The 72,089-nt window shown below is 38.5% G+C and overlaps 2 protein-coding genes across 6 annotated transcripts; both read left to right on the plus strand.

The window, feature by feature from the left end:
- Nucleotides 1-10,361: 10,361 nt before the first annotated feature.
- On the plus strand, nt 10,362-48,791 carry bnip2 (BCL2/adenovirus E1B 19kDa interacting protein 2). 4 transcript variants are annotated; one of them, XM_031897922.1, is made up of 12 exons: nt 10,362-10,610; nt 21,557-21,673; nt 23,497-23,564; nt 28,535-28,600; nt 32,566-32,751; nt 37,876-38,052; nt 39,326-39,428; nt 40,322-40,453; nt 40,777-40,863; nt 40,956-41,054; nt 42,483-42,518; nt 47,225-48,791. In XM_031897922.1, exons 1-12 carry the CDS (start codon nt 10,549-10,551, stop codon nt 47,271-47,273), a joined length of 1,182 nt encoding a protein of 393 aa, XP_031753782.1. In that variant the 5' UTR covers nt 10,362-10,548; the 3' UTR covers nt 47,274-48,791.
- A 6,590-nt stretch (nt 48,792-55,381) lies between these two features.
- Nucleotides 55,382-62,600, plus strand: gtf2a2 (general transcription factor IIA 2). 2 transcript variants are annotated; one of them, NM_001005107.2, is given in 5 exon segments: nt 55,382-55,436; nt 56,549-56,688; nt 58,719-58,823; nt 61,219-61,345; nt 62,170-62,461. In NM_001005107.2, coding segments are annotated over 4 exon segments (330 nt in total). In that variant the 5' UTR covers nt 55,382-55,436; nt 56,549-56,616; the 3' UTR covers nt 62,196-62,461.
- The last annotated feature ends 9,489 nt before the right edge of the window (nt 62,601-72,089 follow it).

A 72,089-nucleotide genomic window follows, 5' to 3' on the forward strand; every position in this document is an offset into this window, starting at 1 on the left:
GTAGACCAAAAGCACCTCAAAAGCTAGACATCATGCCAAGATCCAAAGAAATTGAGGAATAAATGAGAACAAAAGTAATTGAGATCTATCAGTCTGGTAAAGGTTATAAAGCCATTTCTAAAGCTTTGGGACTCCAGCGAACCACAGTGAGAGCCATTATCCACAAATGGCAAAAACATGGAACAGTGGTGAACAGTGGCCGGCCGACCAAAATTACCCCAAGAGCGCAGAGACAACTCATCTGAGAGGCCACAAAAGACCCCAGGACAACATCTAAAGAACTGCAGGCCTCACTTGCCTCAATTAAGGTCAGTGTTCATGACGCACCATAAGAAAGAGACTGGGCAAAAACGGCCTGCATGGCAGATTTCCAAGGCGCAAACCACTTTTAAGCAAAAAGAACATTATAGCTCGTCTCAATTTTGCTAAAAAACATCTCAATGATTGCCAAGACTTTTGGGAAAATACCTTGTGGACCGACGAGACAAAAGTTGAACTTTTTGGAAGGTGCGTGTCCCGTTACATCTGGCGTAAAAGTAACACAGCATTTCAGAAAAAGAACATCATACCAACAGTAAAATATGGTGGTGGTAGTGTGATGGTCTGGGGTTGGTTTGCTGCTTCAGGACCTGGAAGGCTTGCTGTGATAGATGGAACCATGAATTCTACTGTCTACCAAAAAATCCTGAAGGAGAATGTCCGGCCATCTGTTCGTCAACTCAAGCTGAAGCGATCTTGGGTGCTGCAGCAGGACAATGACCCAAAACACTCCAGCAAATCCACCTCTGAATGGCTGAAGAAAAACAAAATGAAGACTTTGGAGTGGCCTAGTCAAAGTCCTGACCTGAATCCTATTGAGATGTTGTGGCATGACCTTAAAAAGGCGGTTCATGCTAGAAAACCCTCAAATAAAGCTGAATTACAACAATTCTGCAAAGATGAGTGGGCCAAAATTCCTCCAGAGCGCTGTAAAAGACTCGTTGCAAGTTATCGCAAACGCTTGATTGCAGTTATTGCTGCTAAGGGTGGCCCAACCAGTTATTAGGTTCAGGGGGCAATTACTTTTTCACACAGGACCATGTAGGTTTGGATTTTTTTTCTCCCTAAATAATAAAAACCCTCATTTAAAAACTGCATTTTGTGTTTACTTGTGTTATCTTTGACTAATAGTTAAATGTGTTTGATGATCAGAAACATTTTGTGTGACAAACATGCAAAAGAATAAGAAATCAGGAAGGGGGCAAATAGTTTTTCACACCACTGTATATATATATATATATATATATATATATATATATATATATATATATATATATATATAGTGCTTGAGAGAGGGTCAGCACTCACAGGACTTATATAAACAAATTATTTTTATTAGAGAGGAGACTAACATTTTGGCTAGTCTCCTCTTTAATAAAAATAATTTGTTTATATAAGTCCTGTGAGTGCTGACCCTCTTTCAAGCACCTTCAACATTATTTGGACCTGCACCCAGGCAACAGCAACTTATCCGTATAACTTATATGTGAGTGCCGGCATTTACTTGGAAGTTTATCTATATATATGATCAGATTTTGTGGTCACCTTTTATATGATCTTGTCATGAAACAGCACACAACAGGATCCTACAATACCTGTTTTCCATAGGCTGTAATGTAGAGTCGGATCAAATAAGTCAGATGGTGTGTTTAGTTCCTGCATCTGCATTCGACAGTCTGTCAGACACCATCAGATTTGATCTTGTTGGATGAAGATGCAGCATGCAGTGTTCCCTTCCAACAAGCGTGATGCGTCGAATAGCAATCCTTTCATGTAGCTTACATATTAGATTTTTGTATCAGTTCCATTACATTTCAGCCCATGTGGCAATATCTGGCTTATAGGATGCGTTTGTTTTTGATGAGATTCATCTACATCCTACAAAATCTCCCGTGGAGTTTTCAGAGAACATTTCGAGAGGCACACTTTTTAGAGCACCCGTTTGTTTCCATCCTTTTGAAGGTATCATTCACAGGGGATTTTCTTTTGTGGCCTGTTTCTTCTGCTTTCCTTTTTATGTACTTCTGCCACTGGTCCTGAATGTAATAAGAGCCTCCGCCTCCAGGTCTAAGGTACCTTTACAGGCCCCAAAATCTAAAATTTCTTCAGTCTGCTATTTCATCCAATTATGACAAAGGAGAAGAGAAAGAAGACTGAATATGGGGGGGCGCTAGTGCGCAGCTTCAAAGATGACCACTCCTCAGTAGAGCTCTGCTACAGCCAGGCACCATAAGGCTTACCAGGCAGGCTTCAGCACTGCCGCAAGTCCCATTACTAGGCATGCTTCAGCGCTGCCTAACAAATCATCAGGAGCCATGCTTCAGCAGGTGCCTCCCGACCCTTTATCAGGCACGCTCCAGCGCTGCCTCCCGGCTCTCTATAGACATGTTTCAGCGCTGCCTCCCCCAACTCTAGCCAAAAAAACGGCCAAAAGACCCAGGGCCAAGCAGCCCATGCACAATTCAAAGAAATGCAAATTAGACACGGTGCAAAGCAGTACTTCAACAACAGCTCAACAACAAGTAACAGACTGGTTTCAGTCCTTTCAAGCCTCTTTATTAAACATGTCCACTTCTGTAGAAAAGCTGGCTAACATACAATTAGTTTCAATCATTTTTATTGGGATTTTTTAAACATTATAGCCAAATAAAGGCATTAAAATATTTTCAAACATTAATATTTACATTATGCAGAAAAATAATCTGCAGTACAAATAATAACAGCCGTTGAAAACTTATACATTCAGTATTGGTCAACATATGATAAAATATATGATATAATATAATTTAATATTGTTGGTTAAGAAATTTGTTATGTACACGTATATTTATACCCGTATACTAATCACGCGTTGAAAACGTGCAAAACGCGTATAAACTGACACTACTGAGATCCTAGGGGTCGCATCCATCTAAGGATTGATTGAACATAGTCAAGCTGTATCATTAAGAAATTTTGCTTCACCAAAAATATAGAGCAATATTTTACTATAATAAATTGATATATCCCAATAAGGAAGTATACATATAGTAAAAACTATAACTACAACTACACCTAATACTACAACTAATGAAGTTGTATTCAATTGCTAAGGGCTCTGGTACACGGGGAGATTAGTCGCCCGCGGCAAACCTCCCTGCTCGCGGGCGACTAATCTCCCCGTGTACCAGAGCCCTAAGAGTTAAGAACAGTATGCTCTCGCTAACATACAATTAAAACAATCCTCCACCACTTCAAAGTCACCATCCCCACCTCCGCCCCATCCACCAGAGGAAGTTAAGGATGCTTCCTCAGAAAAGGAGGAGGGAGCTTTACAGGACAAGGCAAGTGACTGGGAAGACTCAGACTCACCACAATCCTTATACCACATAAATCCCAAACAGAGGCTATACAGTAATTGCTGTCAGACATGTTCCACACTTTAGACATTCAGGAGGAACATAGGGAAACAAAGACCCTTGACAAACTGTTTGACTCAATTCATAAGAAGCAAAAGACCTTCCCTGTCTATGAGACGGTAGAGGAAATCATCAAGAGAGAGTGGAAAACACCTGAAAGACGGCTCGTTAAAGACAAACGCATGGATGTCCTATATCCATTTGATCAAACCCACAAAGAAAAATGGGAAACTACTCCCAAAGTCGATGCCCCGGTAGCCAGACTACAGCCACAACAGCCTTCAAGCCCACCATCGCATCCATCTGTGTATTATGGACCGTGGCTAGAAGAGGCCCTAACTACCCCTCTCCAAGAATCCAACATCCATGAGCTTCTCTATAAGATTATAAATACTGTTCATTTTCTTTGTGATGCTACCATGGACATCCTTCATCTACTGGCAAAATTTTCAGCCTTGTCGGTGGGGGCTAGACGCTCCCTGTGGCTCAAAACATGGAACGCTGACCAAGCTTCCAAAATGAACATTCTAGCATTGCCTATTGTAGGTAACTCATTGTTTGGACCGGAGTTAGATTCTCTGATTAGTAAGATCTCAGGCAGGAAGAGCAACTTTTCCCCTCAGGACAAAAAATCCAGAACCTCGAACACTCAAACCAGATGGCCCTTCTGAACACCTTTGGTTGCAGGTCACCCCAGTGCAACAGGCCCCACCCCTCCAAAAGCTCCCTGCAGCCCTTCCATTCCATTGTTTTTTTGGGGGGTACAGTTTGATGCCTCACAACACAGAGTGTCCTTTACAGAAGAAAAATGTCTCAGCCTCATAAAGGCAGCCCGCTTTGCAGCAGGTCAAACACACATGCCAGTCAGGAGCTGCATGAGGCTACTCGGGCTCATGACCTTATCTATAGAGGTTGTGCCCTTTGCCCAGTACCACATGATACTGCAGTTAGACTTCCTAAGAAAATGGGCTCAAGGCTATCGCAACCTCAAAAGAGTCAAGAACTGGGAAACACTACTTCGGAGACTACCCCTAAAAATAAAATCAGACAACTGGTGGCCTTCAGAAACTACCCAGTCCTGCGACACCTCCTACTGTTTCAGACAACAGCAATCGTCATAACTCCCTTTTGGCCCCGAAGGGCATGGTTCTCAGACCACTGCAGGCTCTCCATAGCTCCTTTGTGGACCCTGCCCCACCGGCCAGATCTCCTTCTCCAAGGACCATATCACCACCCCATCCTAGCCAGACTTTCCATCTGGAGGTATAAAGGCTTTTCAGACAGAGACAGAGTAACGAAAACTCTACTCCAGGAAAGGAAGAAAAACACCTCAGCACCTTACCACAGAGTATGGCTCACATATATCTCTTGGTGTAACCAGAGGTCACTAGACTACTCAAAGTTACACTTCTCGCACATACTAGACTTCCTCCAAAAGGGCCTTGACCAAGGACTAGGTCTCAGCTCGCTCAAAGTCCAGGTCTCAACCTATTCAAAGGCAGCTAGCAATACAGACAGATGTCAGAACCTTCCTGCAGGCGGCAGGAAATATAGGGCCCCCATATCGTCATCCCGTTCCACCTTGGAACTTGAACATTATCTTAGCAGCCTTACAGGCACCTCCCTTTGAGCCTCTTGCCTGCATAAGTATTAAGTTGCTCACGTGGAAGACGGCATTCCTAGTGGCCATATCCTCAGCAAGGAGGGTCTCTAAGATAGGAGCACTATGCTGCAATCCCCCATTTCGCATTTTACACGAAGACAAGGTGGTACTGCGGATGGTCCCTTCTTTCATACCCAAGGTAAAGTCGGGATATCATCTCAATAAAGAGATTATTTTCCCATCACTTTGCCCCAAACTATCCAACAAAAAGGAACAGTTTCTCCACAACCTTGACGTGGTGAGAGCCCTTAAATTCTACATTCACAGAACCAGGGGCAACAGACGGTCAGACGCTCTCTTTGTCCTACACAGCAACCCAGGGCAGGGCAAACAGGCAACTAAAGCCTCCATTGCCAGATGGATAAAAGACTTAATTATCTTTACATACCATTCCAAGAACCTCAAGGCCCCATTTAGAGTATTGGCACACTCCACCAGGGCCCTCAGCACCTCCTGGGCATATCAGAAATGTAAGCTTGTAAGATTGTAAGCTCTTTTGGGCAGGGCCCTCTTCACCTCTTGTATCAGTTACTGATTGCTTTATATGTTACTCTGTATGTCCATGTATGTAACCCACTTATTGTACAGCGCTGCGGAATATGTTGGCGCTTTATAAATAAATGTTAATGTAATGTAATTGCATACTTCCCAAAGTTCTACCAGTACAAAGTTTTTGCATCCACCAATGCAACATTCGGGCGGAAAGTTTTACAATCCATTGTGTCAGGTTACGGTCTGGATGCCATGTTAGCACCTAGAGCTGGGCGGTATGACCAAAAATTTATATCACGGTATTTTTCAAAATTATATCGGTGTCATGGTATTTGACGGTATTTTTTTTTCCATGCATGATTAGGTGTTAACCCCATTTCCTAATAAATTAGAGAATAATTACTGCAGTATTGAAAATCAGAGTCAGGCAATCGAAGGATCGGCAACAGAAAGTCGTAAGGTAAATCAGGCAGGCATAGTTTCCCAGGCAAGGCCGCAGACAACATAGCACAGGAGGAGGCGTTTGATAGCTTTAAATACCCCCCACGCATGTGCAGAACCGGCGCTTTGACGCACGCACACCTGGACTCGTGTGCGCAACGTCCCGCGGACAACGGGACGCGCGCGCGAGACCGGGCCGCACAGGTGAGTACCCTGACACCCCGGTATTGCGGTATCTGAAAAATGAATATAGTTTTAAAAAAAAAAACACCGGTATTCTGTATTAAACGGTATATCGCCCAGCCCTATTAGCACCTCCAGCCCTCTCCTAATTCTGTATTTACATTCCTCAGCTTAATCTCTCTTCTCTTGTTTAACTCTGTCTCCTGCTTCTTGTTTTACTACTAGCTCTGGAACTAACCCTAGGGTACCCTGTGCTGCCTAGGGATGTAGCGAGAAAGGGGGATTTTTTTCTATTCACCGTTAAATCCTTTTCTTGTAGTCCTGTCAAGGCAGCACAGGGAGTTTCCACCCCTTCATCTGTGTCTCTTTAATCGTCCTTAGGGATTGCTGTGCTAGTGAAAACTGTTAGGGGAGGGGTTAATACCGGAAAGGGGAGTCCCACCAGCAAGAACTCCTCCTTGTAATTTAACTTCCATCCTGCCTCCTAGATGGAAGATGGTATTAACCTTAGGGTACCCTGTGCTGCCATGATGGGACGACGAGAAAAGGATTCAATGGTGAGTAGAACAAATCCCCTTATATCTTTTTAAAAAGTTACCTATTCATATTCCAGACTCAGAATTAATAGCCATACAGAGAAAAGTACTCCAATTTATTTGGGCAGAGAAACATCCTCGAATTGCTAGACATATTATGCATAGGGCCAAACAAAAGGGGGGCTTGGGGGTTCCAAATTTACAAAATGATTATATTGCAGTTAGCCCCACTAATACATATGCATGCTACCACTCCGCCTAAATGGGTTAATATATTAAACTCACAATTATACCAGATTGCTCTCTTCCCCCGGAGAAGCTAGATCCTTTTTTAATTTGCTCATTGTCGGTCTGGGACAGGTATAAATCTTTGGCTAAACTTTGCCAGCAGCCACAATCCTTGGTAACCCGCTTTTTGCCTCAGGTCTTTCTCACCAGACTAAAACCGGGCCACAAATTCTAGAAATAAGTAACCCTCCCATAACTGAAGCCTTTTCCTATCAACATCCCATTGTTTAGAAATATAATAGAGACAAGTCAGCAGCATTACCAACCTATTTTGAACAGGCTTATATAAAATACCCTTATTCCAAAGGACTAATTTCTAATCTCTCTCACCTCCTCCTGGAAATGTATCCATGCAAAACTTTATCATACATCTCAGCATGGAATAAAGACCTAAATACCACCATCACAGATGAAACCTGGCCCAATTTTGGACTTCAGCATGTTCAAGTTCCTGAAATGTTTCTTTACTAAAAACCAACTAAGTTTTAATCTAAACCTTTAACTGTTTACTATCTTTTTCCGGTCTCTGTTACTCTTCAACAGTACTGTTAGTTTTTGTCCAAAGGGAGCATGCTTTGTTCCTTCAAAAAGGATTTTGATTTGATTTGCCTGGTGGAAACCATGTTAGAAAGACAGAACTCTGCGATCGGGTCAGTGAAAAGACAGATGTCAGATTTATTGCCTCATATTAGCATGTGAATTCAGAGACATTGGTAATTATTATAAGACTGAAACAAAAAGAGAATCATTTTTGTGTAATTAAGTGGAGTAGGGTATTCACATAGAAATGACTGACAAGAAAGAAAAGTTAAGAGATTTGGAGGAGAGAAATATATTTGAACAAGAGTATAGGTGGTATTGGAAAGTAAATGAAGTGATTAGCTTGCCTTGGGAGTAAGTAATTGATAAGAGGGGAATAGTACAGAGCTTTGATGATCCCCTACAAAGAGAAGGGTACAGGAGAATATGAAACTCGTGCAATTTGAAAAGAAAAAAAAACAGAACAGGGCAGTGTCATGAAAGTAAAGATAATGGAACTACTGGAGAAAGAGAGGGTGATCGACAGCGCTTTAAAATGCTGTGGAATCTAGGAGTATTAGTAGCGAAAAGTTAATTTTTTTGGTTTTTGCTGATAACAGGTCACCAGTTAGCATTGTTGGAGTGGTTTCTGTGGCCAAAAGTCAGACTGTAAGGGGTACAAAATGCCATAATTAGTGGAAAAATGTTAGTTGTATATTAATCACTTTACTAGTTTAGTCTGGAGGGATCATGAAAGGGCTTTTTTTTTTAGAATAAACGAGTGCACGTTTTTATTCGAAGGAGGGGGAAATAAATAGATGAGGTAAAGCTTTGATTAAAAAGGAGCTGGGATTGTGGACATGTTTATAAGAAATAGGATCAAGAGGGCAGGTAGCAAGATGTGAGGAAACAAGAAGCTTGAAACTTCCACTTCAGTCACAGGTGGGTAGAAGCAAAAAAGAGACTGAGGAGTGTTTGGAAAGAGGTAGATGGCTAGGAAGATGCTTTTGAGCAATGTCACTTCTAATAGTGTCAGCTATGCTTTCCAAGTTGTTAGCAATATCTTGAGCCCTAACTGAAGCGCATGAAATGGAAAGGGATGGACAGTGTCATAAATTAATAGAAAAGTGGTGCAGGTTTTGTAGAGTAAGTAACATAAAAGGCTGCTAGTAGGTACCTCAGGAAGAAGTTGCACAGTGCAAATGGCAGAGCGAGGGCTAAGGCACTAGGTAGGACTTAGGGATAAATAAAACCCCAACAACCATCTTAGGTCTCATTTATGTCCACAAGTGAAGGAAGTGCACAATACAGCATTTTTCCACTAGAATTCTGGCATCATTAACTTGAAGCAATTACGCAACGTATACTGTAAATCAGGTGCAACTGTGCCAAATATTTTTTAAGTCTGTCTGGAGTCATTTCCAGTGTTCGGCGTGCAACTGACCTGTTGTTTCAGTGCAACTAAACTGCGCCAATTGATGCAGGGCACTAGGGAAACTCTGATGCTACTAACAGGACCAGAGTGTGAAGCAACAAGTGCCTTTTAGGGCTGTTACAGACAGGGAGATTAGTCGCCGTGCGTCAAATCTCCCCAAAATGCCATCCCACCGGCTAGAATGTAAATCGCCAGTTGGTTGGCAAATCGTGGTGCCACGTATGCCATCCCACCAGAGATTTACATCCTAGCTGGTGGGATGGCTTTTCGGGGAGATTTGTCATTTGTCACAGCCCTAATAAAATTGGTTTTATACACAATTGACTGCAGGGGAAAGTGCAAGTTGCCCACTGGCTTGCAGGTGGAAATGAGCCCTATAATCTGGGCTGTAAATAGAGAGGGATTTGGACAGTTAGGGCCATAATCCATGCAGAGATTAGTTGCCCACAGTTAATATTGGCTACCCCGAGCGACCAATGTCCCCGGAATGCCTTCCCACCAGCAATAAAGTGAATTGGCTGTAGAAGGGCATACACTTTGCTTTGTTTTCTGAAATTGTGCAGTTTCCTGCCACCAGTGGGAAGGCATAAGCGTCCACAAATGACTCCAGAAAACAAAGCGGCCTGTATGCCACCAACTATTCACTTTAATGCCAGCAGGAAGGTATTTGGGGGGGTTTAGTGGCCAGCAGTAGCAGAGTTTTAACCATAGACTATTAGACTAATATTCCCATGGGTCATGGCCCTTAAGTACATTTGTCTGTCACGCAGCTTACATTAACTAATGGAGAACTATGAAACAGAACACACAGTTGCCCGCATATTGTGATATATCTTCATATAAATATTTCCAACAAACTCCAGTTAATTGCACTCTAGCGCCTAAATTGTTTAGAAACACAGTGCCTACTCGGCTACTATTAAGTTTTAATGTTCAAATAGTGAACCTCACAAAAATTGATTGTAAGTATATTTTCCCCCGACGCCACAAAAAGCGGGAACATATTCAGCCTGTCATCGGACCTATAACATCCACACAAATACTCGCTTTTATCTAAGCTCACACGCCTCTCCGATTCCGAAAATACTAGGCAAGTGCATTATAACTCCACAACTTCCACAATGCTTAGTTATTATTAACAGAAAATATAAAACAACACAAAAGTGAGAAAAATCAGATGCCGTTTTCATGCCTAAGAACTACCAGTGGCCTTCCAAGTGTTAAACGAGCGGTTCTCTACCCTCTGGCTGCAGCACGCAGTCGCATTCCAAGACGTCAACACAAGGTGGCGCTGCTATTGCAGGAAGTCCTGGCAACCCGCAACTCCTCCTGGGAAGTGTAGTTTTAGAATGGGGCGAGCAACTAAGGAAAGTAGTTTACTTGACCACAACTCCCACACTCCATTGTGCTGTCTCAGCCACCTTCAGCAAAAGGCAGGAGTTTTTGGGAAGCTGCAAGAGGCCGTTCGAATATAGGGATCCCTAGAGGGGATCCGTCGGTGCCACTCCTAGTACAGTGTCTGTGTGTTTATCACAGGATCACTTACCTGATGACATGATTCATGGGGATGGGCCAGCAGACATGACCACCGAAGACCCGGAGATGAAGAATGCGGAGTGAGTAGATCTGAACCTGTTTGTGTTCATTGTTATCGCTATCTGATTGCAAAGGGAGTTGCTAAATATCGCATTGCAATATATGGAGCTGAGAAATATAACCTAATTTATTACCAATAAATCCCATTCAGCTTTGGCTAAAGAAAGAAGCCTCATGTTTATTTAAGGCTCCGGGTGTCAAACTGAGCTGATTGTTGTACAAAGCAAAACTATTAAGACAAGTCAATGACGTTACAGATCTGGCTCTTAAGAAAGTGCCTGTTCCTCCTACTCCTGTGCGGGGAGAGCTACAACTGCTCCCTACCAAACTCTCTCTATTTTTAGCTTTTCTCTTGCCTTTTGATAAGCTCTGGGCTGTGACTTGCCCCACACAGCAGGGAACATATATGCGCAAAGTACAGTAAATACGAATAAGTACCATGGTTATAACTTATAATGCATCCAGTATATTCCTCTGCAATGAGTGATACAAATCATCAGGTAAAAAGCCAACTTTCCCTTTTAAATTTCTGTGCAAATAGCTCATATGTTCAATTTTGGAAACTATGTCATAGTCTAGCACAGATTTTTAATTGTTAAACTCATTTGTAATTTGAATTATTTTATAAAACCATTACATGTTTGGATATATATATATATATCTGTTTATGGGCATATAATTTAAGCCTGTTGGCCTTGTAATACATTACGTTGTGTTTAATACCTAGTGCAATTAACTGCAGTTTTTCTAGTCTCCAATACTAGTAACCTAAACCTAGTATAATATTTTAACAAGGAAGAAAAAGTTAATTGTGTTAAGATTTGTAGAGGAAAGGCATTTCCATCTTAGATGCACTTGGGGCCTTTCTTAATTGTAAGTGCAGGAATTCTCCACCAAGGGTTAATAGCGATGAGTAGTTGGTTTTCTAATTAAATAGATTTGTAGTTATGAAGGAGCCCTGTAATTAATACTTGCTTTTAAAGGGGCAGTATACCCCTTTTCTCAACAGTAGTTCAATAAATAGGAATTGTACTGAACATACTTTTTGCTTATTATTTTAATAAAGCAATATCTATGCTGTTTGTTATTTCCTGAAGCAAGCAAGGCAAAATCTAAAATTGAAAGTAAAGTTACATTCTACTTCCTGTTGTTCGAGCACTGTTAAAGCAAAACAGCAGTCCACTGAGAAGTCTCTGTATAAAGAAACCTTTATTAGGCTATGAGATAAGAAGCATCTCATTAAACAGAAGCTTTTCAGTGAAAAGACAGTAAAAGACTATAAACCAGGGTGCATTTTTGTTGATACAGTATGAGTCAGTACTCATATTGTATTGCTCATTCTGTATGAGCAAATGTTAATATAAACAATGTTTTCTATGCAAATCAAGCTATATCCTCATACATTAAATCCAGTAAAAAAATAGATAATCCCTTACAGAACAGAACATCCTCTTTTTAATCCCATAAAGTTCAGCTTTTGCTGTACCATCCCTGTTTTTTTTTTTTTTTTTTTGATCCAGAGTATAAGTCATCCCTTCACCATTACAATAGCTGACAGTTCAGCCACACTTGGGTAGTTTGATATAATACTAGATGCAAACCTGGAAGGCACACCTGTAAAACAAGATTTAACAGGCCAAAATTCTTTTGAAAGTAATCTTTTCTTTTTTTTCTAATCTTGTCTTTGCTTGTTTAGTTAGGCCCCATGGCTACAATATTTTGGGTCATAAACATAAATGTATGTCAGTGCAAATAGATATTAAATCTTTACTACCAAGTCATAGTCTGACATGCATACCTGTGTACCATGTATACTTCATTCATTCTATTCATTTTTTTTTGTTTATCTTATATGTTTCCTTAATAGAATGAGTCAGAATTTTGGTGGGATTCTAGATGATAAGTGATCATATTCTGGAAATATTCATAGGTGGAAGTGACATGATTTTGTTATTGATTAGGACTTAGAAAAAATCCCTGTTGTCTTATACAGCTATTCAGCAGCTGAATCTGCGTATGTTGAAGATGTATGTTACTACTTTTGATTTAAACCAGTGGTTCCACAACTGTTTCCCTGCCTAAACACCTATGGGTGACATGTAAAGACAATAATTTTGGGCCGGGCAATTAGCTGCAGTCTGATAAGGATCTTCATCATCTGTCAAAATACTGCATGCTCATATCTTTGCCTGCAGTGAGAACTAAGGCTGAAGGCACATGGGATGTATGGTGGGCTGGCGTATTTTAGTCAGCATAGAAGCATCTGAAACCACCTCTGCTGCCCCCCATTTACTTGAATGAGAAATGAATGACAGCACCAGTTATTGTCAGGTTTAGGCACTCAGTTGCTTCCTAGTGAAGTGAATATGAAGGCAGGTATAGGTGCAGTTTAGGCAATCTTGTTTGGCAAATAAAATACCTCAAGTGCCAACTCCATTACTAAATCTTTTTGAAGCTGTGCCTTTTAGATATCTGTTGTATCCGTTGTGTTTAACAGACAAAACAAAGGAAGGTGGCAGGCACTTGAAACCTAATGTCTGCCAACACATTAATAAATGATTTATGGGTGGCTACCCTATATCTGGAAGTTGATGTGCAGACTCCATTATTGCTTCATAGCTTTTATTGTTTCACAGTGCAGTTTTTATTAGAATTTTGAAGGCACAACACCAAAATAAGTTAAAAAGATCTATTATGTTAAAAGTTGTAATTTTGATTCTCTCTTGCTTACCATCGTGTTTCTTTGCCTTTTTTTGGTGTGAATTTCCCATATCCTATTCTCTCACTCCCATACATGCTACTGTGCTGATTTGCGTATGCATAAATTTGCCTGTGCTTGCACTTGTCCTTTGCAATTTGAATAGGATAGACTCCTAAGCAAATGTATTGTTGGTAAATATGAGCAAATTCCTATGTAGCCAAATCACACTCACATGTAGACCAAAATAGTAATATTTAGGGGCCTGATATACTCCTTCCTTTGAAATCCCAGGGCAGGACTCTACCTTAAGGTGGCCACACACGTGGCGATCTGACGATCTTTCGTGCGACCGATGGTCGCACGAAACATCGTCAGATCCGCCACACACCTCTCAGGGCTGAAACAGCAGATAAGGAGGTAGAAACATTAGGATTTCTACCTCCTTCTGCTGATTCAGCCCTGACGGCAGATTTTGGTCAGGCACCTTCTATGGCACCTGATCAAAATTTTTTAACTGGTCCGATCGGCATGTTGACCGATATCAGCAGCTTCCTGCGATATCGGTCGACTCGCCAACATTCCATACACACACCGAATATCATACGAAACGAGGTTTTGTACTATATTATCGGTGCGTGTATGGCCAGCTTTACTCTGCCTCTGCTACTCAAGAATTAAAAAGTGGCCAATCAGAATTAGCCTGGACAACTGGTCAGACAATGCTACAACATCTCTTCCATCCTCAATGAATTTGTGCATTTTGGGGTTAAAAGCCGCTGAGGTTTCTGACTTAACTAGCTGAAATGTGCTGGAAGCATTTGCAGCCTACGAGCTCTCTCATACTATAGTTGAGGTTATATTAATATGAATTAATACCACATGAAATTTTTAATAATCAGTATTCAAGTTGTGCTGGTAACACAAAAGTAGATACATAACTGAATAGTAATCTTGCATGAAAACCCAGAAAACCCAGAAAATACTAATTAATGAACATCCAGTTAATGGACAAAGTTCTGTCTTTTGCTCCCACACTTCTTCCTGTTATAAGTTAGGGTGGCATTATTTCCTGTCAGGTGATCTCTGAGGAAGCACACAGACCATCACAAAATGGTGGCTTCAGATAATAATCTAAAAGGGCAATATTTACTGATATATATATATTCCAGTTTGATAAGATTCTTTAATAGGCCACTAAAAGAGGAACGCCACCCAAACACAACTTAAGCTTTTTAAAAATTACCAAAATGCTAGCCCCCTGTTCTCCTGCTGACCTGACCGACTACTTTGAGAGTAAAAAAAATGTTACAGTAGTCAACTGTCCTAAGCCATCCTTCAGTCTGCATCCTCCAAACCCCACAATTCCCTGCACATGTGATATCAATAAGGAACATAACAGTGCAATGCTTTGAGTTATGTAGTCCCTGCACCCTGTCTGTAAGCTGTGGAGAGAAGTACAATTTTTAACATCAATGTTTTTGTCCCTTCTCCCCTGCCATGAATTTAAATGATGCAGAAAGAAAATAACTGTTTTGCAGCTGGATTTTATCATATAAAATGGTATTTATTCATACTCAGTATATTAGGGGTTTCTGTTTTGTGTGGAGCTCGTTAACACATTTTGATTTGGAAGCCAGAGTTCTCCTTTAATATGATAGAAACTATCTGTTGTTTAAGTATTTATTCTGGGGGTATAGTTTGTTGCTTAGTTAGGCCTGTGGCACACCACTGATATAGAAATTCCCAGTACCCTTTTGTGCTGCCTGTCATTAAGAAATGAAAACCACTATTATCTCTTTTGACAGGTAGTTTTCATCCAGAAAACAGACAAGCTGCATTTTTGGCCCAAAAATATGCGCATGTGCAGCAAATATGACATGCAGTTTCCATTTATGTTAATGACGGCAGCATAAAAACTTTATAGGCATAAGCTGTGAAGTCATTTATCAAGTTGAAATAAAGCAGTAGAGGAGCAAGTAGATGAACAAATGGAACAACACTGTTCTGACATACACATTGGCACTGATTTTCTGGAAGTAACCCATGGCATATCTGTTTAAATGCCAAGCAAGGCGGCAGCTACAGGCAGATAGAGATGAATTTGTCTTCCCACTAACAGATGTGTCATACTGTGGCTGCAGAGTCAGGTACATCATTTGTAATGTGCATGTGTATTAGGGTTTGTTGTTTTATAGGTTGCTTTTTACCAACACCTGGGAACTTATTTCTGGTCAAATACAAGTAGCAATTGCCTCTGTGATATAGGCCTGTGGAAAATATAAGAGCGAATTCTAGGCATTTTTTCAGATATTATCTAAGTGTGTGTAAAAAGGGAATTCCCTAGTAGAGTGTTGGCCCTTTAAAATGGTGCATAGCTCCTTCCTTAGAAGAATTTTGCGTGCTAAGTGGTGATCAGGAAATGTTTCAGCAGGCAAAGCATCCAGAAATTGTACGTGTACCGATTTCTAGCACTGTATTCCAGTAAATGGTTATATTACGGTAGAATAGGCAAGCCTAATGCACGAGTACAAAGTAGCATGGCGAAATGTGTTTGTAGTGACAGAACTTTGGTCTGACGCCTGTTGCCCCTCTATTTACAAAAGCCGTTGTGGTAAAGAAATGTAGAGTTGTAGGCTGTGTTGCTTTATAGGTCAGTAGTCAGGCAGTCTTCCTGCTTCCTTTAGACAAGTGAAGCATGTATTGCTTTTTTCCTATGGTGGTTTCCTGTTATACAGCTGCAGGGCCGATAAAGTGCTTTTGAAGCTCCAGCTCATTGTTTAGCCCTTTTCCCACTTGCTGTCCTCTTTCCTTTTGTAGACTGTTTTTTTTTAATGTTTTATTCCCCTTGGCATAACTGACTATTGGGGAATAGTGATGGGCAAGAATGAAGTAGAGATTTTAAACTGCCAATGTAATGCACTATTTTTAATGTAGGGATAATGAATATGAGGATATTATAGACTGATAATTAGCTGTACTTCAGCAACCCTGCATCTAACAGCTCGTCTGCTTAGGAACTGCTAATGTATAAATCTAGGTTTAGCTCGGGATACCTTTTGGCTACTTCTCCAAACCATTTCCTACAACCACTAAACAGATGAGTATTTAGCTTTGCTCACAGTCCTGTCTGACAGGGCATACCTCTCTTGCCTGCAAAAAAATCTGTATTGTTGGTGAATATGTACTAATGAAGGATGAAGTAATATTATTTACCAATTAGTGTCAAATTGGCAGTTTTTTCATAGAGTACAGGTGTGGGATTTATAAACTTAATGAGCAAGGATGCACAGAAAATTAAATTTGCTTACCCTAAAGTTAATAGTGGTTGAAAGAAGTATAATTGAAATATAAGAAAACCAGGAACATGGAACCTGGGCCACTCTTGCAATCTTAAAATAAAATTAAATTTTGTCTTCTGCATTTATATAAAGGTTTATGACAAGTAAATAAGAACTTGTTTCTTGAGTAAATTGAAGGGATAATTAAGTTTTTTTTCTTTTCCTCTGATGCACGATTCAACTAAACTGATTTAAATACTTTGTATAAAATAAAGGAACATTGATATTACACATGCAGATTCAGTTTCTGTTACTAATTATAAAACTTTCAAACAGCACATATAGTCTTACTGTTAGCAGAAAGTTATTTTCAGCCCTAGAAGTTGATGCAAATAGGGTGTCTCATTGCCACCTGTATCCGAACCAAACTGTATTAATTGGCTGCTAAGTAGTTAATTTGTACATTTTAGGCTAATGCCAGACGAGGCATAGGGTGGATATTTTCGGCAAGCAGAAAAGTGCTTGCTGAAAATTCTGCCCTACGCCGCCTCCTACATGTGCCTGCACCCGAATGAATGAGATATGCTCGGGTGCAGGTATATTTGAAGTCACAGTGATGTGCATTTAACCAGAGCAGAGCTCTGTATTAGGCCTTAAAACAAAGCTGACTTTTTATGCACCATTATCATATTTACATTATTTGAAGCACCAACAACATATTTTAGCAGAAATTTGTTAGGCACCCTCACAGTGCAAATTTGTTAGGCACCCTCACAGTGATTATAATAGCTAACCTATGACCCTCAGGCCTTTTCTCCTGCTTGCACCAGCCAGGGTACTATGATTACAGTGCACATGCCCAGTACAGGTATGGGACCCATTATCCAGAAAGGTCGGGACCTGGGGTTTTCCGGATAAGGGATCTTTCTGTAATTTGGATCTCCTACCTTAAGTCTACTGAAAAATTATTTAAACAATTATTTAAGGATTAATTATACCTTAGCTGGAATCAAGTAGAAGGTACTGTTTTATTATTACAGAGAAAAAAAGGAAACCATTTTTAAAAATGTGAATTATTTTAATAAAATGGAGTCTATGGGAGATGGCCTTTCCATAATTCGGAACTTTCTGGATAATGGGTTTCCGGATAAGGGGTCAGATACCTGTACAGTAAAAGACAGCAAAGAAAAACAGCCTTTTCCTCTACTGTGCATGCATGTCCAACATGGAGAGGACCTGCAGAGAGGATAGAGATTTTAATGTAGAACGTCTACAGTAGTATCCTGGGTCAGGAAGCAGGAGCACTGGTCTGGGGGCTCAGATAAATGATCGTAATCACTGGGGGACTGGAGTGCCTAATTCTTCTTGCGGTGTCTCTTCTAATGGATCTCTGAAGCTGTCACCAATTGCTGCCAATAATGCATTCCTTTCCTCAGTTAAAGGGCATCTATCACAATTAAACTGCTTTCCCCAACAGAGGTGCAGGCTAGTAGAGGTCGCACTCTGGTTGAAGGAAACAATATTTAAAAAAAATAAATAAATCAGCCCCTCCCTGAACCGGCAGGGAGCGGGCGGCCCTGTTATTTGGCATGCATGCGTGTAATAAGTGAGGCTCTCCGCTCACTTATTATGCACACATGTGTGGTCGATGTGAATCACCCTCCTAGGTCTTACGCATGGGCATAATGAGCAAGTTGTGGAACTCGCCGCTCATTATGGGCATGTCTTTGCAACAATATGGGTTGCCCACCCCGGGACCTCTCTCACGGTTTGGGCAGCCTAGCCCAAACTAGTGTTTCTTCTCCAAGTTCTTCTCCAGTGATGTAGAAAACTAAGTCTGATAGCAGCTGATACAGCTAAATAATTAGGGCTGTGGCACACGGGGAGATTTGTCGCAGGTGACTAATCTCCCCGTGTGCCACAGCCCTTAGGCTGCGTATTTTCTTATTCACTCGGCAGCTGAAAAACGCACAATATCATCATCCATAGAAATAACTTGAAAAGACTCGAAGCAAACCACACAATGCGTTAATACGCTAGAAAACGCCTTACCACTGATTTTTCAAGCGTTTGCTGAAATACGCCGTTATTTGCACAGCAAGCTATTCCTATGTATACACAAAGGCCAGACCTAGCGGAAATACGTGGCTTTTTTACTATTTCGCACTATTAGCACCATGGAAACGGGATTTGCTATGTCACCAGTACTAGGCTGAAAAACACCATAGTCAGGGGCTGTGTGGCTTGTGCCGCGTTTTTAGGCTGAGAAAGTACGCAGTGTAAAAACGCCACGTGTGGCATCAGCCTTAAACTCAAAGTTTAGGTGCAACAAAAGAGCCTGTGTGCTAGAGCTGAGGCCTAAACCCATGTCATAAGGCTTGGTGACTTTATTTGCTCATTATAGAATTCTTTCTAAGTGCTCTGGCACACGAGGAGATTTGTCGCCGGCGATTTTTAAAAGAGCGATTTGGCGACAAGACGAGCGACAAGACGCCAATGCTAAATCAATGGAAATCGCCAGCGTCAAAACATACGAGGCTACTTCAAAACGCCTGCTGTTTCAAATCGCACACAGACCCTTTTCTGAGCGATTTGAATAAACATGAGGGGGGGTTAACTGTTGAGTGTTCCATGGGTAGCAGATCGCCTGGAGCTCAACTCGCATGAAATCTCTTCGTGGGTATTGTCGTGGCGACTTGTCGCCAAAGCGCCAGGGGGAAAAAACGTAGGCGACAAATCTCCTCGTGTGCCAGAGCCCTAAAACAGCACAATGAGGTATGATAAACAAAGCTTATGTAAAGTCACAGCATTTACTGTAGATAAATACATTCTATATATAATAAATGTAATCTAATCTATTTAGAGTATTTACCCAGTGTCTATGCAACTGCACAATATAACACTATGTACATATAAGAGCTCTTAACTGTATCCAGTTACTTTTAGAACAGAACCAGAACTGTACTGCATGAAGCTTTAGGGCGAAGACACACGGGGCGATTAGTCCCCGCGACTTTTAGCTAAGCAAATCACTGCGACTAATCACAGCAACTTTTCGCCATAGAGGAACATAAGCATTGCTGCGTGAATTTGTGGGACCATATTCCAAATACCAAAACTTTTCTGAAAAGTCGCGGTGACTAATTATCCCGTGTGTCTTCGCCCTTAGGCTGCTGCCATACAGGGCTGATTCTTAGCATGCATTATACTGCAGATAAACACAGGCTGAGAATCAGTCTCTTTGCTCCAATCAGCTTTTGGGTGTGCTTGCACCCATAGACACTGCCTTAGCCCAGGTGCAGGCATGCAGAGCAGATTTTGTGGCCGAGAATCAACCATGTGTGGCTAAAACTAAACTCTAAAAATTAATGTGCAAGAAAAAGGCTATATTTTATATACTGAACTTACTGCACCAGCCTAAAGTTTCAAAATCTCAGTAACTGCAATGATCCAGAACTTTAAATTAGTCACAGGAGCTCCCAATTTTGCATTCTGTTAGAAGTGTATGCGACACTCACGTGCTCTGGGCAGCTGTTGAGAAGCTATGCTAAATTGTCGTTAATTATTAAGCAGAAAATGAGGTTTGTCTGTCATAGAAGCTTTAGTTCACCTTTAAGGGCTCTGGCACACGGGGAGATTAGTCGCCGGCGGGATGGCACACGCGGCGGCGCGATTTCCCGAAATCGCCGAAAAAGACTCGCGAGGCTTTTTCGGCGATTTCGGGAAATCGCGCCACTGCGTGTGCCATCCCGCCGGCGACTTACATGTTCGCCGGTGGGATGGCGGGTCATGGCAACTCGGGGAGATTAGTCGCCCGTGACAAGGGAGATTTGTCGCGGGCGACTAATCTCCCCGTGTGCCAGAGCCCTAAGCCTTACACAAACGAAAATTAAACTCTGCTTTGCAGGACTAAATCTGTGCAGGAAATAGAACAGATTTCTAGCCTTAAAGAATAATGTTAATACCTTTCTCCCTGCACCCACATTTATTTAGATTCTCTGTTACAGCCAGTTCAACTACAGCTGTTTTACTGACTTACTGGTGAAGTTCAACCCCCTTTTGCTTTCTGAGCACTCCTCTCTTTCTCTCTCCAATTATGATGACCTCAAAGAGGTGCCTACTGCACTTGCCTGATTTTAAATGAAGCTGAGGCAGTGAGCGTGCCCAGAAAATTTTTGGGGCTTTATCTGTTGCCTAATTGGAGCCAAATTTACCTTCCTGTGTAGTTTTGGAACAAGATCCATACAGAATACGGTACTACAATATTTACAATACAGGCTGTTAGAAACTTATGATCAATCCCTTTTAACTGTTTGTGAGATCCTAGACTGGAAGCTGGCCCTCCTGCTCTTTGGGGTATGACAAGTTGTATTTCTCTAATAAAGATAATAAGAGGGATATTCAGTTCTAGATCTTGTTCCAAGGTTTCCCTAGCTTTTATAAAATTATTCTAAAGCTGGCCATGTGCTTAGATCTGCTTGTTTAGTGACATGTCAGAACAGGAGGATCTTTGCTTGATTTAGCCACCCAGGTGGTGGTGCAGAGTAGGCTGATCACATGTTGTCTTGGGCAGGCCTGTCACACTAGGGGGGTTTCTCACCCAGCCAAAAAGCTAATGAATTGTCAGGCAGCATTGGCCTATGCATGGCAAGCTTTACTGTTTGACTTTTCTTCCCTGTCTTATCCAAGACTTTGCTCTATGCTTTTTTATTATAATACATATATTTTGTTAAACGCTTCTGTCTGTCATTTGTGAAAATCCTTTCAGAATAGAATAAACTAGGGATTTGGTCTAGCAGTTAGGGTTAGTTAGGGTACATTTGGAGTTGTGTGATATCATAGAAGAAGATCTTAAACAACACTTCAATTTCTATTTACCCTGTCATGGTCTGGTAACCAATAATTTATAATAATTTACATGTAAATTAAATCTTCTTTTCTATATTGCATTAAGCGCTAACAGTAATGTTTTCTAATCTGCTCTTAGCCAAGATAAGCTTGCAGGATCCTATGAGCGACATGAATCTGTTGCTACAACGGAGGCCAGGCTGAGGATGGAAGGTGTGGAACTTAAAGAGGAATGGCAAGATGAGGACTTTCCAAGGCAAGTGAAGGCACATTAGATGAGTTATTTACATACCAATCATTTTATAAAAATTGTCCAACAGAGCCAAATGATCATCTGTGTGTTCTGTTCCACCAAAGAAATGACATGCCAGATATGAATTGCTGGGCTTGGGAGCCTTTCACAAATACACAGATGACTACTTGTAGCTTGTTCTTCTACCAGTCAAAGGCAGATTAATTTAGGAAAAAGTTTCCAACTTGTATATCAACAGAGTAAATGCACCATTTGTTTATAGTAAGTAAAAGAAGGCACCAAACCATTTTAAACTTTGCTCATGGTTAGTGTGGGCATTGTAACTCTGGTTTACTAATTGGAGGACTAACACTGCCATTTTAAAAATCTAACATTTTCATTCTTCCATTTAATGTTTTTTTGCCTTTCACAGTAGTACTTGCAGAATTCACTCTTTTAAAACCTGCAAATGTAGAGGGCTGTAATCTTGCAAGAACTAGGGACAAAAATTTTGGGAGTCCCTGGTTGATTAGTGGAATTTCAGATCAGACCATTATTGGTCACATTGGTCACTGTCACATTGCTGGGGCAACGTTTAACAACAAAAGCATAGGGCACAAATGTGTGCCAGCTGAGACAGGTTCTTTCACATTTGGTTTACTCTAACTTTGCAAAGAGTCATTGACATGCTGTAGTCCCCTCCTTCAAAGTATAGTGACATCTGTGATACGGCACACTAACTAAAACGAATAAGTGGGTTTATTTCACATTGTAGTACTACACAGTGTAGTAAACAAACATGTTATTAACCAGAAGGACTTAGAGGTACCCTCAAAGACACATGCACATAACACAGACCCTGCTTATATTAAAAAAATGTCATGACAATCGCACCTTAACAGCATCTTTACTATTGTTTCTGGATTAAAGGGAGACTCCACCCAAACACAGACTGCCTTCAGCCTGCCTTCATACTAATCAACAGGGTGACCATATTCTTTGGATTATTTTAAATAATGTAATCCTTATAGTTTTCTAAAAATACTGCTGTGCCTGGAGATTTCTACCATTCAAAAACAATGGTGCAGGTATATACAATTAATTTGCTAAAACTGGAGACAAATTGTTCTTCCAACCAATGTAAATTCATCACAACTGCTCTTTCAGAGCCAATATGAAGTTTGTACATAAATCATTTTCCATAGTATGCAAAGAAATGTATAAATGTAAGGATCTATATACTCTGTGCATAAATGGAATCTGATATCTGGAGTGACATTTAACTAAAAAAGCATGCAAATGAGTGCTGTGCACAAGTTACCACTGCAATAAACTTATATTCACATAATATCTTAGGTTCCGCAAGTATTTCGGATTCTCAGCTTTATATGTGTGGCTTATTGAGCTTTGTCCAGCTAAGTAAATACTTAGGGGCACATTTACTAATCCACGAATCCAAATCACGAATGGGAAAAGATCGTATTTGAAACGAAAATTTCGTAAGATCGCAAATATCACGAAAATGCTTACGAAAAAATCGTATTAGTCACGATAATATCGTATTGGTGATGCGAAAGTCAGGAAATTTTCGTACTGAACAATTGTAAACAGCGGTAAAACCTTTCCGATTTTTTCGTGCAAACGTCCGAAAAAGTCGTGCGTCGTACGAAAAAGTTGTGCGGACGCCCGAAAAAATCGGGCGTGTGTGTGTACATATTACAATTTTTTATTTTTTTTTAATTCTTATGTCAACCAATTTCTGTCCACAGCTACTGTTTTGTGCCAACTTTTTTTGAGAACTATAATTTATTTTCCCCTTTTTAATAAATCATGCTTTTAATTAATAGACCTCTCCCAGAAGATGACCATATCGAGGGGGATTTCTTGTGCGGAAGTGATGGAGATGGTAGACCAGGTAATGATATTGTGTGCAAAATATTTATATTTGGATGATTTGAAAAGTTGTGGATAATTGTCTAACTTCTCCCTGTGGTGCAGCACACAGGTCCATTATTTGAAAACACATCATCCAGAAAGTTCTGAATTATGGGAAGGCAATCTCCCATAGACTCCGTTATAAGCAAATAATTCTAGCTTTTAGAAATGATTTTGTTTAATTAATGTTGAAATGATTTATTAGTAAACTTGCGTCAACTGATCCAAATTACTAAAACATCCCTTATCCGAAAAACCTTAAGGTCCCGAGCATTCTGGATAACCATACCTGTATTAAAAAGTGAATACTGTGTGCAAATAGTGTTGATGGAACCAAATTGAGTGTTGAGTTGATTTATAATTTAAATGGGTTAAAATAACCACATCACACCCTGCAAAACAAATCCAGCTTAGCTAACTTATGTGGCATCCTCAGTGATTTTGGCTTGTATTGTTCTTTAATTAAATGCCCCTTTTTATTTGGTTATCAAAGAAATATTGTTATGGAATTTTTCAGTTAATAGCACTACTCCAGCCCTCAGCCATGTGTAAATTTTAGTCTCTCTTTACTGCTGCACTACAGGTTGGAACAATATCACCCCCCTCCCTTTTCCCCCCAGCAGACGATCAGCAGAATGGTAGGAAGGTAGCAAAATAGCAGCCTCCTGACACCTCTGCTGAAGGATTCAGCTGCCTGAACTAATAGTACCTCCATGTTTCTATGCTGCTACCCTTGCTCTACTTTGGGATAATAGCACAGCTGGTGGAGAAATCCTCCTGTATTTTAGTAAATTGAGAAACAAACAGATCTGCCTATGTTGCCTCCCATTACTTTAGGGTGATGGCACACGGGGAGATTTGTTGCTCAAGGAAAATTTAAACTAGTCACAGGCAAGCAGTCTCCCGAAAATACCTTTTGTGTCAGTGAGAACCTCTGAAAATTGCCTTCATTTGCTTTAAATTGTGGTTATGCAGGTTTTGGAGTAAAAAAAAAATAAAAAATCCCAGTATAGCGCTAAGGGCCGTGACAGACAGGGAGATCAGTCGCCCATGACAAATCTCCCTTGTCGCAGGCGACTAATCTCCACGAAATGCCATTCCACCAGCTAGAATGTAAATTGCCGGTGGGATGGCATACGCGGCGCTGCAATTTGCTGAAATCACCGAAGTTGCCTTGAGAGCAATGGTTCCTGGCACCCTAGATCACCATTATCCTTCCGAACATCATGTTACCTGAAGAAGGTTTCTGCATTGTATAGGTTTTAGCGATTTATGATTTTGTTTGCATTGCTTAAAAATGCTCTCATGTCCCAACTAGTTTTAGCTATGAGAATAGCACCCAGTCAGGAGAAAGAGACCCACAACCCCAATTCCTCCAGATAACATTGAATAGGAAAAACCAATAGCTCTCCCGAAGGAGTTCAGTTGTGTGGTGCTGGCTCTTTCTAAGAGAACAGGATCAGGCACAATGCACTGAGAAAGCTACCTACACACTGAATTATTTGCAATATACGCAGTGTAATTTAGTGATGAAAACACCACTATAAAAGTCATGACAGAATCCCTTTAACCTCTTCCTTATTTTCCCTTAGATTGTAATTTTTTTATCATTCTGTTTCCTTCTTTATTGTTCATAACCTTTGTGCGTAGACTTACTCTTATATTACTAAGCCATTGCTTCCTCTTAATGCAGATAATATAGATTGCAGAGCATGCATGGGCATAGCCATGAGTCACTCGGATGCTCTATATAATTCTGCCTGAGTGGTGATTTATATGTATATTAAAGTGGTTATTTAACTGCTGTAGGACCTCAATGCTGCAAAGGTATGCTTTTTAAAATAGATAGTGTAGTTATCCTAAACTACAGTTAGCGTCTGTAAATTCATGTTCTTGTGAGACTGTGAATAAAAATATTTTTCACAGTCTCCAACCTCAGCCCTTCAGTAGTGTTCAAAATATGAATTCTACTGTGTAAAGTTTAGTACTAGATTCTGGTTTAGAAAGAAGAGGATTGTAGTTTAACAACACGAGATGGTTAGCAAAAATGAATATTGCTGATCAAATTAGACTGATTGAGTGTTTGACATGAGCATGCAATTTTCTTAGAGAAATTATGAAGGAGGGTATATGCAAATAGTTTATATAGGGCAACACTATCAAAATATTTAAAATGCTGCTGTTAACAACATACTGGGTAAGCAAACTACCCTTTTTGTCAGTCTCTAAATAGCCAAAACATGCTCTCCAGAAACATCTTGTTTGGTATGTTTTCACATGATATGCAGGAACTAGCTCACCGTTTACTGACATGAACTTCTAAACATGCCAGCAATCCAGCAGACCCAGTCTGGGAGTAGTTTTATCTGATCAGGGTAAAAGTTGTGCAGTTTTATCCACTTTATTGCCTGTAGAGCTGCAGGACTCCACTTTTCCTCAAAAAACAACAAACATTAAAGATTAGTAAATATCGAGCATTCTGAAGAGTGTACACCCCCATTAAGCCAATTCAGTCTGGTGCGCCACACGGTAACGACCACTGTTATACTTACATGATATACTGTAAATACCAATAAAGTCCCGGGCATACCCAGCTTAAAATGCTCAGATATTTCTTGTGATGTTTTGGAGTTTGTGACTGGTCCCTGCGGCATATTAATGACTGCAGCGATTGTCTTCCAAGAAAAGGGTGGCTTTAATTTTCAGACGGCAGTGCAAACAAAAAATAAAGACTGATTTTTTTTTTCAGCCAAACAGCCAGAATGTCAGCAACTTAAAGCAGTTAAACAGTCATTAGTATAGCAAGCTAACAAACCTGTGTTCTCTTTTAGGTTTTCAGCAGGGCAATGTGACTCACTGCTGTGTGTGTTTGTGTGTACAATACATACATATATATATATATATATATATATATATATATATATATATATATAACATTGAATGGAGAGCACACCGGCAAACTTAGGCAATACCTGGGAGCCAGAGCTAAAGTAGTAAAATAGACTTAGGCAGTATCGGCACTCACAGGATTTTAGCGATAGTAGTATCAAGAGAAAGCAAAAAGAAAAAGATGCAATAGGTGAGATTTATTCGACCTACGTTTCAGTTCCCTACTGGAACCTTCGTCAGGGTAACAGGTAAGTGTACAGAGCGCATATATATATATATACAGGTATCGGACCAGTTATCCGGAAACCCCGTTATACAGAAAGCTCCGAATTACGGAATGCCCATCTCCCATAGACTCCGTTTTAATCAAATAATTCAGAATTTTAAAACTGATTTCCTTTTTCTATGTAGAAATAAAACAGAACCTTGTAATTGATTCCAACTAAGATATAATTAATCCTTATTGGATGCAAAACAATCCTATTGGGTTTAATTAATGTTTTATTGATTTTTTAGTAGACTTAAGGTATTGAGATCCAAATTACGGAAAGACCCCTTATCCGGAATACCCTTGGTCCCGAGCATTCTGGATAATGGGTCCTATACCTGTGTGTATGTTTGTATATGTATATATATATATATATATATATATAATTATGAACATTTTTGACTTATAGAAAAAAAGTCCCAGCAGTACACTACCAAATTTCCAAATCACCACTCTAAAAATTGGCATACTTTAGATTCCAAAGCCGAAAATCCTCTGACAGTAGGTTTACCCCCAGGAAACCATATATTTTCGGAAAGTACATGATGAATTCAAAAAAAGTAAACCTATTTTTCCAACCCATCATAGCAGTTTTTAAATATCTGAAAATCACTTTAATGCTAGCATTTTACAACATTTTAACTCCCACTTCAAAAGGTACCATACAAATCATACCATTATATGCCCCGCATATCCTACCATATCAACATAAAATATTATGAATATGAATGCCAGGGCTCTTCTAAACAATTTGATGCCCAGAGTGCATAGATTTACCAAACCAATGTAGTGTGTAGAGGCACCAAAACTGAACATATTGCACATTTAAATGTAATTTTTCTGGGCAAGCAACAAGTAGTTAACAATTCAGAATGCAGTAAAATCACTAATACCCCGAGATCATGTGCAAGATCACAGATGGTGGGGCACGCTGGAGAGCACAGGAAGTACAGACAGCAGCAGACATGTATCTGCTGCCGCTTGCTCAGCCCTGCTCAGAAGTGTTACAGAATGTAGAATCTACCATCTATGGCACTTAGAGCTACCACAGAACAAAAATTTTACATTCTGATGCATTTAAAGGGTTAACCCCTCCTGAAAGTCTAATTATGGCCAACTGGTCAGTCTGTGGTTTTTCACACTTCATGAAGTGACACTGCAACAGTCACAAACTGCATTGACGCACACATTCTATCAAAAGTGCAGTTTGTGGTTATCTTAAAAAAAAAAAAAAAAAAAAAAGGTGCCACCGATCACAGTAAACGTTTGAGCATTTTAAGCCAGAAATGCAGAGATTTTATCTGTATTGTATTTGCTAAAATACTAAAATATTTATTATTAAAAAGTTCAGTTTTGTAGGTGCTTGCCATTTTTTAGGGGTGGGGGTGTTAAATTAGTTGTTGGGAGAGAAGTTATATATTTTTGTGTGTGTTGTCCTACCTATAGGCCATGTATTTTTTTAAATTCCTGAACATAAATTACCTCCCCATCTGGTAGAAGACTATTCCATGAAATTGTTACCCCTTCTGTACTTTCTTAGTTTTCCCTGTCTCCTTCCACAGTTCTATAAGCTTTTACATTCCTTTTGTCTTTAATGTTACAAAACGTATAACAGTCCAGCATCTATCTGGGGAAAGCACATCCGGTATCGGCTGTTTTAGAGGAAGAAACTAATGGAAGGACATGTACTAAACTATCCAGTCTAACACCTTTTAATCCTCCTGTTACAGTGCTTCAGATGCCTCCTGTTATGTATTCCTCTGTTAATTGTGACCTCTGTCTGTCTGCTTTAGCTTGGGCTTTCCCAGTACTGGATCAGTCAGTTTACTGTATGCCTTACTCAGCATTTCATAATTCACGCAAGTATCTTCCTCCTAGCTGTTTCTGCATGCTGTTTTGTCTGCCTGTCCTTGCCTGCTTTACCTATTATATGTGGTCTAGTTGTGCCTGCTGTATCCTTAGTTGCTAATGTAACATATAGATAAAATGTGAACACTGATAATGGTACTGTACTCATTTAAACACTCAGACTTTCTCATGAATAAATATATGGCATATAGTAAGTATATGGCTGTTCATTGGGGCAACAATTACTGAGGAATAATGGTACGGTAACAGTACATTAGCAGTAACACCATGGGGCTGATTTACTTACCCACGAACGGGTCGAATGGAGTCCGATTGCGTTTTTTTCGTAATGATCGGTATTTTGCGATTTTTTCGTATGTTTTGCGATTTTTTCGGATTCTTTACGAATTTTTCGTTACCAATACGATTTTTGCGTAAAAACGCGAGTTTTCGTATCCATTACGAAAGTTGCGTAAAAAGTTGCGCATTTTTCGTAGCGTTAAAACTTACGCGAAAAGTTGCGCATTTTTCGCGTAAGTTTTAACGCTACGAAAAATGCGCAACTTTTTACGCAACTTTCGTAATGGATACGAAAAACTCGCGTTTTTACGCAAAAATCGTATTGGTAACGAAAAATTCGTAAAGAATCCGAAAAAATCGCAAAACATACGAAAAAGTCGCAAAATGTTCGTTTTCAAGTCGGAACTTTTCCAATTCGGGTCGGATTCGTGGGTTAGTAAATCAGCCCCCATGTGTCATGGCTATGGCACAATCCTAGAAACCAATCAGACTTTTCAAATCTAGTTGTTGATTGGTTGCTATTAGCAACTGCACATCACCACTCATCTTTGTAGATCAACCCAACAATCATTGCTTCAGGTTTAGTAAACTAAATCTAATCTAAAAGTATGCATCTTTATTATTACATTACCCCTAAAACTTTTAAAGTAATGAGGTATTTACCACAACTGTAATGATTTATGTACTTTCCATATGACGGCACAGCATCTCTGTGTTTGTTGACTTCACAAATCTATGTAAAGCAATATTTGTGTCATGTTTTCAGGGAGAATTGACCAGATTTTTAGTTTGCCAAAGAAGATGCATCTAGCACTGCCAATCTCTGGCAGCTAATTCCAACAAAATAGCAATAATATAATAGTGGAGTGGACTTTTTTGGTGCAGGTATAATTATAAAACTGGCACTGCTTTTTTTTTTTTTTTTATATTAATAGTGCAGATATGGTGTTGGCACACTGCAATACTCTCTCTGCTGTTCAACTTCAAGTCCAGCAGAGGGTTGCCAAGTGTAAGTCCACTAATATGAGATTATGGCTATTCTAAATATTGTCCTGCATTACAAGTTTCATTCGGCCCCTTTGCGAGATTTTGTAAGAGTTATCTTGACTATGTAGTGTTTACAAAAAATATTATAAAACTAGAGTTATGGAAAGGGTTTTTAAAGTAATAAAGGGAAAGTATTATTATATTATTTAAAACTCTCCCTTTGTTGGAGAGGTCCTTAATTGGGACAAAACCTCCTTGTATAAATGTATTTACAGAGAAACTGAAGCTACTACATGATTGGTCCAGTATGCAACACCCTTCCTGAAACCATTATGCAGGGGGGTTATCTATGCTCTAGCAGTCTAATTATCTACCTTGCAAACATGGAGTAACTTTAGTTTTCCAGTTTGTCCTGTTTAGCTTAAGAAATAACACAAACCATAGATTAAAACAGTAGGCAGAAAGTATGTTCAGGACAAGATCTATTTATTGCCCTCAAAGGTGGTATACTGCCCTTTTAATTTCTGTCATATGTCATTTCTGTCACATAGTCCGTAGCCTCTTGGGTGACTTGTTCTTCATGGTCTTGTTGGCCATTGTTGATATTGCAGAGAGACCCTTCAGGATTTTCTGCTCTGCAAAATATCAAGGTTTTGACAATGCTTATCTTACTGTGTGTATGTATAGGTTTGCTACCTAAAACTCCACTGTTTTACACAGTCTTTATAGGTATAGGTAAAAAAAAATAAACATAAAATCCTGAAGATCTTTTTTTTTTTTTTTTTTTTTTTACTTTATTTTACAATAGACTATATTTCACTAACAACAAAGTTTTATGAAAATGAAATGCATTGCAAAATATGATTTAATCCACAGTATCAGGTAAATCTCTGCACTGTGATGTCACTTAATATAACTGGTCTATATGTTGTGTTTTATTTAAAGGCTCAGTTTATCTTGAATTTATCAAATAAAATAACAAGTTGAAGGGGAAGATAAAATTATTTTAGACTTACTTTTTAGTTACTAAATTAGGTGTTACGGGATCTCAGTCTTGCTGAAGGCTTCATTACTCTTAGGCTTCCTCAGCCTTCCACACCCTTTGGGTTTCTAGACCATGCCTCATTGTGGCTTCTATTAAAGGCGTAGTTCACCCTTGCATCAGCTACAATTGTTCAATTGTTGAATAAAAAGCTAAAACATAAAAAAAAAAACATATGCTGAAAGGTGAATGTGAACTATTTATTTAAAGGAAAAGTAACACTAAAACTTTTTAAGTAAAAAATCTATTCTACCCTGCCCCAATAATTGCCCTATCCTGCAAACCAGGACGACGATCAATTGATCGATCCTAGCCCGACTCCTTCCTATACAGAAGGAAGGCTAGGATCAATCGATCGTTGCATAGTGGATTCAGCCCTGCATCGCCTTATGTCCCTATTTCAAATGACCGTAAGCCAAGTTTTAGCAGGTATTTTCTAATAAAGCTTTCAAAATAATAAATGGTGTGCAGGATAGGGCAATTATTGGGGCAGGGTAGAATAGATTTTTTACTTAAAAAATGTTAGTGTTACTTTTCTTTTAAGCTGGGGCCAATAAAAAGTGTAATCTACTGTACACATGTTTGCTAATGACAGCTGAGTCCATAACATTTTAGTTAAAGCTATTGGAAGCATAACAAGAGAAAAATAAATGCACATTTTCATGGTAATATTTTCAGGTATGGTGGCTTTTAAGGGCTCTGGCACACAGGGAGATTAGTCGCTCGCGACAAAACTCCCTGTTCGCGGGCGACTAATCTCCCCGAGTTGTCATGACCTGCCATCCCACCGGCGAACATGTAAGTCGCCGGCGGGATGGCACACGCGGCGGCGCGATTTCCCGAAATCGCAGCAAAAAGCCTCGCAAGTCTTTTTCAGCGATTTCGGGAAATCGCGCCGCCGCGTGTGCCATCCCGCCGGCGACTTACATGTTCGCCGGTGGGATGGCGGGTCATGGCAACTCGGGGAGATTAGTTGCCCGTGACAAGGGAGATTTGTCACGGGCGACTAATCTCCCCGTGTGCCAGAGCCCTTAGGTGCCCAGATTAAGAAACCCCCCACCGACTCTTATCAAAGATGCTTTTCTGTTACAGATTGAATGCATGGAACCTAATTAGGAGATTTTGTAAAAGGTTAGGAGTCTTTTGTTATTGCCACCTAAAAATATAATTTTGATAAATCATTTAGTGCTTTGCATACTGAGGAGTTACTACTCCCAAAGGAGGAAAAACTATCCAACAATTATTTCACTCCAACACACTGTAAACACAGCATGCTATATACCATAAAGCAATGTGATTTTATTTCACAGTGACTGTAATCACATGTGGCTTTGTTTTATTTTCTGCAGTTGGGGAAATTTCACATTTAAGTTTTTAATCTCACCATATGCACTTCTGTGATTCACATTTAGCATCAATCAAAGGGAATTGTTTTACAGTATTGCAGCAGTGCACAAGTTTGGTGGATAGAAATAGTGACAGACCTTGCCAGCACTACTTTATTAATGTTTTATGTGGGAGTCTGGCCTGCTGCAAAATAGCCAAACATTTGCATCACTGATTTCAGAATTTGTCGCCTTTTCTGTGAAATGACATTTAGCATAAAGCTTGATTATAATTACCTTGTTGTCTTATGTTATGCTGTAGTTCCAAGTCCAGTGGAAATTAACAGCAATAAGAAATCAAAGAAGAAACTGACTGCCCCCAACCTTAGCTTGAACCTGGATCGCAGCGAGGGCTCCATTTTGTCAGAAGACTTGGATGAAAGTGGAGAGTTGGATTTAGATGATTTGGATACTGCATCTGAAAACAGCAACGAGTTTGAATGGGAAGGTAACATTTTTTTTATACACTTATTTCATTGATATTTATATATAAGTAGAAAATTATTAAAAAACATGATTAGATATTCTGCTTACCCATCTAAATGGTCTGCCAGTGGTTTGGCAGGATACTTTAAGTAGCATTTGTTGCTGGGTTGGTTAATATCCTGATTGGGTGGATGTACTGGCTGACCGTATTCATTGGGGCTCCCGTAAACCAATGAACACTTTATTCACAGATCCAGAAATGTGCCAGTCTGGCAAGCATCTCAATATAAACATCTGCATGTAGCATCAAAGTCATACTGACATGAAAAAAACTACTTTTCACTTGATCATTATTCACCGACAGGTTTGCTTTTGTAAATTATTGTTACATAAAGTTTCTAAACCTGACTGTTGTGCCAACCTGCCTGTCCCTTCTCAACCCTTCTCTAATGCTAACAGACTCCTGCTGCACAAATATGGCAGCCCCTTCATAGAGGAACATGGGGGATCAGATAGGTAACGTAAAAGCACTGGACAAATGCATTTAAGGCAAAACTATAAAGGTCATGCAAAGACAATGTTATGATATATTTCAAAACAGTTTAATTTCTGTTGCCAGTATCTCTTTAATCCCCAGACATGAAAAAGGCCTCTTTTTAGAGGCATTTTAGAATACCTGAATTAAAAAAAATGTAATTCTTGTAAGTACTATGACATTGTTCTTAAATGTTTAAGTCTTATAAGTACTGTTTATTTCTGGCAAGTGGTGAAAGAAAGAACACAATGGAACAAGTAGGTAACTATTTCCTTTCTATCCTCAAGATCCTCCTCTGTTTGACATTGCTGTAAAAATGGTGCTTTAATCCCATGACTTGCATTTTTTTTATATATACATGTGACATCACAATAAATGTAATTATTTTTTTGCTTTTTCCTTATTTAAGTGAAATGTTTTAAGGCTGTTTTCTAATATATGACTGCTACTGCCCAGAATTTGCTTGGAGAGGGTTCTAGGTCTGCATTTGACCATTTGACCATTTAGAGGTAACATAACACCACTGGAGAATCACGTGACCCAAAGCATTGTGTTTACCCGCTTGCCTGCCAGTCACAATTTACTCTTATGCTAACCACTGGGCAGTTGAACCTGTTTACCCAATCAGCTACGGCCCAGTAGATTTTACCAATTAGTGGCAGGCCAAGGGTTAACTTCACTGCTAGCTAAATATGGAATACTTTGATGAAAGAAGTTTCACATTACATTAATAAACAAGCCAGTAGAGGTCTTGTGATAAATCACGCTTGCTTCTACTTTTTTGCACTTGAATGCATCCATTGACCACAACGCTGCACCCAGGGCCTGTATATTAAATAATGCATTCAAGGAGTCAGACTTTAGCCCTTTAAATAAAGACACTGTAAAGGGGTTCCTTTTTGTTGTTTTGTTTTTTGATGCTGCTGACTTCCATTGCCCTGGAGGATAATTTTCCTTACTAGATAACCGTAGGTCATTACCACCATGCTTTATGGTAAGGCTCCCAGATCATGAATTATTCAAATATGCAGTGTAATCAGCAAATATAGTATGGTACTTTCCAGAATGCTTTTTTGGTGTATATTCTATTTTTTTGATATGGCGCATGGCCACATGTTAATTGGTAGTTGACTGTCTGCTTGCCTGCTGCATTAGTATGTCTTATGCTGCTTCCACCATTCAATTGACATACAGTTGGTAGTCTGTTCTTAGTAACCACTCTCCATCTGATTAGGACTCTGGGAACTCTGGGATCAAATAGGAAGAGAAATGTGAAACACTGGCTTGTACCCTGGATTATTTACATCCCTCCTGCTGTTATTTTTCTTTCTTTTCATAAAGGGTTGCATACATATCTATTAGTATGCGTGCCATTTACTTTATAGCAGTGGTAGGGCATTTCTATATAGTAATCAATTAAAAATCTATGCTAAAGTGTTTAAATAAAAACTATGTAGCAGCGTTGTATTTAGTCTTTTTTGATTGATACCCTGAAATTAGATATTCAGCTTGTTTTTCTAGTGTGTGTAAACAGGAAAATCACACATCGGTTGTGAAACAGCCTATTACTCTTCTTATTCTGCGCAGCCACGGCTTTAATATAATTTATGGGTTTAGGTTTTAAACCTCCACCATGCTGTGCAGAGGTGTGTGTAATCCAATTTAGGTGTTGGTATCCATATAAGTGTAGCTTGACTGTGCTAGTGGATTTTAACCATTTCTCTTATGGGACCCAAATTATTCAGAATCCGCTTCATGACCATAAATTAGTTTAGTTTAATCATTATGTTTAATTGTATCAAATAGGTTCAATAATATCACATAATTAAAGTAGTGGTTTTCCTTGGGTTAAGGGGAATGGAACAGGGAAGGATGGGGGGCTCAGTCTGAAGGTCACTTGGGTATAAATTGTTATCCTAGGTATACCTAAAAACCCAGTTTGAGTATCAGTTAAGGTAGATTTTCTAGAAACTGATACATTGAAATTTTCTTTATTTGTACTTATTTTATTAGCCAAGGTTGGCCTTGACCGAAAGTATGACCTTCAGGCTGGGCTTGAACTAAAAAACAACCTCTGATTTAGGGGGATCATGCTAATCCAACCTAAACAGCATGGGGAGCCACAGGATTAAAATCTGTGCCCCAGATGAAAGTTAAAACAACACACAATATACTACATAGTAACATAGTAAGTTGGGTTGAAAAAAGACATACGTCCATCACGTTCAACCATAATGCCTATATATAACCTGCCTAACTACAAGTTGATCCAGAGGAAGGCAAAAAAACCCCATCTGAAGCCTCTCTAATTTGCTGCAGAGGGGAAAAAATTCCTTCCTGACTCCAAGATGGCAATCGGACTAGTCCCTGGATCAACTTGTACTAAGAGCTATCTCCCATAACCCTGTATTCCCTCACTTGCTAAGAATCCATCCAGCCCCTTCTTAAAGCTATATAATATATCAGCCAGTACAACTGATTCAGGGAGGGAATTCCAGAACTTCACAGCTCTCACAGTAAAAAATCCTTTCTGAATATTTAAATGGAACCTCCCTTCTTCTAAACGGAGTGGGTGCCCTCGTGTCTGTTGGAAGGACCTACTGGTAAATAAAACATTAGAAAGGTTATTATATGATCCCCTTATATATTTATACATAGTTATCATGTCACCTCTTAAGCGCCTCTTCTCCAGTGTAAACAGACCCAACTTGGCCAGTCTTTCTTCATAACTGAGACTTTCCATACCCTTTACCAGCTTAGTTGCCCTTCTCTGGACCCTCTCTAACTCAATAATGTCCTGTTTGAGCACTGGAGACCAAAACTGAACAGCATATTCTAGATGGGGCCTTACCAGCGCTCTGTAAAGGGGAAGAATAACCCCCTCCTCCCGTGAATCTATACCCCTTTTAATACAGCTCAAAACCTTGTTTGCCCTTGCAGCTGCTGCCTGGCATTGCTTGCTACAGCCAAGTTTATTATCTACAAGGACTCCAAGGTCCTTCTCCATTATGGATTTGCCTAGTGCAGTCCCATTTAGGGTATACGGGGCTTGCATATTTTTACATCCCAGGTGCATGACCTTACATTTATCCACATTAAATCTCATCTGCCACTTAGCTGCCCAGATGCCAGTTGGTCAAGATCCTGCTGCAGGGATGTCACATCCTGGATAGAATTGACTGGTCTGCAGAGTTTTGTGTCATCTGCAAACACTGATACATTACTCATAATACCCTCCCCCAAGTCATTTATGAACAAGTTAAACAAAAGTGGACCCAGTACAGAACCCTGAGGGACCCCACTGAGAACCTTATTCCAAGTAGAGAATGTACCATTAACAACCACCCTCTGTACCCGATCCTGTAGCCAGTTTTCTATCCATGTGCAAACGACTTCACTAAGACCAATAGACCTTAGTTTAGAAAGCAGTCGTTTGTGGGGAACGGTATGAAATGCTTTGGCAAAATCCAAATATATTATATCTACTGCATCCCCACTGTCCAGCTTCTTACTTACCTCATCATAAAAAGCAATTAAATTGGTCTGACATGACCTGTCCTTCATAAAGCCATGCTGATTACGGCTCATAATGGCATTTTCCACTACATAATTTTGTATGTGATCCCTTAACAAGCTTTCAAATAGCTTGCCCACCACGGATGTCAGACTTACAGGCCTATAATTGCCAGGCTGAGATCTTACTCCCTTTTTAAATATAGGAATGACATTCGCCTTCTTCCAATCCCTAGGTACCATACCTGATGAAAGAGAGTCTGAGAATATCAGAAACAAGGGCCACTGCAATTCTGCCCCTAGCTCTCTCAGTACCCGAGGGTGTATTCCATCTGGCCCAGGTGCCTTGTTTACATTTATCGTGTGTAACCCTTTAAGCACCATATCCTGTGCCAACCACTGTGAAGTTGGAGCTGAGACAACAGTGCAGCTATTGGGTGGGACTTGGCCCACTGGCTCCTCTACTGTATACACAGAAGAAAAGAACTGGTTAAGCTCTAAAAAGATTTTGAACATAAATAGGAATTTATATTGCCTTCCTTGATGTGAAATGGTAGGTACTTTAAAAACATCAGTGTCTGCAGTTTTCCAAAATGCTGTAATACTTAATTACTCCCTGGCAGAATGGGCATCAGTCCCAGCCATTACATAGTCTAAACTGTAAAGCCATTAAAGGAGAGTACTTACATTATAATCTCATTATTGGTGCCTGAGGAATAGGAGGATGAGGCTTCAGCCCAAGGTTATAAGGAGGTGGACACTGGAAATGAACCCAAGGTTCCATCCCTCAGTGGTTCACAAAGGAGTTTTTTCTGTTGTAGCTCTAATGTACCAGATTTACAAAATGCACATAAAGTCCTTGTGCTGTTAATAAGAATGTCACTGATTATAATCTGTCGTGCTTTAAAGTGATAAAAATGACAAAAATCACTTTTGCCAGCGATTTGTAATGTATTGTACTTCTTTAAGGTGAATAATAATAAATAGCTTGTTTGTATCCATTGGTTCCCAGATTCCCAGAGTAAATTGGTTAATTAAGACAAATAATGCACAACAGGTTAATCAGTGTAAGTTCATGAGAGTTTATTATATTTACAGATGATCTTCCAAAACCAAAGACTACTGAAGTGCTACCAAAAGGTTCTATTCCTGAATATACTGCGGCAGAGGAGAAAGAGGAAAGCAGACGCTGGCGTATGTTCAGAATTGGCGAGCAAGATCATAGGGTTGATATGACTGCCATAGAACCATATAAAAAAGTTATTAGCCATGGAGGTAAGAAGAGGTACTTACATGTAATCTTCTGCTCACAATAAAACCATGCACTCATTTTATATTATTATTATTTAAATAGTAATTTCAGTATTACCTTTGCGGCAATGCACTGAGAAACATGTGTGATTTTAGTGTGAGGGCTACACTTTGGATCTATACAAAGTATGTAATGAGATCTCTAATGCATAATCATTGCTGGTAGTTAGTGCAATGGCAAATAAATAGCACGCTCTGCCTCCTGGGAAGGAGGTGGATCGCAAAATAGCAGCACAAGCTTCAAATTGATATTAGGTTAAAAAAAAAGGAGACTAACTATATAAATTACCACTTTTTTTACTTTACATCATTGACCTGTGAGTGCAGTTTTATATGATTAGAAGATGTTGTATTATTTGATAGATAGATAGATAGATAGATAGATAGAAAAGCCCAGAATACTCTGTTAATTATATCTTTATAAATTGTACCTAGTAATGGGATCAATTATAATGACTTATAAAGGACAATGAAAGGTTAATATAAATTAAAAGTAAGTCTAAAGGCATTCTTTTTAAGTACTTACTGCATATCCAAATTCCCAGATCCCTGCTTGCTTCTCTGAGATATGGTGCTGGCAGCCTACAGCCTACAGCCAGCGGCAGCCTTCCCATTCTCTGAGCATGTGTGTAACTTGATCCTGTCTCCTGTTCTGAGCTACACATGCCCACCAGCCAATCAGAAGTGGATCTGGCAGAGGGGAGGGGGGGAGGGAATGAAACACGTGCAGTATGAAGCAAGGAGGGAAAGGAAGGGAGAATACCTTTTTAGAGATGGCTGCCTGTTCTAGAAAATGTGAAGTAAGTGTGACTGAGTAAATATTTGATTAGGTGAGCCAAAAGTGTGGTGTTTTTACTAAACAATAGGAGGACTATTGGGCAGTATGCTTTTTAAATTTTGACTTGCATTCTCCTTTAATGTCAAAGTGTTGTATTTTCACTTGACTCATTGAAACTTGTGTATTATAATAAATAATGCACCCCTTGTGCTAAAATATGCGTATATTAGAAGTCACCTCAAAGTTCCATGACCTGTATAAGAGCATTTCAGCCTTGTGCTATATGGTCATGGAAAAATAAGGGGGTACATTATTCAATATATAATCCACAAATGTGGTCTGCTCCCTCTGTAGTTATGCCTCTGCACAAACATATTTTATTACACAAATGAAAAGATCTAGAAAATGAAAAACCTGTGTTTCTCTTCCACTGACTTATTATAATTATTTTCATTAAAGGTTATTATGGAGATGGATTAAATGCAATTATAGTGTTTGCTGTGTGCTTTATGCCTGATAGTGGTCAACCTAATTATCGCTACCTAATGGACAATCTATTTAAGTGAGTATTGCATTCTGTATTTATTATCTATATCAGTACGATTGTATATAAAGAATTATATACTAAATACTTTATATTTCACTAGCCATGTGTAGCCTGTAGAATATGTCCTTGGAAACTGTTTAGTGATGTTGTTAGTTATTGGTGCTGCTCTTTGGTGTCAGTTGTGTTACTTGAAGCACCTGGGCTCTACTAACACTGAACAGCTGTTGCTTTTCATTAGTCCAATGTTGGTAAAAAAAAATAAAAAAGCCAGTGTCATAAAAACAAATATACCCCTCATTTAAATTATATGCATATTAGAAGGCACCTCAAAGTTCCATAGGGCATGCAAAGCACTCGGCCTGCAGCATCTTGTCTTTGAAGCCCCTCAGTAACATTGAATATACTTATATTAAGTAAGGGGGTCATAATTTACCACACAGATTAGAAACAGAAGGTGATTAATGAAGTCTTGGTCCTTTTGTGTAATACTGCCCACGTGTGGTTGTCCAAACTGCACATATTGGGCAGAATGATGAGACCACTAAGAAATGGTGGCCCCATCTTGTTCCTGGTGACCCCATAAATGGCATTGGGGCTCATATTAGCAGACCAAAATTTTGTATTCTTATTTTTTTGTAATCATCTCTATTGCAGCCACATTGCTTTGCAGCTGTTAGACTAACTTGGTTGTGGATCCACACAGAGAATTTGGTGCTTGGTAGTTTGTGACCAACTTTATTCCTTTTTGCTACGCTTCATTCATTCTGTTCCCCATTTTATTTAGGTGATTGTTAGTACTATGCAACCAGCTTTTTACCCCTTTTTTTTTTGCTGTGTCTTTTTGATTTTGTTCCCAGTTTTGTATTTTTATTTTTCAATAATAATAAGTATCTCTGCTTATTCATCAGGTATGTTATTGGCACTTTGGAAATGTTAGTTGCAGAAAACTACATGATAGTTTATTTAAATGGAGCCACAACGCGGAGGAAAATGCCTAGCCTAGGATGGCTTAGGAAATGCTATCAACAAATTGATAGGAGGTATGTCTAAAGCATCAAATAAATTGGGGGCTACAGTTACAGATGTAAGTTGAATTATGTATTTGAATGCTAATGCATTCAGGTCAATCTGTTGTTAGGGAAGCACAGAAACCAGAATACAGTTTGGAATTCACAGAATCCCAGAAGTTTTTTTTAAAGATTAGGATTTGCCTAAAGCCTGAGCAATCAAGTATGTGACTTAACTGCACTGAACAAAGATGCACAAATGTGCACTCTACTGGTCAACGGTTATATATATTTTTCAATTTTGCTAGACTTATTTTCATGTGGCCTAATCAAATGCTTGTCTTTCTTTATAAAAGGTTACGGAAAAATCTCAAGTCTTTGATCATAGTACACCCTTCCTGGTTTATCAGAACACTTCTAGCTATCACAAAGCCCTTCATTAGGTAATAGAAATGAAATCTGATCTTCTATATTTAATTATTATATTACTACAGTAGCTACCATAATAACCATTGTTGTTTTATTTTGTTTTTAGCTCAAAATTCAGCCAGAAAATTAAATATGTCTTTAGCTTGGTTGAATTAGCAGAACTTATTCCTATGGAGTACGTCAGCATACCGGAATGCATAAAAGAGTATGTAATGTTCTTTGTTTATTTCATTTGTCATTGTGTAGTTAGAAACTTAGTTTGAGACAGTTATATGATAATATATGGTTTAATATTAGAAAGGCAAACAGCTCTGTGCTACATTGATTGCTATAAGTGTGATATTTCTTTTCCTGCTGCCAAATTGCCTTTAACATAAATAATTGGGTACAAGGAATAACCAAGATTCTAATTGTTTGTCCTATAAAACATATTTGATTACTTGTTTTTAACCATTACTGTATGGTTTATAAACTGCAATATCAAATAATACTGATATTAGGAAGTTTTGTCACTAAATTATATGCAAATCTTTAAGGCAATGTGCACAAAATGTATAATGGATACCGAAGGACACAATAAAAAGGAATTACTAAGAATTTAGAAAATAAAGTAAAGTTCAAAGAGATATAATTTGCTCATATACATTGCAATTTACTATTGACATATATCTATACTGATTGTGTATAAATATCCCCTTATCATTGTTTAATTCAAAATTGTTTAGTTTAGCATTTCTATGCAATTTTTTGCATATAGGTGCCTCCATAATAAGCATTTTGCAATATGGGCAGACTTCCTGCACAGGAGTGCAAAGTAACGTGTAAGTACCTGGGGGCAACCGGCCAGTTCCAAAGCCAGGGAGGATTTGTTATTCAGCACTTACAGGTTAAGTCAATGTTCTGCTGAAGGGAGATCAGAATCATACAGCTTGCCTGGCTTTGTAACAGAAGCACAATACAACCATTAAAATAGTGAAAGCAGGAATTATGAAACTACCTTACCTCAAACAATACCGTAACAAAAAATTACTGTGTCTTAATTTATATATACCCAAAATGAGCAATTGTGACATAATATTTAAAAATATAGAGAGAGGGGGAGCTAACAATTCTGTTTAAATCAATGTTCTAGAATGCATTAGTACATTATACATTACTTAGTTAATGCATAATTTAGCATTCTGCCTAACAGTTCTGACAACCATTAGGTATACCATTGTCATTTGATACCCTGCATTTTAACCCTCATAAGTCAGTAGTTTTCTTTTTATATCTTAGTCATGGCTCTTAGCCATATCTGTACTATAATCTTGCTAATGCACATTTGCCATCAGGAAGTGTAATCAATCCCTTGACCATCTTAAAGGATGATATGCAATGACAGCTGGTAACAAAGCAGTCCAACACACTGGGAAATTTTTTTAATGTTCCATTGCCTTTCTCTGATAATTATAAGAGTACCATATACACCTAACTACTCTTTAAAATGTGTTTTCATTTTGTGCGTTGTAGTGTTTCTGTCCTGTGTGTCATTATTTGGTCTAATGTTCACACTGAATGTAGATGATAAATTGTCTTGTGTGTGTCTTCCATTATTGTGACTTTTTTCTGAATTAAACTCTTTCCTACCAAGGTATGACGAAGGAAAATGTAAAAAGAAACACAAAAGGTATCCGCACACCTTCTATGGGTTGCACCAGAATTAGTCCATCTGCTACGCACAAACTAATCCCTCCCTGACTGGTTGGCTTGCATTAAACTACTCGGCTTTAGTAAATATAAACATGCACTCCTTGTACGTAATAGCACAGAACTGTTAATGGGTAATGGACCTCTATTCACATTCACAATAGATATTTTATGGAAAGCAGGTTTTACTAAAATACAGATGTGTTTCAAATGGAATTCTGAGCATGTTATGGTTTATCAAAGAATAAGCCAGTCCTGCATGGTCCCCTCCTGCTTGTTACCCAGTTATCCCCCCTGTGCAATGAGCACGGATTTCAGCGTTAGTTATGTGTTGCATCAAGCCTGTCGCTGATTGGCGTTCCATTGTAATGTTTGTATTTGCTGTGTTTTTTATGTTTAAGCTGACCAGTGCACTGCAACAGAGAACTTCTGGCTCAAAATCTGTCACTTGGAAACATTTCTTGCCTCCAGTAATTTGTACCCTGCACAGCTTTGTCTTGCTTGTGAATGTAATGCCATTCTAAAACCTATTACTATGCATGCCACATTCAATTAAAATAATACCTCCTTTTCCTATTCATCAATTAACTGGAAGGTACAATCCATTCAGACTACATAACACCAAACATTTAATCATTTTATAGTTAATGGCTTGAAGTAATTTTGGCAATCATTAAAGAATATGTTATAGCTCATGATACTGTGAAGCATTACAAGTGATATATTGAAATGTGCTAATATATTTTATATGTGTACATTTATTTACAACTGTATTACCTTTTTCCTTAAGGAGTTTACAAACATTAGTTTAGTGAGTTTAAATCAGTGTGTTCAATGTTTACATTATAGTAATGATATAGTAGTATAGGAATGATAATAGTGTAGTATTTTGAGTACTACCTATGTCACCTATGGTTTGGTAAGCAGGGCGCTTAGAAGAGCGTAGTATAACTACCAGCAAACAAATGACAAACAACTGTTGGCCAGTTAAAGATCACTGATATAAAAATTACCACTTAGTAACATGAAAAATGTTCTATATTAGTTATTAGATTTCTCAGCAAAACCCCACCAACTAAAGGACTGTAAATATTTAACTTCTTTATAACCTTGTTAGGGCATGATTATATGCATATTTTTGCCCCATTTATAACTGCATTCTCTCATAGAAGAAATAATGGCAGTACCACAGCAGAAGGTGGGGATATCATATTTCCAGTCATTCCTTCTGCACTTTAATGGGATACGCTCGGGTACAGGCACATGTAGCCGATATACGCATGAAAACGCGAGAGAATGCAAAGTCTCGCGTTTTCATGCGTATATCGGCTACATGTGCCTGCACCCGAGCGTATCCCATTCATTCGGGTGCAAGCACAAGTAGCAGGCGTAGGGCTGAATTTTCGGCAAGCGTTTTTCCGCTTGCCGAAAAAATCAGCCCTACGCCTGGTGTGGCATCAGCCTTATACTCTTAGGCCCCTATGGGGGGCATACAGTGGTGCTTTAAAGTTTGTGAACCCTTTAAAATTTTCTATATTTTTATATAAATGCAACCTAAAACATCATCTGATTTTAAAACAATTCCTAAAAGTAGATGAAGAAAACCTAGTGAAACAAATTAAACAAACATTATTATATTTGGTCATGTATTTATTGAAAACAAATGATCCAATAACTTATCTGCATGTGGCAAAAGTAAGTGAATCGAGCTCTCAGTATTTGTGCAGCAATAACTGCATCTATTAACATAAACATCAGTCCTGCACATCGACTTGGAGGTTGAATTTTAGGTCTTTTTTATGATTGTTGTCTCGCTGCATGACCCACTGGCTTCATCCATCCACAATCTTGCCAGATATATATATATATATAAGTAAATATTGCCCTTTTACATATTTTCTCTTGGGCCACCATTTAGTGATGGGCTGGGTGCTCCCTCAGAGATCACATGACCAGAAATAATGCAGCTCAGACTGTAACAGGAAGAAGTGTGGAGCAAAAAGCAGAACTCTGTCCATTAATTGGCTGATGGGGCCTAGCATGTATGTGTGCACTGTGAATCCTATGATCCCAGGAGGCCCTTAATTCTTAAAATGGCAATTTTCTATTTAGGATTACCCAATAGCACATACTACTAAAAAAAGTATATTTTTATGAAAAGGGTTTATTTAGATGAAGCAGGGTTTTACATATGAGCTTGTTTATGCAATATATTTTTATATATATTATATTATTATATTGTTTGGGGGTATAGTTTTACTTTAAGTGACATTCATATAAAAACATAGAAAATTTAAGGGTTCACATACTTTAAATACCACTGTATGTAACAAAGATAGAGGCCAAAATGTTCTCCTCAAACCGGTTTATAGTTACTGTATCTATGTTATTGTTATTGATGGTGCGCTCTTTAAATTGGCATAGTCTTAAATATAAATAATTGAGTATGCAAAGTCTGCCCAGAAGTGAACATTTTGCATTTTAAGGAATTTTTAATAATTCAGGATGCATTTATAATAAATATATTTGTATGTAATCAAAGCACTGTCAGTAATGGGGACAGCAGGCGAGTAAGAGAGGATGATGGACAGGAAGGATATGCTGCAGTCAGTGTAACCCCTTCACTACCAGCCAGTTTTGCACATTTGTTTAAGCTTTAACCGACATCATGTGCTTTTACTATGTTTATGTTCCAGGGAGCAAGGTAAATGTTATAAATATGCCTGAACTAGTACATACAGATATATATATATAATCTATTTATTACAAAGAAATATAATGTCATATTCTTTTATAGGTATGCTACATTTTGAAAGCTCCAAAACCCATTCAACACCCCCCTTCACTAAAATAAAGCCAATATCAAATATGTCTAATTCTATGGAGACAAGTGCAGATCAAAACCCACAGTAGGATTTTTAAAATACCACACCAGAAAAAAAGTGAATTTGAGATTGCGAGACTGAAAAGCAATTTATAACTAATAATCTTTCAAGAGCTTTTTGCCAAAATTAAGGGAGAAATTTATCACTAGTGGGAAAATTCTGCAGAACAGTAATGATCTTTACTACTTTATTATTAGTCTATTTTAATAATTATATAATAAACATGTATTTATAAAGTGCCAACATATTCTGCAGCACAGTACAATACATGAATGCATACATTGAACATAAAGATACATGCAAAAAAAAAAAAAAACTGCCAACCAGTACAAAAGAGCCCTGCACAATAGAACTTACAATCCTAATAGTAGTGTGAAAAATAATTGTTGGAATAGTTGCACAAGATAAACATTGGGGAGCAAGGCTGTAGATGAGCACTAGTACCCAAGAAATTAGGTTTGATAAATGTGTTAATCAGCAAAGTTTCAATAAACATGCTATTAGTTATCCAAACCATGAGCACCAGAACACACAGGCAAGTTAGGCAAATTTCATGCAGTGATTAAGCAAAAGAACAGTGTAGGCCGAATAAGTAAGGTAGAAGAGCTAGCAAGAAGAGTCAGCAAAGACAATTACTTATTAGCACCACAAAGCATGATATCACGCTTTATAACAGTTTATGGATTATGTAGATTTTTCTTGTGTTCTGAATTTGTACATTCTCACACATGCAGTCACCCCCTCCCTCCCATTCAGGTATTGTGTGTCTCTTCCAATCCATATAGCTTATATATACCTTTCTCAATGTAACACCATTCCTTACTCCCTCAATTCATACATTTCCCCCACTGCTTCTTTCTCTTCTCAGTTAATATGTTATCTCATCCTTTACATCCTCCTGGATCTCCTTCCAAAAATGGCTTTTTCCCGACAGTGTCATATAACTTCCCAATCTTTGCCAATTAACACACCAACACCATCGGTCTACTACTACCAATTCATAAATTTTCTTCTTCTACAATCCATGTACCATCTCTCCTCCCACCTCATTCATGCATTCTCAGAATCTTTTCCTAGTAGTTCTGTACTCCATTTTATTTATGCATTATCTCTCCATATTCCCAGCAGTTATAACTGTGATATATTATTTGTAATAAGTAATTATTATCCACTGCTTTTCATCCAGGCTTCATGGATACTTTTCTTATTCACGCCTTGATATTAACACTCTAGAAAGGACTGTGCATACCAATAATTTCAACATAATATACAATACAATCTTTGCATTCTGTGTTAAACTTGAATCTAATGCAACACAATTTCCACTATGTCATGTAAACGAGACATGCAAACGATGGCAGATAAATACTCTGCTTCTATCCAGTGACTTAACTTCAGGGGTACAGGATCACCATCCGAAAGGTTTTTCTGGACCCAACTTTGACACGCGACATGCTCACATGTAGACCCATCCAAACTCCCTCAGAGCCTATCTCCACATTGCTCTGGATCCCCCGGCAGTTGCAGGGTCTGTTCCCCCAATAGTTACGCCACTGCTGTAATCATTATTTTAACTTCCACTCATTTTTCTTGGTACTGTTACTTACATCAAATTAACAGCACTGCATTGTTAAATAAGCCAATACTTTCAAGCAGTTTATTGAAGCTTTCATTTGTTACTTAAAAATTGTATGTATCTGGAAAACAGGAATGGTATTACATTACAGACAATTCGATAGTTACCAACTCTGATTTTCCCTTTTTTGTATTACAAGTTTTTTATGATTCTTTCCTTTTGTAGAGTTGATAAAGAACTGAAGAAAACTGAAGACCAAGCCAGTGGGCAGTAAGTGCAGATGGAGCTGAAGGCACCTGAGAAACATACTGCAAGGAACAGGAGTACATTTGTATTTCTTCAGTTTGCTGCATATCAATTTTTATGGTTTTTCTACTACCTGTCCTGAACGGTTATTCTACAGATGTCACTCAGTTAGAGATAAGGAGCGGATCTGTACTGAGGCAAAACTGTTGGAAAAAAAAATAATACAGTCTTTTTATTTGTAATAGAATATAGAGCATTTTGGGCTCGAACTGGATTCCAGAACTATGGAGACAGTGCAGACTGTAAGGGTTTGGGTGCTTTTGCATAAAGCGGCTTTGCCTGCATTATCCCTGCCATATTGAGATTCAGCTGGTTCACCCTTATTTCATTCATTCATTGTTGACCTGGTGCCAAAAAACTTTTTAACAGCTACTGCAATAGAAGTACCCAGGAAGAAATTCACAAACTTCAGTAATTATAATTATGGGGAATGCATTCTAGACACCTGATAAAAAACATCAGGATATCACAAATTCAAAAGCCTTTATATTAAGGGCAAGGCAAATTAAATAACCACAGTAGTAAATTTGCATTAATTACAAAGCAGGAAATAGTTGTGTCTTACAAACAGTTGACTGCCTACGTCTATATAGTCTGTTGTTTAACTCCATTTAGTTTTACTGTTTTTTGAAAAAAAAGTATGAAATTCTGGAAAATAAAAGATTATAAGGCAGGCCACTCTGTCTTATATAGAAATAGATGTTGAACATAATTTTCCTTAGCAAATAACAATAAAATAAATCTTAGTTAACACGCCCTAGTAATTTATAAAATATATTGTTTTCTACAGCATTTAGCATATTAAGGATATCGTTACAAGAGCAGTTGTAGCTCAGTTTGACTCCCACAAATTCCCTTGTGTTGCTGATTATTTCAACTATGGTTTTATATGCAGGCCTGGACTAGGATTCAAAATAGGCCCTGGCATTTAAAGTACACAGAGGCCCTTACCAGCTCAGTAAATAGTGACTGTCTATGGCATCTTACAGCAGCCCCTCTAGCATTTGCCAGAATCCACAGATAGCCAGTCCTGCTCAAATGGATATCCTGTAGACTTGCATTGTAGTGCCTACTGTTTTGTTTTTTCCCTCCTAAATAAGGTTTCTTTGTACTTCAGGTTTTACCAGTCATTTTGATCAGACAACTGAAATGCAGAATGTTAGATAGGAATATGTAAGTGACGGGCTAATGTCCATTTGCAGCAAATAAGCCATGGTCTGAGCAGGAGCAAATACGTGAACTATGCTTTTTTTAAAAGTTTTTCGGGTGCTGAAAAACATGTAAAAAGCAAAATGTTTATGATTTCATTGGGGCAATTACCTTCCACTTTCAGCAGAACTATAGGAGAGGGGGGATAAATAACTTTTCCTGCCTTTCCAAACAAAAACACTGAAGGGTTTTTACAGAATGTTATTTTACAGGTTAGTTTTTATTATACCATCTGTGATTTGTTCTGCATTTTATTAAACATATAACATTCTCTAGAGTTGTATTCATAAACCAAGAATGTGTTTATTGTTTGAAAGAAATTAAGGCAAAGGGTTAGTGGACTTATCTAGGACTTAGTAAAGGCTTTTATTCCCTCTGGAGTTGAACATTCTAGGCCAAAAAGATATTCCATCCAGTATCTGAATAAGCCATATTTCTTTGTAGTTCTAGCCCTCTCACAAACTCTGTTATTTACTGTCCTGGAGATTTTCTTTGATAGGTCATAGGCTCCAGTCAGTACCACATCTGCAAATAAGGGCATTTGACATCTGCTGTTCCTGTCTTCCTGACCACAGCAGTGGTCAAAACACCCTGTGTGCCATAGGTCCCCATTGTTCTGCCAACTCTCATATTCTTACTGCTACTGTTATATTTGGTCTTTCATCATAGTTTTTATTCCAAGTGACTTTAATCGCTTGTACCCTGGGCTGGTGCCCCTGTTAAGAGAGAACAGCCCCAGCCCGGGGTAGCAGTAAGCGCTTCCTTCTTCCGCATTGGCGCTGATGCGCATTAGGGTGAAAAGCCGAACTTTAACAAGAAAGTCGGCTTTTCACTCTACTGCGCATGTTCCGGCCCAGGGATTTTGCCGGCAGAAGAAATGCGGAAGAAGGAAGCGCTCGCTGCAGGTACCTTGGGCTGGTGCAGTTTTCTCCTAACAGGGGCACCAGCCCGGGGTACAAGTTAAGTGATAAAAGTCACATGGGGGTGCCTAACATTTTGGCACCCCCAAGTGACTTAGCCTTTCCTTCTCCTTTAAAAATAGGATTTATCAGACCTAAAAATATACTGCATTTTGCACATTACATTTTTTGGTGAACAGTGTAGGATTATAAACTTAGGTTAGGCACCATTTTCATTTTCTACAGCCTTAAAGGGATACTGTCATGATTTTTATGGTATACTTTTTATTTCTAAATTACACTGTTTACATAGCCAGCGCTACAGCTGCTTTCAAATAACCTATTGTTTCTCCTACTCCCATGTAACTGGAGGAGTTACAAGCTGGACTTGGATTTCTTACTATTGAGTGCTATTCTGATATCTACTGGGAGCTGCTATCTTGCTTCCTTTCCATAATTCTGCTGATCGGCTGCTGGGAGGGGGTTGATATCACTCCAACTTGCAGCTCAGCAGTAAAGTTTGACTGAAGTTTATCAGAGCACAGCTCACATGGTTGTAGCACCTTGGGAAATGAAGAATATGGCTAGCCCCATGTGAAATTTCAAAATTAAATATAAAAAAATCTGTTTGCATTTTTAATAAACTGATTTCAATGCAGGATTCTGCTGGAGAAACTCTATTAACTGATGTCTTTTGTCTACTGTCCCATGACAGTATTTGTTTAAGTTCTTAATGTTGAATCAGAATACCTGACCTTGATGTTGGTGTGACAATATTGGTATTTTTCATTGAATTTATAGCCATTTAAAAAGAAACATAACAGCTTAGTTTATATCCAAGAAGGAAATATAAGATTTGTGTGGTTTCATTTAGCGCGACTACTGTAAATTGTAAAAAGGCCTTTTATACCAGTGTGAGACAATGCGACTTTTAGCCAATGTCAGAAAGGCCAAAACTGTTGTTTCAACTCCCTAAAGTATAATAGAAACAGTGGGGACTGGAGATACTTTGTGCCTGTGAAGATGCTCCCTGTGTCTTTTCTGCTGATTCCCAGCCATAAATGTTACCATTACAAGGCTGATTAGTAATTAAGTCAGATTCTCATTGCATGGAAGCTCTACAACCAGTGCAGTTAGCATCAGAAGTTAATAACCAGCCCTGTAGCATCAGCTTCCATGCCAGGCAAACCTTATTTTCTGCTTGATAATTTGTGATTATCCCTAAGTTTAGCTTCCCAACAGCTGCTCGAAAGCTACTAAGCGTCTGCAGTATCCTAACTAAATCCAAGATGGTGAGCTCCTGTGACAATTTCAAGGCCTGGATTATTACTGCTTTAGGGGTGCTGAACCTCTAGGCTGGTGTAGTAAGTTCAGTACACAAAATATGGCATTTCTACCCATTTTCATTTTTAGGGCAAGGACACACAGAGTGTTGGCTCCGTTGCTCTCAGCCTGCGTTTTATAGGCAGGTGAGGAGAAATGGATCCTCTCTCTTCCCCAGCTCGGTGTATCTGCAAGCTTCCACCTGAGTGCAGGTATGTGGAGTGGAGATTGGCCTGAAAATGCCTGCTGTACTTTTCAGTGTAGATAAATGAAGCTATGGAAAACAGTGGATCCACTTCTCTCTGCCTGCCTAAAAAATGCAGACTGAGAGAAGTCCCCTTGCCCATAGGTTTTAATTCTCCTTTATGTATCCTGCAGATAATGACACAAGATTTCTAACATTTTCTCTACACAGCACATTGTTGCATTTTAAAGCAATATGCCTCTGTCACTAGACATTACAAGGCTCATTCAACCTAAATCTCTTCCCTGTTAACCATGAATGAGGGGAGATTTCTAGTGACAAAACTCCTTGTGTACCAATACCCTTGCACTTGCCTCTAACATTCAATAATACCATTCTTATCTAAGTTATCTTTATTTAACAAACAATATAACTTTAGCCTTGATTTGGCCCCAAATTATTAGTTGCATTAGTAGTGGCTCCCTATACACACAAGGGAAATGATTAGCAGTGAGGAGTAGCACCCTTGGAGCTTAGATCCCTGTCACCAAAATGTGTTTGTATGTCAGGTTTGATTAATAATAGAATGGATATAGTAGAATGGATCTAGCCACAGAGTTATACTTGTTCATCTTAATACCTATATTTAACATTGTATTCAATTTGTTACATATATTATGTCAAAAGCAAACAAAAAAAAAAATGTTTTTGTAATGTATATAGAATGCACTCTTAAAAATCTGGAGGATGCATGTTCCTCATTGAAATATTTATATTCATAAAAGGAAAGGACAGAGATAATATATATTTTTATGACTTTTGTGAGCAATATTTTATAAAGTGCACTTCTCTACCCCTACAGTAAACTAAGGCCATACTTGACTGTTTTAATGTACATACTAGAAGGATAGGAGTGTCATGTGTGTAAAGAAAAAAAAATCTAGCTGTTTGGATGTTGCTGTTCCTCTAGTATATCTAATTGTCAAATGCAATATTGTGAACCAAATCTGTGCTATGTATTCTTTGCCATTTAGATAAAACATCCTATAAAGTCTGGTTGCTTTATAAATAAATGTTATTAAACCATACACTAAGGAATATGTTACATATGTTACAGCTTTTAAATGGGGGTCACCTGCACCAGCAGACAAAACAAACTATTGCTCTGTGAGGCTACATATTTATTGTTACTTATTTTTACTTATCTTTCTATTTAGGCCCTCTCCTATTCAAATTCCAGTCTCTCATTCAAACCAATTTCTGATGGCTAAGGTAATTTGGACCCTAGCACCCATATAGCTGCTGAATTTACAAACTTGATTGTTGCTGAACAAAATCTAAAATAATTACAAAAAATGTAACTCAAAGGTGTGCAACCCCTTTAAGTACCGTTAATGTGTGATAATAATGTTACAGATGTATACACACATTACAGAATGAATAACCATTCAAATATATTGTAAAACAGCTTACCAAAACCATAAAACAAAGTATATGTAAGTATGGATATAATGTATAAAAAGTGTATTATGTGGACGAGTGTGTGTCTGAGCTTCCAAATATCTTACATCATATTTGTTTGCAATGCATGGCTATGGACTGAACCGAGGCAACCACGTGACAGATGACATCTAGGTAGCATATATAAAATTGACACTTTACAATAAAAATATGAAAATTAGCCATTTTACCCTTCACACAAAGTCAAATAAATTGTAGGTCCTTGTCAGGCAGCCTGCAGGAAATGGATGTACTCTCCTCTGGCTGTCACACCTCAAACAACCCTAGGAACCCAAAAAACCATTGCGAAAATGGAATACAAGCTTATCACATGGAAATAATGAGATTTTGAAATACTATCAATTAAAAATTCTGTATTGTTCCTGAAATACTCAAGATCATTGGTAGCCCCCTTCCAGTGATTTGTTTCTCTTCATTCTCCCTTTGTGCATGAGTCGAATCAGATTTTGATGAACAAATTATTACTATAATTCTTGATACTGACACGTTTCCATAAAAATCCATAGAAACGTGTCAGTTTCAGGTGGGCTGGGATACATTTTTAAACAAAAAGAAAGTTGATCCCTAAACTCCTCTAGTAATACTGCATTTTATAGAAACATGTCAGTATTACTTTAAACATTTGTGTTAACAGTTAGTTAGGGGCCCATTTACTAAACAATTTTGAGATATATTCGGATCTTTTCTAAATTATAGAATATTTCGGAATGTATGCAAAAATTTTGGTAAAATTCCACAAGTTTTTCGTAGTTTTCAGTAAATTTCTGCGAAAACACGTATTTATTCGTTAATGCTTTGGTTACTTTTAGGCATGAAAATGTTGTGACTTTTGGTATGAACAATAAAAGCATTGTTGAGACATTTTAGAACTACTGACATCGCGTTTCAAGGACAGAAAAAAAAAAAACATTTTAGGAAATGTGCCCCTTAGACATAAATTAATTCCATCAGCCCTTCCACCTGAATTTTCTATAAATATCCACAAAACTTCACAAGTCTGGTAAGCCTTTAAAGAACAAGGAAACCCTTTTTTCCTAAGTGTCCATTATTTAATAAAGCCCCCCTGGCAATAGCTGATCACTAAGTTGATTTTTCTGGGGTGCCTTTGGTTAGGTAGAACTGCCACTGCTCTGTTGCAGGCGCCATGTTTCCTGTGCATATATTTAAAGATGGCTGCCATCTATATTATGCGCATGCGCCAGTGTGTAAAGGGCTGCAGATTGGATGTGCGCTGGGAAGCAGGCAAGCCAGGGAAGGATGCAGGAATAGCCATGAAGATGATTTCTGTGCATGTGCTGCTTACTAAGACTGGGTTATGCGCATGCTCCTGGTCTTCGCATTAGTGCAGAAGACCTGCGTCATGGGATATTTTTTTCTCCAACTCACATATTTTTCTAAACTGGTATTTAAACAGACAAATTGATGGAAATACAGGAGATTTAACAGCACTGAAGTACACACTTGAGGTATGTCTTTCCAAGGAATAAAATTGCTTTCTAGACTTTCCTTGTCCTTTAAATGTGAAAAGGCTAAATCAGGGATCCCCAACCAGTGGATGTTGCTCTCAGTGCCCCCCAAACCAGGTAGTTATTTTTGAATTCCTGACTTGGGGGCAAGTTTAGGCTGAATAAAAACAAGATTTAATACAAAATAAAGCCTCGTGTGTGCATAGAGGCTACCTAATAGCCAGCTTAGCCCTTATTTGGCACCTCCATGAACTTTTATGATGCTTGTGTTGCTCCCCAAGTTTTTCTTTTACTTTCGACTGTGGCTCACAAGTAAGAAAGGTTGGGGACCCCTGGGCTAAATGACAGATAAGAATACATTCCAAATAAAAAACATTCTATAAAAGATGTAATCGGTGCTTGGTGGTGGTGATGTGACAGTGTAACAAGGTTTTAAATTTTAAATGAAGTAGGAACAAGGACAAAGTTTTTACCAGTTCTAGTAACCATAGCAAATAACCAATAGGTTCATTTTACTGGTCTCTTATTTAAAGGAATCTTAACAAAGAAATAGGCTAGAAATGTTGTACATTATGTTTTGGGCGTCTGTACCAGCCCAAGGCAACCAAAGCCCTTTAGCAGGGAAGATCTGTGCCCGAATCATTATTGTTTTGGATATTCTAAAACTTTAGGCTGATGCAGTAAATTCAGCACATAAAAACAAATATAGGTAAGCATACTATTTTTTATGATTTAATTCTCCTTTAAACACGGGTTCACTGAATAGGTCCCATGCTAAACATACACTTTGCCTATTGTTTTAATTAGGAAATACAAATGATTTTTGTTAATCAATGCACTAAAATGGTCAAAATTTTAAAATGAAACTAATTTCACATTTTAGTTCCTGGTTCCAATGAACAAAGTAAAACAAACCAGCACCCCAGTGAAAAACCTCTGTATAATGCTGCTCTTTTTCTAATAAGATAATGGGCTGGAGCTGGGGGAAGGTGATGATTTATTCTCAGCAGGCTGCTGGTTTGTTTCACTTTGCATGCTAGAACAAGAAAATAGAATGTGACTTTAGCTTCATATTTACATTTTGAGCAAAAACCTATTTCCTAATTAAAACAGCAAAATATATGTTGCCCTAAGCCCTGTTCATTCAACTTATGTTACAAAAGTAGGCATACTGTCCCTTTAAAAACAAACATCTGATAAAGCTTTAATAAACCATCTTCAGCACTTTGATCACTCTCAGCACTGGTAGAACGACTGCTACCGCAATGCTATTCTATATATAATACCGTTACTATGCTATTGCACACTACGCAAATTCAAGTGGCTCCAGCTTTATTAACGTTTGAAGCAATTATCCGACGACAGCATCACTTCCACAACACGAACCATTACTAGGCAGCAAATCACAGTTGAACATACTGTATCACGTGACTTCCAGCACGTACTGAGCGCCCCAGATCCACGGCGGAAGTCTATATTCATTTCCGGAGCTTGTTGCCGGAAGGGAGAACTTGGAGCATCTGCTATCGGTAAGAAGTGATAGGGGGGTTTAGTGGGAATGTTTATTTGTCATTCATAGGCCCTGAAGGGGACGCGCTGCTGCGGGTGGTCCATAAGCGCAAGTTCATTTGGTGTTTAGCTGATGGCGCATATACATAGTAGGAGTTTCTGTTAAGTTTGGCATGTGTTCTGGGGTTTCCACATGGCTGCTCTTTATATCACTTGTGCCCATTGTGCTAATAACGAGCCGTGTTCATTCCGACCCACATATAACATTTTTTTTCTTATGCTAAAAGCGCTTTTGCTATTTCTGCATTCTTTTCTGTTTGTTTCAGACTGTTTTCTTTGTCCCTTTCTTTCGCCATAGTCTTTTTACTTTGCATTTTTAATGTAGGGAATTCGATTATCCCATTAATAAATGGTATTTTAAAAATGACAGGCATATAGTTTTATTACTGCACAAGTTCATCTGGAGTTAAATGTGTTAACTAGATTAAACGGGTAGTTTATCTTAAAATTCACTTTTGCTCAGACTTTGCGTGTGTTCTGCTAAGACATATTGGAACTGGTCTTTTTTTGTGGTTGTGCAGCTCTCTGGTATGGAATATGGACTATTGTCTGGTTGCTAGGGCTTAGCTATCCTAATAACCATGGGACATTTTCTAAATCAAAATGAAAGGAGAATAGTAGGGACCCTGAAAAGAGAAATAAGCTAAACAAACTGAGATTAACCATTAAAGTTCAAAGTGCCAACATATTCTGACACGCTGAACAATAAATGTGTGTATACATTGAATGTACAGATTTTACATACAAACATACCAATACAATTGGTAGACAGGCCCTATACAAAAGAGCTTACAGTATTACAATAGTAATAGTAAAATAGTAAAAGATTTTTTTATCATTAACCCTGTTACTGCCTTATTCCTTGAAAGCAAGAATTTTTGGTTTAAGTACAATATTCTCTGTATCTTAAACAAACATTATAGGGACCCCATTTTTACCAATTTAATTGTGCAAATTCACTAGTGAGGTGTGCCAGCACTCTACATAACCTCTCTCTAGTTTTTAGGCGTGCTAGTATAAACTTTATTACAAGTTAGCTCAAATTAACATGTACTGTTTGTGTTATTTTTAGTCTTGACAGTATTGGCTTAATTTACAATTACGTCAGTGGATGGTCGACTGAATTGTCTTCCATTAGCCATGGCTTATCAACTGTACAGGAATACGACACTGGGTAACAGTCTTCAGGAAAGCTTGGATGAGCTAATACAGGTAAGGCTTTGGTTGGTTTAAGCAAATACATTTTCAGCATCCTGTCTACAATAAAAAAAAAAAATCTAACATTATAGCATAGATATTGTTGTGGCACCCTGAGTATCTGACATGTCAAATAACAATTTCAGTTCAGCTGTCATTATACACAAACCCTTGCTTTGTATCATTTGTGTTTTTTTAAAGGCATAGAGGTGGCTGGTTATTTTCTATGCCTAGAACATATTTTGTGTCCCATGGTAAGGACCAAAACACCCTTTCCCTGTGTTGTTGTGTTACAGAGAGAATTAAAAGTTTCAGCTGTTGTGAGTTCATAAAACTCATTCATTCTTCTCACTAAAGAGCTATATTTGCCTTATATGTCAAGAAAGTACCCTGAAAAAGTCACTTTTGCTATTTTCCATATTTGGGCACCCTTCCAGTTAGTACAGTAGTACTATTTTATGTATGGTCTAGTACATAATTAGTTTTTATATAATGTCTAGTACATAATTGTCTCTTAAGGCTTTATTCAAGCTGACTTGACCTGACTGGATGAATTCTCTAGCCCCTGCAACTTCTCAGGGTGATTAATGTACTGAAATTACTGAAAGCCATGTTATACTAAATAAAGAAACCGTGAGACATTTACTAGTTTTTGAAACATTTTATTTCATGCTTTATGAACTGTAACATAAGCATGTCAACTAAGCAATACAAGTTGTATTTTGTGAAATTTGACAAAGGGGGAAAATATTGTCAAAATAAAAGAAATGTCAAAAGAGTGCTACTCATCATTTAGTGCCTGAGAATGGTTCACTTGGGTGTATAGTTATAAAGCAGGTCAGTTCTTCTTGAAGAAAGCACAAACATTCCAAGACATCAGTTTAAACAGGTCAGGAACTTTTATTTGTACAATATAACATAGCAAATATATGTTATGTAGTTGTTTGTTTTTATTAACCGCTAACCATATCATTGACTGCCCTAAGGATCCTCCTCACCGAATTTATTAAATTAAAAGGATATTAGTTGATCAGAATAGCTGCACTAGTAATTAAAAACATTGTAGTTCATCAAAATAGTGTTATTAGTCATTATCCCAACAGATCCTGTGACTAATTCATATTAATAGGCTTTAGGAGACTGAGTGTTTCATCAATAACCTAAAGTCCTAGAGTTATTCTACAGTGTTATTAGTAATCCCATTTATAACCTGAAGTTCATTCTCTCTTACTCCCAGGTATAAAGAGCTGATAAAAAATGGTCCTTACAGTACCTAGGTTTTGCGCTTCCCCCAAACACAGACCAGTACACAGAGCTACCACAAGAGTTACCACTATCCCCAGCCAATCAATTTCTGTGCGCCACACTCTCCCTGTGGGTTGATCACACACATCCACTCTTACCCCTTATGTTCTCAGTGTACTCAGACTACTTTCTTTCAGAGCGTCACCACGTAAAGCCCCAGTTCCCTCTCCTTCGCAGCCAATGTGTCACTTCCTGTTGGGACTTGCATTTAACCTTTACTTTGTTTACTCCACTGCTTCAATCTTTCAATTTACCACCAGGACAATGCTGTTGCCCTGAGTACAGAGTCCTGTAAGGACTCTTTTAAAACCACTTAGCCGTCAGTACAGAAGGTAAGGTAAAAATCACATTCTGAAGAATGGTGCAGTTTTCAGCTAACAGGGGCACTTAATTTAAACCATTTACTCCCTACTACACATTTTACTACTTCCCACTCCTTCTCATTGGTGCATTTACTCAAGGGTCTGATCAGCTAACATCTATTTATTACTGATCAATTTTATTGGATTTATTTATGATTTTTTAATTGATTAATTCCCTTTTAATATTCATTTATAAATTAATTAGTGGTCTAGAGCCTAGTTATGTTTTTATGAATTTTAATGTAGGCTGGCCAGCCACAGGGGATTGTGTTTTATTGTTATTGTATTTATTACATTTATACTATATTTACTCTCACTGCATTTTCTTTTTCTAATAAAATCTTTTTTTAACCACCCTTCATTATTTTTCATTTCCAGTCTCAACAGATCAACCCTCAACTTGCACTTCAGGTTCTGCTACAGTTTGACAAGGCTATTAATTCAGCATTGGCACAGCGGGTCAGAAACAGAGTCAACTTTAGGGTAAGGGTCATATGCTTAACTTCTGGGGTTGGCCCCGAATGTTAAAAGCCCTAAGACACAATTTTTGTTGGAAATACAGAGGCAGGTTGTTCTAAACGAAAATTATATAAAGGGGACCTGTCACCCTAATAATTCCAAATCCTGCTAATGTGTTAGTCAACTCAAGTTCAATGATTCTAATCTTGTTTTCATTCAGCCTTGGAATTTGCAATTACAACAAGCAGTCAGGTGCCATTTTTTCGACAGTGTTATTAAGGCAAGTTTTGTATCACCCCAAAGTCTTGTGTATACACCAACTTTTTATTTCTGGGTGCCTAGTCCCATTCAATCCTAATTTACATATGTAAATTAGGATACAGAAAAGTTAAAGAGCAGTGCAGCCAAAAAATTTCAACTTCCGTGTTTGTGACAAAAAAAAATGACATGATTTTAAGGATTCAGATTTGGTTTAGCCAGGAGTGTGGATGTGCCAGATTCCTGCTAAAAAGGCAGAATCCTGAACTGAATCCTGGATTTGCTGCATCCCTAGTTTCTTCTTTCACAGCTTCCTAGGTTGCTGTTTTCTTGGGGCAGATGCTGAATGCACTGTTCAGACTACCATACAATAGTAAAGCAGTAACCTTTTTGTTTTATACTTCTTTATTACTTTAATATTGGCTGGCAGTCTAAGCACTGCAGTCACAGCTATCCAGAGGGGAATTGCGTCTTTTTATAATTTTTGACTTGCCGTGCTTTTAAATGTCAATTAAAGGCCAAAACTTGAAAGATACATCTGTTCAACCCCATGTAGGCACCAGTTTACTTTTGTTACCATTTTGTTATATAGCACAGACAATCTAACACTTTCACACAAACACACCGGGGATTAGATTTCTAGCCTATTTGACTCGCCCCTTTCACACTTTGGGGCCAAAGTATATGGTTTAAAAAGCAACCTAAAGGCAAAACAGAATGGAAATAAAGGTGAATGGTCATCTGCCGTCCTGAATCTATATATCAGGATGAGTTTTTTAAGGTTGTCTTTATATATCTGTTACATTGTCCTGAGCAAGTGGGGACCAAATTAAATGATGACCCACAAAAGTAGAAATATTAATATGCTTTTGGACATAGATTGCGAGCTCTTACCATACACGCACCGATACTATCGTACAAAACCTCGTTTCGTACAATATTCGGTGCGTGTATGGCACGTCGGCGAGTCGACCGATATCGCAGGAAGCTGCTGATATCGGTCGACTCGCCAATCAGACCGGTTAAAAGATTTTGATCGGGCGCCATAGAAGGCGTCTGACCAAAATCTGCTGTCAGGGCTGAATCGGCAGAAGGAGGTAGAAATCCTATTGTTTCTACCTCCTTATCTCCTTATCTACCTCCTTATCTGCTGCGACCGATGATCGCATGAAACATCGCCAGATCGCCACGTGTGTGGCCACCTTATGAGACATTTTGAATGGCAATCTACTAAGAGTCTTATACAACTATGTTTGTTATTTATTTTCTGTATAATGTTTCCTGTTTTATAATTATTCTATAAGCCTTCCTTAACAAGCCATTTAAGCCAGGACTTTTAGCCCACTCTTTCCTCTGCCTTAAAGTAACCGTAACTCCAAAAAATGAAAGAGCTTTAAAGTAATGAAGATATAATGCCCTGTGGCCCTGCACTGGTAAAACTGGTGTGTTTGCTACAGTAACACTACTATAATTTATATAATAAGCTGCTGTGTATCCCCGGGGGCAGCCATTCAAGCTGGAAAAAAGGAGAAAAGGCACAGGTTACATTGCAGATAACAGATAAGTTCTGTAGAATACAATAGTGTTTTATCTGTTATCTGCTATGTGCCTGTGCCTTTTCTCCTTTGAATGGCTGATTCCATGGCTACACAGCAGCTTATTTGTATAAATTATAGTAGACTTTCTGAAGTAAACACACAACTTTTACCAGTGCAGGGCAGCAGCACATTATATTTTAGTTACTTTTATACACTTTCATTTTTTGGTGTTACTGTTCCTTTAAGCCACATATCCTGGGACAACTCTTAGCACTGCAGTTACTGTACAGAGCTGGCACAAAGGGACCATTAAGTGGCTATTTGCCCACCCCACCCCTCCCACGGGATATGCATGTGGAAACAGTAGTTGATGTTTCTTAATTACAGCCGGGAAACCAAAAGGCAGCGAGACGCAATACACTTTGCAAATATTTTATGGAGAATTGGTGGCCAAATCTGCTCCCTTGGTCACCTTGTGACCACAAGTGTGGCCAGCTTTAGCCCCACTGCACCTCCTTATGGGTACAGTGAACATTCTGGTCTTCAAAGGGAGAGGGTAAATTTGGGGATTGCTTCTCTGACTAAATGTAAATTAGAACTGCCATGTTTATTTTCTTTTGTAGGGATCCTTAAACACTTATAGGTTTTGTGACAATGTATGGACCTTTGTGTTGAACGATGTCGAGTTCAGAGAGGTTACTGACCTAGTGAAGGTGGATAAAGTTAAAATTGTTGCCTGTGATGGAAAAAGTAAGACAAGTTCTATATTTTTATTTAGTGTATATGTATTACTTTTACAGAATAAGTTTAATAGCTTTCCACTGTGAAATGCAAATTTTAGAAAATGTAGCAGTTTACAGATTTATTTTGTGTACGTTTGTGTAAATATACTACTGTTTATTGGCACTTTTGAATCTGGACAAGGAAAGCCTAAAACTGCTGGGTGCTAATTTGTAAGACATATGCCAGTGATTAAAATTGGCATTTAGGGTTTTTCTGGACCAGTATGCCTCTTGCTTAAAAAGACACACCAGTCTGGGATTCTTTTCTTCAAAGCACTGCCATTTCACTGCTTCAGTATCATCGTTTGCATTGCTTCAGGTTGAGCATATGTGCAGTACAGTAAGGTTAGAAAGGAGTGCTGTACTCACATGCAGGGAATACCTTGGAGATATAATTTGATCAGTAACCTTGAGTGGTTAAACTTCTGTAGAAAATATATTTACAGAAGTAGCTTTTCTGCCTCCAAATTGTGTAGTTATTCTTTAGCATTGCTTTCCAGCTTTGCAGCCTAAATCATACAGTAACCCTTATGTGATCAAAATGCTATTCAGCACAAGATTAGGATCTAAAGGGGGCCTCTACCCAAAAACAACCCACAATGCAGTTTTTTTTCCCCCTAGAATGGCAGTGTAACTTGATGCACCACTACAGACACAAAATTAGAATCTGCTTGGCAAATCACTCAAAAGCTGCAATGCCCATTCATGATTTTTTTTTCTAAATATGTGCAGAATCAAGAGGAAAGTCACAGTTGTTAATTATGACGATTTATTTACTTTTTGTTTTAATAGACACCGGTTCAAACACTGCAGAGTAAGAAAAATGGAATATTTCTCTAAATGGTTTCTGTTGGTCAGCGGCCTTTCCAGGAATATAACGGACACGACTGTTTATTTATTTCAATGATACAGCCAAAAGAAGCTATCCTACAGCATTCACTCGAGATTTGGAAAATTTCTTTTTCTACTTACATGTAGCACACAAAAGCTTCCTATATAAGGTTTTTTCTTTTTCTTTTTAATACTAAATGTGAAGTTGCCTTTTTTTTCTTTTTTCAACATGTCTAATAAACTTTTATTTAACAAAAGGAAAATGTATCTTTAAACCAAATGCTTATGGGTTAAATTACAACGGATATGGGGCTACACAGGGACTACATGGGACTAAGAAGCTATCTGGGAGCTGTGAGATAAAACTAGCTTTTGGCTCTTGCTGAGCAAAACTTAACTGTTATTTATTGCACAAAACAGGGCAAAAGTATTTTCATTTTGCAACATCCTGTTTTTTCAGAGCAATGTTGCAGGAAAAGAAGGTAGTTAAATTACATCCTAAATTATATCATAAACTCCTTATTTGTAAGCCAGGCTCACCTTTTCCTTTTTCCATGGAAGAGGTGGATAAAGCTCACCTGTTTACAGGGATGAAGAATGTTAAGGTATGGTTGTAAGGGTAGAATAGAACAAAGATCTGTTAATGCTTTATAAAGGGAGGGGGTTGATAATATTATGCAGGAGAATAGCAATCACGGGATTTAATCTAAATAAATAATTGGATGACTAATTCAGCAAATCCTGTGCGTACTGTTCTGCATTGTTTCCCAACTCTGGCATACAAGTAAAGGAGCGGTTTATGGTGTGGTCCCTTAGGCCACAAATTGTAGTTTGCTTTGAACACATTTTTGCACATTTTCCCATAGATGGCAAGCAAGTCCTACCAGCTTTAATTGGAACAACCCCCACAACTTCTCAAAGGTTAAGAAGTGTCATAAAACTAAGAACATAATTATACATACAGAGAACTAAGTATATGGAAACTGCAGCCCTTTAGGGCTTTAGCTTCAAGCAATCTATGTAAATATCTGCATAGAGGAAGGTAAACAAATACATTGCGTATCATATTTTATTTTGTTACTTTATGCTACATCTTTTCATATATATTTTGGTATTAATACAGGTATGGGACCTATTATCCAGAATGCTTGGGGCCTGGGGTTTTCCAGATAAGGGATCTTTCCGTAATTTGGATAGCCATACCTTAAGTTTGCTAAAAATCATTTAAACATTAAATAAACCCAATAGGATTGTTTTGCCTCCAATAAGTATTATTATATATTAGTTGGGATCAAGTACAAGGTACTGTTTTATTATTGCAGAGAAAAAGGAAATCATTTTTATAGATTAGAATTATTTGGTTATAATGGAGTCTATGGGAGGAGCCACCCTTTCATCCTGTAACTTGGTGGCGCTAGATAGAATGGGGAGAATGATTTGATTAGGCCTAGTTCTGTGTCCAACCCTTCCTTGTATCTCCTTACAAGATAGATGTGTTGTCTTGTATTTCTTAAGTCCATCAATTTTTGGTAGCAATGGTTTTGCAAATGCAAAACCAACTTGATGCAGATGTGCCTTCCTCCTATGTCTGACAGACCCACCTCAGGTGCCCATTATCTTAGCAGAAGCACGTCTAGGTGGCCAAGATATCGAAATTACAGTAAAGGAATAACATATAGAGTATATAAGTTAATAGAATGACTTAATTTAATTTTGCTCCTGGATATACATACATCCAAATTGATTCCATACTATACCCCATCTGTAAAGTTAACATTTGTTGGTACTACTTCCCTGGATTTGCGTTTTTTGATAAGAAAACCTTGAACTACACATATGAACCTCCATAAGGATTAAACCAGTCAGTTGCCCTGACTGTGTTTTAAATCCTAGTGGGTGAGTTTAAATGGTAACTAAATCCTAAAAATGAAATGCCATATTTTATATAGTAAACTGACTGCATTGGCTTAAAGTTTCTGCATCTCTATAATAGTAATGATATAGGTTTTTACAGTTGTCACAGGAGCTTCCCATCTTGGATTCTGTTAGAACTGTCCGGGACAGTGCATTGCTCTGTGAGCTCTGAGCAGCTGCTGAGAAGCTGAGCTTAGGGGTTGTTGCAAATTATTAAGTAGAAAGTGAGGTTTGGCAGTCATACAGGGCTAATTATTTAATTCTGATGCTAATTGCCCTGGTTTCAGATTAGTCATGTAATATGGATCTGAATGAATTACTAATCATCCTTTTACATTTATATTGTGTATGTACAGTATATTGTGAGTCAGTGCCTCAGCTCAGGTAACTGACAGCAGCACAGAGCATGTGCAGTGAATCAGTAGAAACGAAGATGGGGAGCTACTGGGGCATGTTTGGAGGCACAAATCTTCCCTGCTAAAGGCCTTTGGTTGCCTTGGGCTGGTACAAAAGCCCAAAACATAATGTACTACATTTCCTCTCTACTTCTTTAGTTAGGCTTTAGTTCTGCTTTAAGCTTATAGGATGTTCCATGAAAATTTAAGAAGTAAAACTAGATTTTCCTCCCAGGATTCCCTCTGCTTTGCATACAAATGAGAAGAGGATCTTAATCAAAATACTATCCATGCTTGCTAGTAGCATGAGTAATACTTATGTCCAGCCATTAGATGGCAGCAAAAGGTAAAAAAAAAAGCTTTTAAAAACAGGTATTGTAATTCTTTAACCACCAGGCACCTTGTAACTAATGTCATCATTTATTCAGTATGCAAAGGTATTGGAAATTATACAGAGCTCAGAAAATAAGGTTCTACTCTTTTCTATAGTTTCTTAGTTAGCCAAATAAGTTTGTTTTCCTTTTGGTTTTGCTGTGTGGCATAAAAAAGAAAAGACCATAGAATTTGTTTATGATTTGTAGGTGCAGCAGCAAAATGCCATTTTTGAACGTGGTTTCACTTGTATACGTTACTCTGTACTTAAGATGTGTACCTGCTTTGCAAAAAGAGGTTCAGTACGTTCTAGAGCAAGAGACCCCTGTACTTTTTACCTGGCATGAGCAGAAAGTGCAGGGCTTCCTTTCTGTATGGCCCCTATAGGTGCTCCCACTTGCATCAGTTTAAAATTGCTGGGCGTCATTAATGCATGCACCATAAAACCCACATTGGCAAGTGCAACGCGCGCATCATTTCTAAAAGGGTCACAATTATTGCACTAGAGACAAATATATCAACAAATATATAGACCCAGCACATATATATAATATAGCACAAAGAACTTCTCATAGGGTTGCATGTTGCCTACATTTTAGTATAAGATTTTAGAAATGTGATAATGCCCTATAATTTGCAATTAAATTCATTTATTTAGGTAACATATTTTACTGTAAATGTATCTTCATTAACCTTGATTCTCTGAGCTGATTCAGTACACTCTGCATTTAAGGTGCAGCTTTTCCTGCCTTATCCATTGTACCTGATAAACTTCATGGCTTTTTAAGCTGTCGCAACCTTTCTTTTGAGAAATCTACTACACCAGTTAAATTCTAATCTGCAAGGAGTACCAAATTGTGTGTCCTCAGATGCAGGTCAGGTCAGGTCAGATGATTTAAAAACCAGACAGATGCCCTGTTGCCATTGTTAATAAATGATCAATGGTAATACCAGTTTTGATACAGATCAGTGGCTTCCAAACTGCGGGGAAGGTCAATTAGGTTGAGATTTATTTGTATATATAAATTTCTATTTATATAGCACTATTTAAGTACGCAGGATTTACTTTCTGATATACACATGAAAGCTCAGCTTAAAGGCCAATTAGGGTGAGATTTGGGTGAGACCGTATTTGTTGTCCTAGATTTTATTGCAAATATGGCTGATGAGCCAAAGTTTTCCTGTATCTGTGGCCTTAAGGAACTATGAGGCACTGTAAAGGTTGGATCTCCAAGTGGGGGTCTTGAATAAAGGTGACCATACACTTTAAGATCTGCTCGTTTGGCAAGGGTAGCAAAGCGAGCGGATGCTCGCCTGATATGCTCACCTACAGGTGGGCGATATAGGGATAATTTTATTGTTTGGCCCTAGGGCCAAATGATTGAATCAAAATGGTGGGCATAGAAGCCATTGGTTTGGGGACCGCATCAACGAGCCATTTTGGTCCCGGATCCGACAAAAATCAAACCTGCCTGATCTGCCTAATTTCAGGCCAGATGTCAGTTGGGGAGGCCCGTCGGGGTTGCCCATACATGGGCAGATAAGCTGCTGAATTGGTCTGTGTATGGCCACCTTAAGTTCAACAACTTTTAACCAGATGGACAAATGCAAAATTCCAAGGTTGTCTGTGGCAGGAGCAAACATAAACTCAAATGCACAATACCTATGGATAGATAAGAAGGGCATGGAATCAGTGATTTCTTTTAAATGTAGTTAATTACCTTTAATGCTTATACCTGGCATTCCTGTGTATCCTGCTGACATCCTTGTTGAAACCAAAGCTCCTATAAAAATATTTTGACATCCAAGCAATAGTAGCGTGAAACATGAGTACATAAATAATGGGATATAAGACACTGCCATCTACATTAGCATATATATATATATATATATATATATATATATATATATATATACACCAAATACCACCATGTTTTATTACACAAATAAAAATAAGTACATGTAGATTGCAGCTGAATAGGCTAGCTAGACAATGTGTGTTTCAGCTTGCCAGCAGCTAATTGTGCAAGTAAAACCAATTTTCTCTCTCACAATAAAGGCATATTTTTCTCCAACCTACTGCTGAACTCTTATGACTGATTTCTGCTAGATGATGATCCTTCTTAATAATGGTTCCCACATGCTACTGTACAGGTCCCAGCATGCATTTGATTGTATGTTGAAGAACATATATAGTGGGATTTGAACATCAGTATGTTGTGGGGAGTAAATGGCTCTAATTGTGGCTAAAGCCTTATGGAAGAACACGTCCTATTTGGGCAGACTGCCAGTGGCCCAGGCTATTGGAAAAGAGGAATAAACTGTGAGTTGGTTGTGGCTTATGTTATGTTAAAACTTAACTCATGGAAAAACTCCTCTGAATAAAACAGATTTCTTTCACTTGGAAAACACTACAGGTATGAGATTCGTTATCCGGAAACCCTTTATCCAGAAAGTTCTGAATTACAGGAGGGCCATCTCCCATAGACTCCATTATATGCAAATAATGCATTAAAAAAAATATTTCCTTTTTCTCTGATATAATAAAACAGTATTTTGTACTTGATCCCAGCTAAGATACAGTATAATTAACCCATATTGGAGGCAAAACCATCCTCTGATGTTTAAATGCTTTTTCAGTGATACTGACAGCCAATTAAAAATTTTTTTTACACCTGCTGTTGTGTTTTCATTTGTATCAGCTTTAAATTCCTTATAAACTAAATCTGCAAAGTTTTTTCACTTCATTATTATGGTATCATGAATTACAGACCCACGGAGCTGTCATGTTTGTTCCCCTCTTCCAGGTTTTAATTTAAATGCCTCCCAAGTGAATAAATATGCCTAATCACAAACCTGCAATGCCCCTTCTGCTTTCAGCCGGTGTGTGAACAAGCTCAGCTCCGTTGTCTATGTGTAATGGGGAGGGGGAGGGAGAGCCCTTAGAAGCAGGCCGGCAAGCAAGCACGGGAAAGCTTAAGCTGGCCTGCTATTTAATTCTTTGTGGGAAGAGCAGAGAGGGGGCACAGCCCTTTGAAGTAGGCAGGCAATAGAAAGATCAAGCCTGCCTGCTATCTAGTTCACAATGCGAGGAGCAAGGGAGGGAGTGGGAACTCTTTGAAGCAAACAGCAAGCTGAATCTTCCCAGTTTATGACATAGTCCTTTTGACAGATTGAGAAGCTACAGTCGGGTTGCCAGACAGTCGGGTTCAGGATCTTCAGTAGGATTTATGTAGAGAAACAGGACTTTTAAGAAAAAACAGCATGACCTATAGGTAGGTTTGGAAGTAGGTTCATATTTTTAAAATATTTTTTTTGGTGTCAGTATCAATTTAAGGTATGTAGAACCAAATTACAAAAAAAATCCTTTAAAATCCCCAGGTCCGGTCCCGAGCATTTTAGCAAACAGGTCCCATACCTGTATTATCAAGTCTATTCAGCCTTTTCATAGCCAGTTAGCTCAAGGCTAAAATGCCAATGTTCTTTAAGGATTAAACAGATCAAGGCCAGGTTAAAAAAACATATAATTAAGCCAAAATGAAAAGAGGCCAAGATCAATGGAAGCAGATTCTATTCAAAGATTACAGCCAAGATTAGTCAGTAACACAGCTAGAATAGAGAAGAAAGTACCTTTACCAAGGAAAGGGTGTGAATCCATTGCTTTAATTACCAAGTTTTATAGTGTGTACACATACGCACCCTTATTGACTTTATAAATATATAGGGCATTGTGCGGTGATACTCGCATTTATGTTGATAGCACAAATGGTGTGGGACATAGCTGCATGATCCAATTAGCTGCCATACTTAACTAGAAAGGGAAGTTTGAGAATAAACTTCATGTTGGGTTGAAAAACATGATGTCACTGAATGGGCTCCACCCACTTTCTCTAACCTTGGACCACAGTTATATAGTAAAAACCACTGTGCAAAGTTGGGGACCCTGGTTTTAATACTGTCTGAATGGCCCCCTTTTTCTAACCTGGAACTGCAGTTACCCAGTGACTAACACTGCAAAGTTTAGGGACCCTAGGATTAATAGTTAAAGAACGGCAGCATTTTAAATTTAAACCAATAAAATTCAATGGATGAAATCTGATTGGCTGTTAGTGGCCCAACACACTTTTCCTATTTTTGAACTGCAGTCTCCCAGTGACCAACTTTGCAAATTTTGGGGACTCAGGCATAAAAATGACAGCATTTTACACTTCACCATTGAAAGTAGGTGAAATGTTATTGGCTGTTGGCTTTTTTTCTAACTTTGAAAGGCAAATACCCAGTGACTAACTCTGGAAACTTTAACAACCCTGGAATAAATATTTAAATAATGGCATCAGTTTAAATATAAAACAATTAAATCTAATGGGTGGAAATGGATTGGCTGTTGGTGGCTCCTCCCACTTGTTCTAACCTTGAATATGTAATCATCCAGTGACTGACTGTGCAAAGTTTGGGAACCCTGACATAAATAGTGTGAGAAAAGCAGCATTTTAAATTTAAACAGAAAAAAATCAATAGGGGAAGTCTGATTGGCTGTTGGTGGCTCCACCCACTTTATAAAACCTAAAAATGCAGCCCCCTAGTCACCCTGGTGTTAATACTGTAAGAATGGCAGCAGGTTGAATTTCCCCATTGAAAATCAATAGTTAAAATCTGATTGGCTGTTGGTGGCTCCACCCACTTTTTCTAACTCTGAACCGCAGTTACCTGGTGGCTAGCTCTGCAAAGTTTGGAAACCTTATTATTAATATTTAAAGAATGGCAGCAGTTTAAATTTAAAAATGAAAAGAGAAGAGAAAGCTCGCACCATCCACACTAATTATACACATCAAATTAGAACCATCTATAATCTTGTCCTGAGATTAGATGGAATAGAGTGAGAGTTTCCTTTTATGGCAATAATTCTGCAACAATTGTTTCAAGCTTATCTGAGTTTCTCTCTGGCTAGCTCCATAGGAGTGCTAAAGTGCGGAGAGTTTTTTGACACAAAGGGTATTCCTGCAGTTGAAACAATCTAGCGAATTGAATCTGATAAGTCAATTTTGAATAGCCTTATGATACCTTCGAATTGAATATCACCCCATGCGATTTTTAATGGGGATATCGTTTCAGATACACCTTACCTTTTAATTATCATTAATAAAGGTTAAGTTTTATTTCCTACCATTTCTTGATCATTTACCTGACAATGTATGGGGTTAATGGTGCAATGGTCTGAAGTCAAGATGGGGACCACCTGATATTGTGTTTCCCTATTTTCCTTTTTCCTATACAGTTTAAATTTAAACCTATGAAGTCTATAGGTGAAATCTGATTGGTTGTTGTTGGCCCCGCCCACTTTTTTAAACTTGGAACATAGTCACCCAGTGACAAACAGTGCGAAGTTTGGGGATCCTGACAAACTTTGCACTGTTTGTGCATGGGGAGTGTAGCCTCAAAGCTGTAAGATTGGCAGCTGTTTCAATTTCCCCATTAAAGTCAATGCATGAAATTTGATTGGCTGTTGCTGGCCCCTCCCACTTTGGAGTCATCCAACAAATGTTGCTGTTTCATTCGGGGTGACCCCATGATTATGTTATTCAAGTTTGGGGGGTGTAGCTTCAAAGCTGTAAGTGTGGCAGCAGTTTGAAATTCTTCCCTGTCAAAGTCAATGGAAAAATTGGGGGGGTTCGGAGCGGCGCCACAAAAAGATGGGGGGCGGGATCTCTTAGAAAAGCACAAGCAACCTGCTCTGCTATAGGGTGAAGATGTGTGGGGAGTTTGGGTGTTGTACTTCTAAAACTGTAGGAGGAGTAGCGTTTAGAAAATGGGGGCACTAAGAATAATAATAATAAGAAGAAGTGGAAGAAGAAGAAGAAGCGGAAGAATAAGCCAAAGTCGAAGAACAGTATGTTGGGGTTTTCAACCCAACACAATAAAAAGGAAATACAGCTATACAGACATTTGTTTAGGGACTCAGTTTGGCAAGAATGATGCAATAAATTGATAATGTGTGTGCAGGAAGGTGAACAGATTATGGGCCCTTTAATATGGTGCCTGGGAAGGCAGTGATAACCTCCTAACATGTTACAAGCCATTCAGTACCTGGAATGTTCTTTTAAGCATACTTAACAGTCAAGAAGTCACTGTACACAAATGACAGAATAGCGATGAAATGGCAGGCTAAAGTGATTAGTGAATTCAATGGCATGGAAGAAATCACAAGCAGTTCTCAGGTGCACCTGTACAAGGCAAATTATGTACACTGTCATTCATTGTCATTCAACACAGTCTATGGGGCAGGGATACTAGGTGCTAAAATTTACTGCATACGTGTATATATTTTTCCAATTAAACTGTTTCTTTTGCACAAACAATTGGATTACAAAACACAGAGAGTAGTAACAAATCAGTGACATAGGAAATGAAATAATAGATATGCAGTTTTTATTCCCACCTACTACTAAACGAATCCCAGATGTATTCAACATTTGTTTATACATTTTAGCACTACCTTTATAGTAACATTGGAGTAATTCAATGTTACTATCCCTAAATAGTGTGTTTACCGTTTATCTAATTGCATTTACCAGTACTAGTGGTATGGGCCACTTTGATCGTTGCACCTACTTTGATATATGAGGCACAAAGAGCAGCTTGTTCCAAAGCCCTGTACCTGTACCCAATGCAGTACCTCTTTTGGAAAAGCGGTAATTACTTTGCCCTTTGCAAGTACATCACTCCTTGCACCTATATGTAGCATTTGCCACCAGTGATCATTCCTTGTTGCTCCATATTCTGCCAATGAATCTGCACTGCATCTATATTCCATAACATGTCAAATGATTTGAAAGGGATAACACCAGCTTTTTTCAAGAATATAGTTGTGAATGTATGATATCCAAGAATGCTGTTCCAAACAAAGGCTTTATTTTTATTATAGTCCCCCTAGAGCAGTGGTTGTCACCCATTTAAAGGGGAACTAAACCCTAAAGATGAATATGGTTAGAAATGCCTATTTTATATACTGAACTTACTGCACCAGCCTAAATGTTCAGAATCTCTATAGCAGTAATGACCCAGGCCTTTAAATTTGTCACAGGGGCTCCCTATCTTGGATTTTGTTAGGAGTGTCAGTGACACTGCACACGCTCAGTATGCTCTGAGCAGCTGTTGAGAGGCTAAACTTAGGGGTCATCCCTAATTATAAAGCAGATAATG

The sequence above is a fragment of the Xenopus tropicalis genome, chromosome 3 (assembly GCF_000004195.4).
Source record: "Xenopus tropicalis strain Nigerian chromosome 3, UCB_Xtro_10.0, whole genome shotgun sequence".
NCBI classification, from domain to species: Eukaryota; Metazoa; Chordata; class Amphibia; order Anura; family Pipidae; genus Xenopus; species Xenopus tropicalis.

Excerpts from the sequence above, each read along its gene's own strand:
- bnip2 (XM_031897922.1), top strand. The coding sequence starts at position 10,549 with ATGATTCATGGGGATGGGCCAGCAGACATGACCACCGAAGACCCGGAG. Across the intron at positions 21,674-23,496 it reads CAAGATGAGGACTTTCCAAG|ACCTCTCCCAGAAGATGACC; the intron begins GCAAGTGAAGGC and ends TTTAATTAATAG. Across the intron at positions 41,055-42,482 it reads ATACCGGAATGCATAAAAGA|GTATGACGAAGGAAAATGTA; the intron begins GTATGTAATGTT and ends TTTCCTACCAAG.
- gtf2a2 (XM_012970312.3), top strand. The coding sequence starts at position 56,617 with ATGGCTTATCAACTGTACAGGAATACGACACTGGGTAACAGTCTTCAG. Across the intron at positions 56,689-58,718 it reads GCTTGGATGAGCTAATACAG|TCTCAACAGATCAACCCTCA; the intron begins GTAAGGCTTTGG and ends TTTCATTTCCAG. Across the intron at positions 61,346-62,169 it reads TGTTGCCTGTGATGGAAAAA|ACACCGGTTCAAACACTGCA; the intron begins GTAAGACAAGTT and ends TTGTTTTAATAG.